The sequence below is a fragment of the Anolis carolinensis genome, chromosome 2, assembly GCF_035594765.1.
Source record: "Anolis carolinensis isolate JA03-04 chromosome 2, rAnoCar3.1.pri, whole genome shotgun sequence".
NCBI classification, from domain to species: Eukaryota; Metazoa; Chordata; class Lepidosauria; order Squamata; family Dactyloidae; genus Anolis; species Anolis carolinensis.
In genome coordinates this window covers 5,309,016-5,377,458 of record NC_085842.1, presented here as the reverse complement: position 1 = coordinate 5,377,458, position 68,443 = coordinate 5,309,016, and the positions used below count along the sequence as shown (strand labels likewise).

Below are 68,443 nucleotides of genomic sequence, written 5' to 3'. Positions count from 1 at the left end.
TGTTCAACTTGAAGTGCCTTTGGTTACTGGGATTTCCAGAGCTTCTAAGTAAGGCCCTTGCAGTTCACCTGGGCAAAGGAAAAAGCACATCTTAAAACTTTAAAAGGTGCCTGGGTGTGACGCCATACCCCAGGTTGAGAACCACTGCTCCAGAGGGTAGGACCAGGTCTAAAGGTTTCGAGTCAGCTGTTAGGATTTCTGGGAGTTGAAGGCCAAAAACATCTGGGGACCCTAGGTTGAGAACCACTGAGTTAGAGGAAGGTAGATTTTGATTGAATAGTAAAAGCAACTTCCTGGCACTGAAAGCAGTTTGGCAAAGGATCCACTTTTCCAGTTTGGTGGTAGATTCTCCTTCATTCTCTGGATGCCTGCAAAGGAGCCTGGACAGCTTTTTGCTGGGGATGCTGTAATGGGAGATTCTGCACTGAGCAGAAGACTGAACTCCACTGAGCCTCCTCCAACTCTGTGGCTCTATAACCTTGTTATTCCTGATTTGCCCACTAGGGGCAGCAGAGTTGCTTCTACTCAAGGATTGCTTTCGATTTCTCTTCCTGCCCAATCCTCCCAGTGGGGCATCTTGACACCGCTTTAATAGCTGTGGCTCAGTGCTATGTGGTCCTGGGAGTTGTGTGGAGAGGCACCAACATCAAAAGCTAAAGACCGTGTAAAATTACAACTCCCCTGGATCCATACATTGAGCCAGGATAGTTCAAATGGTATCGAGCAACATTAATGCCATAGAGTAGATGAGTCCAAGTGCCATCTCTGTCTGCGCCCAATTTAAAGTAAATCCACTAAGGAGCAAAATGCAAAGTTAATACTTTGGGGTGTTTAGTACTTGGTTTCCCTGTCCAGAATCACCGCTGTCCTCAGTGTGACTGGTGTATTTGAGTCAAATCCTCTGGCCATATGGGCCCAGCAAAACATTTGAAAACCTAGAAACCGGCCATGAGGGCTGAGCATCCCTAATCCAGAGTTTGAACACACTTCAGAATTGTCCACAAGCATGGCTGAGAGAGTGAGACCTTTACATCCTGATGGTTTCATGAAAACAAACTTTTCTTCATGCCTGTTATCAAAAATACTGGGTATAAAATTCCCAGTACTGTTCCATTATCTAGGTGGAGGTTGCAAGAGGTGCTAGAGAGAGAAGAATAGCCTATTTTAGGAGGGGGGGGGGTTGAATGAGAAAAACAATTTTCCTCATTTTCACTGGTTATTCCCCCTCCCTACTTCCTATGTCATCACCAAGGATTGTTTCCACGACAACAACATGGGTGGGGGGAATAACAGGAAAACAGGGGGGAATGGTTTAACTCTTTCAAGCCACCCTCCAGCCCTGTAAAATGGACTATTCTTCTCTCTCTAGCACCCCCTTGCGGCCTCTGCCCGGATAACGGAACAGTATCAAATTCTCTTCAGGCTCGTTCTCTCTGTGTGTGAAGTGATATTAAACATGAATCCCCTGTTTAGACCTTGATACTATTTGTAAGATACTTCCTGAGGTTTAAACAATGATTTCAAAATCTGATAGCAAAATAACTGAAGTAAACAACACTCTTGGAACTATAAAGAAGAGTATTATAGAATTACTGTGGGTGTTAGTGAGAAATGGGCACCCTCTCTTGGCGGAGCCTCAGAACTGCATCTGGGAAGAGATGTTTTATGACAACCCTACTTTTGGGTTGTTGTTTGTCTTTTGGGCTGTGTGGCCACAGATGTGGGCGAAACGTCAGGAGAGAATACTTCTGGAACATGGCCACACAGCCCGAAAGACATACAACAACCCTGTGATCCCGGCCATGAAAGCCTTCGACAACAACCCTACTTTTCTCTCTCCAAAATATCTTGCAGATGGGACACAAGTCTATATAAAACATTTTCTGGTGTTTCCTATATATTTTATACACATATTCTGAGGATCAGGTCATACAACATTTTTGTCCATGATACATTTTTATCCACCAAACCTTCAGAAAGCGAAGGTGCAGGTATCTTCACCACCCATTTTGGAATTCTTGATCAAGAATCCTCAACCTGTATTAATGTTGATGGAAATAATAATTTAAAGGAATAATCCCTCATTCAACTCTCCATTCCCTTGGAATGAGAGGGTCACACAGACAAACCCAGACTCTACCAGCATTGTAACACATAAAGGTAAGAAGGAAACTTCCTCTCTATTTTAGTTCCCCATCTGATCTACAAATGTTCATTAAAACTTTATTTACAGACGCTCTGAATGTAAACATCCCACATGATTCCAGTTGGTTGAACTTCACATACATTGATCGATTACGACGGAGCCTCGGGTGGCCTAGGGGATAAAAGCCTCGTGACTTGAAGGTTGGGTTGCTGACTTGAAGGCTGCCAGGTTCGAATCCCACCCGGGGAGAGCGCGAATGAGCTCCCTCTATCAGCTCCAGCTCCATGCGGGGACATGAGAGAAGCCTCCCACAAGGATGGTAAAACATCAAAAAACATCCGGGCGTCTGCTGGGCAACGTCCTTGCAGACGGCCAATTCTCTCACTCCAGAAGCAATTCCGGTTGCTCCTGACATGGAAAAAAAAAATCAATTACGACAAATGAATCAGAACAAAGAGAGCCATTTCCTGGAATATTCTGGGATTATAAACAACAGAAGGGGATGTTTATTGAATTTAGAGGATGTGCTTTGATCTGAATGTTAAAATCTTCTGCGTGCTTAAACGAGAGAGAAAAAATATGTCACTTTGTCTTTCTCAAGTTTGCAGGCACATTTCTCTTACAGAAACGAACATTGTTTTTCCTCCTTGCTTGTGTTACTTGGACCATCTGCAAGGCAATGGACCACGTGACACTAAATGCCTAATAAATATTTGTTTCTGAGCACAAGCAGGAGGAACAAGAACAGAAGACAATGGGAGGAATTTGTCAGAGTTTTATATTATTTAGGTCATTTCTTATGTGAAAATGTATAAGTGTTTGGAAGAATCATGTCCTATCAATGTATGACCAGCAGCAATCAAGCCACCTGCTAAAGAATGAGTGCTATTAATAGAGACTGAGTAAATCTTGAATTAGTGATGTTGATGATGTTGATGAAAATGAGGATGTTGGAGAGCTGTTGGATTGGAGCTGAAGAGAGTTTGAAGACGGAGAACCTGGAAACCAGAGGTTGGAGCTTGAAAGCTTGAAGATAAGAACATTTTGTTTTGCCATTTGAAAGCAGCTGATAAAAGCCAAGGACTGTTTTGTTTGTATATCTATATATATAAAAGAGTGATGGCATCACGGCAATTCACAAAACAACAAAACTACAGCCCCCCCAACCTCAAAATTTGACAACACAACCCATCATCCACGCCTCAAGGTTGATACAACAAAAAAAAAAGAAAAATAAAGTCCTAATTAGAGGGAGAGGAATAATTTTTTTATCCAATTGCTGCCAGTTTAGAGGGCTAATCCCTGCCCACTTGGTTGCCTAGCAACCAAGGGACAGCCAGGTTTCAGTTAGGGGACAGGCAGATTTAGGCCTCACTTAGGCTTCTTCCACAGATTATCTAATTTGCACTGGATTATATGGCAGTGTAGACTCAAGGCCCTTCCACACAGCTATATAACCCATTTATAATCTTATATTATCTGCTTTGCACTGGATTATCTTGACTCCGCACTACCATATAATCCACTTCAGTGTGCATTTTATACAGCTGTGAAGAAGGAGCCTCATATAATCCAGTTCTGAGCAGATAATATAAGATTAGAAATATACAGTAGAGTCTCACTTATCCAACGTAAACAGGCCGGCAGGATAAGTGAATATGTTGGATAATAAGAAGGGATTCAGGAAAAGCCAATTAAACATCAAATTAGGTAATCGTTATACAAATTAAGCACCAAAACATCATATTATACAAGAAATTTGACAGAAAAAGTAGTTCCATGCGCAGTAATGCTATGTAGTATTTACAGTAGAGTCTCACTTATCCAACACTCGCTTATCCAACGTTCTGGATTATCCAACGCATTTTTGTAGTCAATGCTTTCAATATATCATGATATTTTGGTGCTAAATTCATAAATACAGTCATTACTATATAGCATTACTGTGTACTGAACTACTTTTTCTGACAAATTTGATGTCTAACATGATGTTTTGGTGCTTAATTTGTAAAATCATATCTTAATTTGATGTTTAATAGGGTTATCCTTAATTCCTCATTATCCAACATATTCGCTTATCCAACGTTCTGCTGGCCCGTTTATGTTGGATAAGTGAGACTCTACTGTACTGTATTTACAAATTTACCACTAAAATATCACAATGAATTTACTACAAAAACATTGATTATGAAAAGGCAGACTGCGTTGGATAATCCAGAACATTGTATAAGCAAATGTTGGATAAGTGAGATTCTTCTTTAATATGAAATAATTACTGGGATAGAATAATGCAGAACAATATAATCTCTAAAACCAGGACAGTAAATAAACAGGGGAATTCCACACAGGAAACAATCAGGGCCAGCTAACACCTCCCAACAAAGTATTCCCATCATCAAAGTCTGGCAAATCCTGTTTTCTCAGGGCCACAGACAGTAGAAGCACATAAAATATCGCAAACAACATCACTCTGAAAACAAGGGTATTCCAGACAGGAAACAATCAGGGCCAGCTAACACCTCCCAACAAAGTATTCCCATCATCAAAGTCTGGCAAATCCTGTTTTCTCAGGGCCACAGACAGTAGAAGCACATAAAATATCGCAAACAACACCACTCTGAAAACAAGGGAATTCCAGACAGGAAACAATCAGGGCCAGCTAACACCTCCCAACAAAAAAATTCACTCAGGGAGGAAACAGCCAGGCTTTAAAGCTGCAAGGCTATTACATCCTAATCATTTTTCCTAATTGCAGCATTCATACTTGCCTCCAACAAACAAAAAAAAAACAATCAGAAATATTGTATATTCACAACCTTTAGGAAATAATATCCCCTGATGGCACAGCGTGTTAAAGCGCTGAGCTGCTGAACTTCTGGACTGAAAGGCCACAGGTTTGAATTGGGGGAGCAGAGAGAGCCCCCATTGTTAGCTCCAGCTTCTGCCAACCCAAAAATTCAAAATCATGCAAATGTGAGTGCATCAATAGGTACTGCTCCGGCGGGAAGGTAACGCCGCTCCATGTAGTCATCCCACATGACCTTGGAGGAGTCTACGGACAACGCCGGCTCTTCGGCTTAGAAATGGAGATGAGCACCAACCTCCAGAGTCAGACACGACTGGACTTAATGTCAGGGGAAAACCTTTACCCTTGACCTTAACTACCACCAATTCCTCAATACTTTATTTCCCATACCACCAGACTTCGCCACAGCAATGCGTGGCCGGGCACAGCTAGTACTTTCATATAAATCAATGTCAAGTCCTTTCCTTCCTGCCTCTAGGATTTCCAGAAAAATGAAACTTAAAATAAGTTTCTTATGCAAGTGGAACAGCTAGCTTTTCCTGTCCAAGCAAGTGAAGTGTGTGTGTATGTGTGTGTGTGTATGGAATAATGTCCAGGGTGGTAGAAAGAACCTTTGTCTGTTTAAAGCAAGTGTGGATGTTATAATTAGCAAGCTTGAATTAACATTTGAGTAGCCATGAAGTTTGTGAAGTCAATCAGTGAAGGTATCCGCATAGGGGTAGATTGGCCTTTGTTGCCTGGAGGCAGAGCCGGTCCAACAATGAGGAGAATTAAGCGGTCGCTTGGGGTCCAAAACATATGGGGGCGCAGTTGAGACTGCTTTTTCTGTTGATTTCTTGTAAAACATGATGTTTTGGTGCTTAATTTGTAAAATCTTAATGTAATTTGAAGTTTAATAGGCTTTTCCTTAATTCCTCCTTATTATCCAACATTTTCGCTCATCCAACGATTTTATTTTTCAGTTATTGTTTTTTTTTGGGGGGGGGGGGCGCGAAAATTCTGTTCACCTACACTTGAAAAATACCTAGGGCCGGCTCTGCCTGGAGGCATCTTCTGTTTGTGAGGTGTTAACTAGCCCTTGACTGCTTGTTGTCTGGAGTTCTCCGTACTTGCTTTACCCAAAGACAAGGGTTCTTCCACATTCCACAAATATATAAACACTACACTTGCCTCACTGCCAACAGAACCTCTGAAAATGTCAGCCACAGATGCAGGAGAAACGTTAAGGAGAGCCTGTGTAAAGAAGTGTGAATTTTTTAGTTTACAAATGTCATGTTTAATTGTGTTTTAAAAGTCATGTTTAACTGTCTTTAAAAAAAGGGGTTAATATTTCAGTTACTCAGCACTCAGAGGCTGGTTGCCATGGAGAAGGGGGCGGAGCCAACTGGTTTAGCTGAAGAGAGCAGAATTTGGAGGGAAAACGCAGTCAGTCAGTTGGTGGTCAGCGAACCACAGGGAAGTCTGGGCTTTGTTGAAGCTCAGGGAAGGCTGATCCTAAGTTAGGGGATCAGGGATAAAATAAGTTTGGTGACTTATTTTAAGGTAGTCTGTAATCGGAGGAATTGCAGTTGGAGAATCAGGGTGGCTCAAAGGTTGGATTTGAGTCAGTTTAAAATAAGTTTGGTGACTTATTTTAAGGTAACCTGTTTCCAGACAAGGAACAGATAGTCTGTGACTGAAATTCACAGGGTAACTGCAGGTTTAGGCAGTAGAGAAAGAAGTGACATTTTAGGAAGTTTGAAACACCTCAATATAACTTTGCAACTGTTCAGTAATGTGCCTCAAACAAAAAGAAAAGTTATTGTAACCATCAAGCTTGTGCCTAAATAAATGTGATTTTTATTCCTTCAAACATCTCAGTCTCTGTCATATATACGCACATCAAGAATAAACAAGAAGAAGAAACATAAACTACGTATTCCTATAGTGGTGGCAAGAGTTGATAATCAACATCTGGTGGCCGCATCATAAACATTTTTACCTCAGATGGCAGCGTTTAAACAAGACATCTTTAATAACTGGTGGCAGCAGATATAGTTATATATATGATATAAATAATTAAAAACAACCTCCATCTCCACATCTCCGCAATCGGTGTCAGAGGTGGGATTTTTAAAAAGATTTCTCCCCCTTTCTGACATCTTTACAAATTGGTGGCAGCGGTGGGATTTAAAAAGATTCCCCCCTGCCTGAGTTCTTTACAAATAAAACATATTTATATTGGTGGCAGCGTATATAAAATATATAATAACCTCTTTACAGCCTGCTACTGGAACATAGCCATACAGCCCAAAAAACTCAAAGCAATCCATTGATTCTAGCCATGGAAGCCTTTGGCAATAATTTGAGGATACACATACATAAACAAGTCCAGGAGGGCTCCAGACATATTGGAAATGTCTTCTGCACTCGAGTTAATTCTGAAACATTTTTTAAAAATTTATAGTGGACCACAAAATGGTCCTGGAGGGCCCCAGAATGGACAGGTGCTTCCAGAAAGTTTCCATTCTGAAATTCCTCATGGAGGTTTTACAATAGAGATGACTTCTCCCCAGTCTGGATTTCTTTTGTTCTGTCTTCACTATTCTGGGCAGTTCTCTCTTCTTGGCCCTTGGAGAGTCCCATGATCCCTGGTTCGACCACAGCAGCTCAACTCTGATGTTTTGAGAGCAATTCGTGAGGCAACTGACCATAATCTGCTGGTTCGCTGCTTCCTCCATCAAGAAAGGTGTGCAAAAATACATGACGAATACACTGTCCTCCATCCCATCCATAGCATGATATAGATATAATTCCAGTCTGCAGTACCAGATAAAGAAGCTGAATCCACCCCTCCCATTCTATGAAATGCAGCCGTGGGGCGGGCTTTGCAAGGAAGGGACAATGATGACGTAACTTGGCATCTGAGGTGGTATATATCCGCGTTTCCTGCCACAGTGATCTTTTCAGCAAACTCTTCCAGGGCTGGACTGCATGAATAAGGTAAGAAGAAAGCGGGGCTGAGAAAACAGCAAGGAGTGTAGAAAAAGCTGGAAAGGACAGTTAAGCCAAGTTTCCATCATTCGTCCCACTGACTGCTAGCTTTCCAGCAGCTTTGTGGGTCACTCAAACAATTCCTTAACTTTCAAAAAAAGGATAAAAAATATTTTACATTGCCTTTACTGTTATTGGTTGTGCAATTTTATTTTCATTGCACACTTTTGCACGGTTTGAGTGACGTTGTTTCTGTGAAAGACACTTCTGGGTCTTGATTCGAGGGAAAAGCGAGGGATCGAGAAATGTGTTACTTTTGTTGGCTTCAACAGTGGTTTGATGACTTGATCCTTAAATTTGTAAGATAGAACAGTGACTAAAGATTGTGGTAACGGCGGAAGAGATCGAGAAAGGTCTTATTTTTGTTGGCTTCAACAGTGGTTGATAACTTGAAGCCTTAAATTTGTAAGATAGAACAGTGACTAAAGATTGTGGTAACGGCGCAAGAGATCGAGAAAGGTCTTACTTTTGTTGGCTTCAACAGTGGTTTGATGACTTGAGACCATGGAAACAAAATTTATAAGAACAGTGACTAAATATTGCCATAAGGAGAGAAATTAGAAGGAAGAGGTTGACCACTTAATGAGTTTGCTTATTTGGGCACAGGCTTAGGGTTGCTCGAATGAAAACTGGAGATGGCTAATAGATCTTTCATGGTGGTGTAGAGCACGGGATTTCATCAGTTGTGTCCTCTGCTGAAATCCTATCTTCTATTTAATCATCAAAAGTACAGGAGCCTTTTCCTGTTTTCGCCCTGGCAGCCTTAGTCTGAAGGGAGGATCATCTCATGGTAATGGAGCTGCTCTACAACAGAGCCATGACAAGTCTTCTCAGATAGGAAAGATAATTTATTGTTCTCCTTGAAACTCATGGGAGTCAATCCTTTGGACCGTTCGAGTTTGCAAAAATGAAGTTGGGGTGAACCAAGTTCAGGATGAAGATGATGACGGATGTCTTCTGTAAATTGATTAGAGAATATCTCATTTTTCTTTCATCAAGGTGCATCAATACCGTAGAATTAATACAGTCAGATCTCACTTTAACTTCCTTGGCTCAATGCTATGGAATCTAGAGCTTTGTTATTTGGTGAAGCTCCAGCCCTCTCTGGAGGAGAAGGCTAAATACAATGTAAAATTGCAACCTCTTTGATTCCATAGCATTGAGCCCGGGCACTTAAAGTGAGGCCAAAGTGCATTTATTCTACAATGTAGATGTCCATTGACTTACCATGGAACCTGCCTGTCCAAAGACAAAATCCCTTCAATAGCCTAGACATTATTTGGGATTTCTGTATTGAATCCTAGAAGTACTGTATGAAAACTATGCCATAACATCGGATTTCTCAAGTAAGAAACATTGAGGCTGAAAAAGTAGAGTTAATAAATCAAGTGAATAGAGTTAGGGAGCATCCAGATCGATAGAAAAGTCCCACATTTTGTTCTTGTTTTTTATTTTGTTGTTGTTGCTGTTGTTGTGTTGTTGCTTCAGGTCTTTTCCAGCTTCTGGCAACTTTCAGGTGACTGTCTAATGGGGTTTTCTTTGACTTCCTTAAGCGTGAACTGAACTCTAGATTTATAGTTCTGTTTGTTGCAGAATATTTTCTATCCGTTTTTGTTCACTGTATTTTGGAAACCGACTTGGGAAAGTTGGTATGAAAAGTCTCGTATTAAACTGGGAGCAGAAAATATTCTGGAAATAAGACAAATGTGTGTGGAACGTCTTTATGAAATCAAACAAAATCTGTCTTTTAATACCTGTCAGCCCTTCAAAAAAAACAAAAACCAGTGATTTCTGCTCCTACTCTTGGTAATAACATTATTTAGGGGAAAATGCATTTTGGGGAGCTTATTCTTGCTTTTGGCTTCATTTGGATTCTCGTATCCTTCGCTAGAGGTCTGGTTTGAGCCGTGTTCCTTCTGCATCTAATATTTCAGCAAAAGTCTGGCCGCACCCAGTGACAAAATGGCTGATCTTATGAAGGAAAACAAAAGGAAATTGCAAAATGGCCGTGGAGGCACTCCTTGCATCTGAGGGAGTAGGTTCAAGTCTAGGAAAGTGTATACTCCCAATCTATTTTTCAAAGGCTGAACTTTTTATGGATTTAATTTCTGACAATGTTGCTTGTGTAAGTTCATTTTATGCAATTTGTAGTCTAGCATATGTTTTTTAGACAATTTTTTTCAATATATTGCAATGTTTTGGTGCTAAATTCATAAATACAATAATTACTACATAACATTACTACGTAACATGGACTGTTTTTTCTGTCGATTTGTTGTAAAACATGATGTTTTTGGTGCTTAATTTGTAAAATCATAACGTAATTTGACGTTCAATAGGCTTTTCTTTAATCCCTCTTTATTATCCAACATTTTTGCTTATCCAACTTTCTGCTGGCCCGTTTATGTTGGATAAGTGAGACTCTACTGTACTTTCAAAGTAAGGGCTGACGGGGAAAAACTGTGATCAACCAGCAACCCCCGAATGATTGATTAGGTAGTTCCCCTCCTCATCTGTGAGACCACTCAGTAACTACTAAGCGGCACCAACTAACACAATAGCATAGCCGATCTCATCAGCTGATCCCAGCAGTTATATAACTTTATTTACAAGGGTATTTACAAAGTAAACAGCCAGAGCTGTCTGGACACATCTTGCCTCGGCAAGAACAAAACATAGAGTCTCTTTGTGTCTCTTATCAGTGAACCGAAGCCACTGCCCACATTCCACAGTCTATGACATATCTTCCTGCTACGTAGCTCAAACGGAAGTCTTAATGCTTTGCCCTTCTAGCCATCAATCAGGGCTCTGTGCAATTAACCACTAGACTGCTGGAATGCTTACCGGAGCGAATACATACACTTGCATAGCAACGATGAATTAAACATTTCACTACATAACACAACAACCGTAACAAGTACTACACAGCTAAACAGGAAATAACACTTTGAAACTAGGAACAGATTTTCATTATTATTTAAAAAGTTGTTTATAAAAATGTTGAAATTTTGCCAAACATCCATGAATAAGTGAAACATTCTGAAATTTGGATGGCTAACAGTGATAAATGTCTTCTACTATTGTAACAAGTTTCACCCCAATAGCTTTAAAAGTGAGGGAGATAGGAGCCCCAATTATAGTAATTTAATTATGCACAATTACTGTAACAAAATAGTGACAAAATTTCGTTAGTCTCATTATAGTAACAAAATTTTCATTAAGTATACTTTAGAAACACTTTAGAAATGAAGCGCCAGCACCCACCAGTTTTGTAATGACTTTTGAACCATTTTTAATGATTCGCATATCCCTTGTAGACAGCAACTGTCTGTATCTCTATCTGTTTTTTTTAAGAAGTGGATACTGGAAATGAATATCGTGGAATGCTAAGCAGACAAATCAATGGGTCCTAGAACAAATCAAGCCCAAACAATTCCTAGGAGCCAAGACATCGCAACTGAGGTTGTCCTTGGCCATATCATAAGAAGACAGGGCTCACTAGAAAAGGCAATAATGCTTTGGGAACACAGAAGTTAGAAGGAAAAGAGGGAGACCACGTTACTGATGGACTGGATAGACTCAATCCAGGAAGCCAAGGCCCCAACTTCACAAAATATGAGCCAGGATGCTGAAGTTAGAGTAACTTGGCAATGGGGAAGCCATAAGTCAAACTCAACTTGAAGGCAATTAACAACAACAAAGCCTTTTCTCCATAATGAAGTCATGGTGTTTGCTGCCATCTCGTGGGAAAGCTTTACATGTGTCCAATAGCTGTTGGTTTCTTCTACCATGGCAAGGAAATGTGTGATTGTAAGCTTGATTGGAAGAGTCCATGGGTAAAACCAGCCAATTTTACTGCATTATAAAATTGCCTACTGACCTAACTTCTCTGGCTTTTAAATGCAGTCGTCCCTCTGTATCCATGAATTCTTCACCCATGGATCCCACCATCCACATCTTGAAAATGTTTTTGTAAAAAAAAAAAACCCAAAAAAACCCTGGTACAGTTCCATTGATCTTTCTATTTTATATAAGAGACACTATTTTATTATGCATTGCTTAAAATTGGTCATGAGCATCTAATGATTTTAGTATCCACAGCAGTGGTGATGGTCCCAGAATGAATTCCCAGTGGTTGGTTTTTTATTACATCAGCCACTACTTTTCTTAGGATTTCCACTCTTCTTTTTTCTCCATTTTGCTGTTTATACATGCACAGGAAGATATTGTAAGGGCAACTGCTATTTGCCATTCCTGTAGTAGGAAGACACATCAGGCACTATTTTAATAGATGCATTTTAGTATGTGCATTTTAATAGTGTTATGTTATATTTTATCTGTATGCTTTAACTATGTTGTACCCTGCCTCTAGCTCTGAGGAGAGGCAAGTAAAAAAAATTATTGTTATTGTTATCTGCATCCATGCTGCTGCAACTCAACTGCGAAAGTCTGTGTTACTTCAGCCCTCCCAAAGCTGACACTGCTAAAAAATCTTCCGGCCAAGCAGAGGGTTTTGTACAAGAAATTGTTTTATCAAAATGACATTCTTTGTAAGAGGTCTTGTTAACTGGGGCATACTTGTAGTTATGAGACCATATACCAGACTCAGGGGGCTTTTGCTGTCAAAGGTCAGACGCCAATTAGAGAGCAAAACAGTGTTTATTCAAGAAATAGCCCAAAAACTAGTCACAAACATAAAAGATGGCTTAAAACACTTAACTTTCAGTGTTTTAAAGCAGTCCAAACAAAAATATATCAAAAAATATGCTTTAACAAATAAACTGGATTATTCAAGCAAATAATCCAGATTAAACTAAAGGTGCTTCAATTCAGCTCAAAACGTTCTGAGTTGTCTTGGAATAAGCAGCCAAAACAAAGCAAAGACTTGGAAACTCCCAAAAAAAAACCTCCCCAAAGTCCCAAACTAGCAGTTCAAACTTAAAGCTTCAAACAGAAACCCAAACTGAACAAAGGAGCTCTCCAGTGAGAGCAGATTGTAAACAAACTTGGAAGCCGGTGCAAAAGGAGAGAGCGGCTCCAAGCATCTATGGAGGCAAGCACCAGGCTTTGGGATTTAAAGGGGCAGAGCAAGGAGATGTCATCAAACCGGTCCGGAGTCAAAACAGGAGAAGCAGCAATAATCCGCTTCAAGAGTGCAGGCAATGCCAGGAGCTCAAGGAACAAAGCGAAGAGACGTCGTCAGGTCGGTCCAGGGTCAGGAAAGGAGGCAGCAGCAGGGTCGGGAGGCAAGCCAGGAGTCGAGAGCCGTAGGTAGACACAAATCAGAGAGCGACGCCAAGAAGCTTTAGGGAGCGAAGGCAGAAGCAGAGTCAAATTCCAGTCCAAGGTCCAGGGGTTGAAGTCATCAATTCAAGGTCCACGAAATGGAATGGCACAAAGAGCCAAGGCAACGGAGGCAACAGCAGCTAATGCAAAATAGTAATAACAGTGCAGTCCAGGAAAACCCACACAGTTCCAGCCCTCCGTTGCAGAACAACCCAGATTAACTTACATCTGAAGCAAAGTCCCAGTCCAGTCTTCTTTAACACGTACAGGAGTCCCAGTGGCACCCAGCAACACCTTGCCACACACAAAGTGAAGTGACTAAACATTCCCAATTTATCCCAATTCTCCCTGGGTGTCCAAACACCAACGCCCAAAGAGCAGGTGTCCCAAATCCTTAATCTGAATCAGAACTCCACAAAGCTAACACTCGTGGGTCGGGTGTCCCTAATTCTTCATCAGAATCCCAATCAACCTGCCCACGCCCAACACCATGCACACCTGAGGATCCATCCTCCCTCCTCCAAGCAGACCAAGTGGGATCTGCTTCTGAAGATACCCAAGCTTCCCCAATGTCAGCAGTATCCATGGGCCCCAATTCCTCAGACATCTCCGGTGCCGTGCCCAGTCAGTGCCCACTTCTTCCGCCACCACCTGTTCCCCAGCATCCATTTCTTCCACAGACTCCCCATCTGAATCTTCCTCAGAAGACTTCCCATTAAGGTCCCTAATTCTCTTTCTGTGCAAATCCTCCAAGGAGCCCTCCTCGCGAGGGTTTTTCCTTCCTCTCCTGATCTCACCACTATCATCCACAGTCCCCGAAGGCACAGTCACAACATTTGCATTGTAAAATAAATTCAGTTTGACAACACCTTAGCTACGATTGTTTATAATGGTACTTTAATTATTATTTAATTAATAATTAATTAATTATTAAGGGGTGCTTTGTTTGTATTTTTGGTCCACAAAGGCAGAAGGGGATTGCAGTATCACAGCGATGATGATGGAGAATAAGGTTGAACAATGTAGATACACTTTGGTGTCTTGTAACTGGGTTTACACTTATTAATGGCCAAACACGAATGGAAAGATCAACTATCTTGACTCAAGCAGCACCCTGGTTGAAGAAGGGTTTCTAAGGTGCAGGGGATCAGGATGCTGGGAAATGATGTCTTCAGTGCTCTTCCGGTCCCAGGATGCATCGAGACATGATGCTGTTCCAGTTCTCTGACAGTTATCTCCAAGAGTTCATCTCAATGCACCCTATAACCTGGAAAGTGCTTAAACTTTGCTCCCCAACTCCCTTTCTCTGCAACACTTTAGAACAGGGGTCCCCAAACTAAGGCCCAGGGGTCTCTTTGCTTAGCTATGGCCTTATGAGACCATCTAGATGGCTTTTGGAGGTCACGTTCCTTACCTATGGTCCTATGGGACCGTGTAGATGGCCTTTGAGGGTCCTTTTCCTTACCTATGGTTTTATGAGATTGTCTAGATGGCCTTTCAGGGTCCCCTTTCCTTATCTATGGTCTTATGAGACCATCTAGATGGTCTTTGGAGGTCTCTTTGCTTACCTATGTTCTTATGAGATCGTCTAGATCAGGGGTCCCCAAACTAAGGCCCGTGGGCCGGATGTGGCCCTCCAAGGTCATTGACCTGGCCCCTGTCCTAAACTTTAGACTTAGGGTTGACCTAAGTCTACCTGCTCTTTGGAGGTCTCTTTGCTTACCTATGGCCTTATGAGACCATCTAGATGGCCTTTGGAGGTCACTTTCCTTACCTATGGTCCTATGGGACCGTCTAGATCAGGGGTCCCCAAACTTTTTAAGCAGAGGGCCGGTCCACAATCCTTCACACTGTTGAGGGGCCGAATTATCATTTGAAAAAAAATACAAACAAATTCCTATGCATACAGCACATGTCTTATTTGTAGTGCAACAACAACAACAACAACGAAAGAACAATACAATATTTAAAAATGAAAACAATTTTAACCAACATAAACCTATTAGGATTTCAATGGAAAGTGTGGGTCTGCTACTGGCCAATGAGATAGTCAAGTTAATTAGGATTGTTGTTGTTGTTGTGTGCCTTCAAGTCATGTCAGACTTTGGCCGAGCCTAAGTCTAAAATTAATTATTTATTTACTGCATTTATTTACTACATTTATATCCCACCCTTCTCACCCCGAAGGGGACTCAGAGCAGCTATATGTACATACAATATATTATATTATTAGCATAACACAATATCTATATATATAAAAGAGTAATGAAATTTCGGCCTAGGACAAAACAACAAAACTACACATCCCAGAAACACTAAACTTGGCAGCACAACCCCTCATCCATGCCTCTATGTTCATACAACAAAAAGAAAAGAAAAATAAAGTCCTAATTAAAGGGAGAGGAATAATTGTTTTTATCCAATTGCTGCCAGTTAGAAGGCTAAGCTCCACCCACTTGGTCTCCTAGCAATCCACTCAGCCCAGGGGACAGGCAGAGTTAGGCCTCACTTAGGTCTCTTCCACACTGCCTATAAAATACAGATTATCTGATTTAACTGGATTATATGGCAGTGTAGACTCAAGGCCCTTCCACACAGCTATATAACCCATTTATAATGGACTTAATGTAAGGTAAAACCTTTACCCTTTACCCTAACTACCACCAATTCCTCAATACTTTATTTCCCATACCACCAGACTTCGCCACAGCAACGCGTGGCCGGGCACAGCTAGTTAGCATTATATATTACTATATTGAAATATACCACTATACTATTATATAATATGTAATATATAACATATAATTAATATTATTATAAGCTATTACTATTAGTATTATATTGTATAATGTAAGATTATTATTAATATTATATGTATATACAATATATTATTAAAACTGATATAAAAATATTATATTATAAAACTGAGGGCGGGGGCTAGATGGTCTAGATGGCCTTTGAGGGTCCTTTTCCTTACCTATGGTTTTATGAGATTGTCTAGATAGCCTTTGGGGGCCCCTTTCCTTACCTATGGTTTTATGAAACCATCTAGATGGTCTTTGGGGGGCCCTTTCCTTATCTATGGTCTTATGAGACCATCTAGATGGTCTTGGGAGGTCTCTTTGCTTACCTATGGTCTTATGAGATTGTCTAGATCAGGGGTCCCCAAACTAAGGCCTGTGGGCCGGATGCAGCCCTCCAAGGTGATTTACCTGGCCTCTGTCCTAAACTTTAGACTTGGGGTTCATCTAAGTCTGTAACGACTTGAAGGCACACAACAACAGCAATCCCAATTTTGGACTATTTCATCATAGTCCGGCCCCCCAACAGTCTGAGGGACTGTGAATCGGCCCTCCACTTAAAAGTTTGAGGACCCCTGCTTTAGAAAGTGAGGCGGGGCACTGCTTTGTCCTTTGTGGAAAGAGGTTTTTTAATGGTGGTATCATCAGATGTAGCTACAACCATAGTACTCCGTCGTCATCAGTGCACCTGATGCAACAAATGCTTCTGAGCCTGGCTTTAAATGTGGGTCTGCTAAATGGTCTGTTATTTATCACTCACTAACCCACATCTCTCTCCCTCTAGGAAGTTGTGCCTCCTCAAAAGGCAGGAAGCTCCGCCAGCTTTTGTTGTGCCTCCTCAAAAGGCAGGAAGCTCCGCAAGCATGGAGCCTCTATCAATCAAGACAGTTACTTTCTCAGTTCTCTCAGGTGACTACTTCAGAGTGTTTTTTTTCTCTCTAAAAAATAAGAATGGAGAAGGCTGCAGTTGTTGCTTAGCTGTATTCTGTGCAGAGAAGGGAGCAGAACATTTTAAGGGCAGCTGAGAAGGTGGGATGGCGGTAGATGAATCAGGGCTTTCTCTGCCAAATCCGGAGAAGAGGAGGGTATGTCCAATCCTCACTTTGCTGCCATTGACTACTTTCTCTTTGGGTTTCTGTGAGGTTTTGTGGGCTGTATGGCTATGTTCTAGTAGCCCCCCCCCCCAATGTTCCACCTGCATCTGTAGCAAGAATTATTTAACAAGTGTACTTTCTCTTTGCAGGTCTCATTGAGGTTGGAGTGATAACGGTCAATGCACCTGCATTCACTGCATTATGTGCTGCTGTTACCGTTGTGGGTGCTGCATACATTGCCCACAAAATCTACAAAAAACCTTCAAAGAGTAAGTCAAGGGTGACTAGTGCCTAAATTGTTTTGAAGATCCATTGAGTAATATTATTGTTTGTTGTTGTTTTGTGCCTTCAGGTCAATGAGCTTGGCATGGCAACCCTATAGTGAACATATTGTAGGATTTTCTTGGCAAGAATCATTCAGAAAGGGCCTGCATTTGCCCTAACTTCAAGGTTAATAGAGAGTGAGTTGTCCAAGGCCATCTAGTGGGTTTCTATTGCTAAGTGGTGCTTGGACCTTAGTCTACAAAGTCCAATGCTCAGACCACTACTCAATGTTGCCTTTTAAAGTTTAAAGTTTTTTTGGGGGGGGGGCTCTGTAAAAGGACCAGGCTGTGATGCAGCTGGTTAGTAGCCAGCTGCAATAAATCACTATGACCAAGAGGTCATGAGTTCGAAGCCAGCCCATGTCAGAGTGAGCAACCAGCCATTAAAAAAATAGCCCCAGCTCGTTGTTGACCTAAGCAACTTGAAAGATAGTTGCATCTATCAAGTAGGAAATTTAGGTACCACTTATGCAAGGAGGCTAATTTAACTGATTGTGCTGGTACGGCTGTACCAGAAGCTCCAACTTTATTTTCTTTCTGCTAATGTTTGCAGTCATAGGGCAGGCCGCCTGTCCATCATCATTAAGTTTGGTTCCGCCCCTTGTTCAGGGCTCTGGGAGGAAAGGAGCCATTTTTAAGTCAGTCTCATTTAAGGAAGCTAAGCTATAGGACGTAGACCAGCTTGTCCCGTAGAAAAGCTTCATATCTCAAGAACATCCGGGGATATAGAACATCCGAGAAAACAGAAACAGAAATTCCAGGGGAAAAGTCCCAAAAGCTCTGGCTGAGAGCTCACAGCCTCACAGCTCCTGAGGGAAACAGCCCTAAAATTTCCAAAGAAACCTCGGAGAGAGAACAGCATCACAGATCCATGGAACCTCTCTTTGAGGCGCCCTGGCTTCCCGCTGGGCATAAAGTATACATCCTATACAAAAGACAATAGTTACAGGCCGAGCGTGTGACAGAACACTAATGTATGACACCATAAAAATCGTCCAGCAGCATTTGGAATGAGGAAGTATCCATCGAGGACTTGGTATCACAGTGGATGATGAAGCAGCTGCTCCCCCTGTGGCTGGAATCGAAGCTGGAGCTGGAGAATGTTAAATTGCCTCTGTGTCTGTCTCTGTCTCTATGTTCATATGGCATTGAATGTTGCCATGTATGTGTACTACATTGTGATCTGCCCTGAGTCATCTTCGGGTTGAGAAGGGCGGAATATAAATACTGTAAATAATAAATAAATAAATAAATAAATAAATAAATAAATAAATAAATAACAGTATCTCCCATGCAGCAGATGGCTCACTGGAGGCAACTACAGACCCTTATAGCCAACCCTGAAGTCATTACAATACTCCTTTCTGATCTGGCAGCCAGCAAAGATTGAACTTCCTATTGCCCCTGATGGGCGTTGTATCCCCAGTCAGGGACAGTAGTGTTCTGTAGCTTGAAGCAACTAGTTCAGTTGCAGATATGCTTCAGTCTAGCAGTGGGATGAGAAGGATTTATGAAGAATACTTGGTATCATTGTGTGAGTCCAAATCACTTCTGATTTATGGTGACCCTATCTCAGTTTTCTTGGTAAGACGTCTTCAGAGAGGGTTTGTCTTTGCCTTTTCCATGAAGCTGAGAGAGAGTAACTATCCCAAGGTCACCCCGTAGATTTCCATGACCTGATCTTCAGAGTTAAAGTCCAATGGACAAACCACTACACCATGCTGCCTCTTTATAAGGGGAGTGAGAGGGAAATCACTTGAACATGAACCACAGTCCTCTGTTCCTGTTTCTATACATCCTATAACAGGAAAATCTGTATTCACTACCTGTTGATACTAAGTATTGACTGGGCCACATTGTGTACTGGGTAGCAATTAGTGGTGTGCATTCAGATAAAAGCTTGTATCATTTCGTTCCCGGCTTTTGCTGCGGGGCCCAATCCATTTTCGGAAAGCCTCCCGAAATTCGGAGGGTTATTTTCGATTGTTTTGTTCCGGGGATCCCAAAATCGGCCCATTATGGGGGGGAAGCTTCTCATCCACTGGCTTCCCTTCCTGAGGAGTTTGGCTGCCTGGCAGGCACTGCGCTTCTTCTCTTCCTCCTCCTCCCTCCCTCCCTCCTTCAAACTACAGGAAAGAAGGTTCCACCTGAACATGAGGAAGAACTTCCTCACTGTGAGAGCCGTTCAGCAGTGGAACCCTCTGCCCCAGAGTGTGGTGGAGGCTCCTTCTTTGGCGGCTTTTAAGCAGAGGCTGGGTGGCCCTCTGTTGGGGGTGCTTTGAATGAGATTTCCCGGCTTCTTGCAGGGGGTTGGACTGGATGGCCTGTGAGGTCTCTTCCAACTGTATGATTCTATAATTTTATGCCCGTAATGCCCCGCATTAACTCGTGGGAGTCATGGCCAACCAGCCCCACATCCAGACCTCAGCATGCAAGCAGGAAGGAACCACTGCCCCTCCCTCCTTTCAACTCAGAGTGTGTGGTGGGCGGCGAGGCCTGTGTGACTGTGCAGGCGCTCGGCTGCAGGCAGGCACCGAGAGGCACACACAAGCTTTTCAGGCCTGCTTGCATGCCCTACGCCCCACACACACTCTCCCTGGAAAGAAAATGTGTGTGTGGTGGGGTGCAAGCTGGCCTGGAAAGCGCACACTTGCTTCTCAGTGCCCACCTGCAGCCAAGTGCTGGCACAGTTACACACCCACACACACATGCCTGGAAAAAAGGGAGGGGAAGTGGTTGCTTCCACCCTGATGCTGAGGTCCGGATGTGGGGTTCCCGTGAGTGACTGCAGGGCATTGTGGGTGCAAGTGAGGGAGGGAGGAGGAGAAAGAAAAGAAGCACGCATGCATGAAATTTCAGCTCCACACAAAAGCAGGCTTTCGTGTGGAGCTGAGTTTCGTGTGGGGAGGGGGGCTTTCTGTTTTGTGCTTCCGAATAAATGAAAGACACGAAAGACACGGAAGAAATGATAAAAAAGAAGTTCATGCACATATCTAGTATATGTATATTATATGTATATATATATACACACACACACACATATATGTGTGTGTGTGTGTGTTTATATATATTATATGTATATACAATATGTTATAATTATTATATTTTATTGTAAATTATATTGTATGTGTGTGTGTGTGTATACACACACACACACACAATATAATTTACAATAATACATAATAATTATAACATATTGTATATACATATAATATTCATAATATTATATTGTAATACGATATAATACTAATAATACAATATAATAATATTAATTATATATCATATTTTACATGTAATATTACTCATAATATTACAATATATTGATACAGTACAATATAGTAATTTATTACCAGTATTGTACTATGCTAATATAATATTGAATGTAAATTTAATTTGTAAGCCGCTCTGAGTCCCCTTCGGGGTGAGAAGGGCGGCATATAAATGTAGCAAATAAATAAATAAATAATAAATAGTAGCAGCCTATGCAAGGATCTCATCTGTTGACTGGTTTCCATGAACCATGGAGAAGGTTTAAATTGCCTCTGCGTCTGTCTCTGTCTCTGTTCTATGTTATATGGCATTTAATGTTTGCCTTATATGTGTACAATGTGATCCGCCCTGAGTCCCCTTCGGGGTGAGAAGGGCAGAATATAAATACTGTAAATAAAATAAATAAATAATAAACTATGACATCTGAATAACTATTTTTTTCTCTCCTTTCCTCCCTGTTTTGTTTATTTTAGAGCATTCCTGAGTGACCCAGGATGTGTGGCACAAACAAGATAACAATCACAAACACACACAATATAACAATCCCATATTTGCACTGTTTCAAGGAGTTGCTCCAGTAATCATTGATCGCTAGTTATTCTAACAACAGAAAATCTGTCCTGCCTGTTCTTCTTGTATGGATAACGAGCCTAGTGTTTTATTCCATTTTAGCATTTTCTTAATTAAATATCTATACCAATGAGTGAACTTTTGTTTGTGTTTTTTTGAGTCTGAGAATTCAATGTTTTCTGTTTTTTGCTTCAAAGCCAGCTCTGACTTATGGCAACCTTAATATCAGCTTTGATATGCAAAATTGTTCAGGGAAAATTTGTTATTCATTTCCTCTGAGAGAGTATTATTTGTCTAAGGCCAACCAGTGGGTTCCTATGGCTGAGTGGAGATTTGAATCCTGGTCCCGCAGAAGGTAGTCTAATGCTCAGACCATTACACCTTACTGCTTCTTCCTTTTAATATATGTGTGGGTCTGAATTGATTGCATCCTGATAAAGTAGATCCATTCATTCAGCTGAACTTACCTATTTATTTATTTATTTATTTATTTACAGTATTTATATTCCTATGAATATTTATATACCTACGAATTGACCGATCATTCAACAATTGATTTAGTGAAGCTACTTGACTAACCAATAGGGTTCAGGCTATTTAACATCCCCACAAACATACAAGAGTCATCTCCACCTCACTCCATGGATGGGATCTCTGTTCAAGCTCTCTTTTGAGCAGAGGATTTTATGTTTAAAGCAGAGCTAGGCTGGAATACAGCTCCATGTGCCTGCTATGTGTTAACAGAACTGGAGGGAAGCTTTTGTGCTCTTGTTTTATGCAGAGCTTGGAAAACAAAATTTCCATCCAAAATAAAGAGAATGGTTTCAGTTCACTTAGCCACATTTTTATCTCTAAACTGTATCACACAGAGATGACAAATCGGCACAGAACAGGACTGTAACCCCATTACATGACGCTGTGTGCTTCCCATTGCTAGTCTTCCACCTCCCTGTGATAAACCTGTCCCCAGCTATTGGAAGGCAATATTTTATATATTTATTTATTTCCAACATTTGTATCTCGCCCTTCTCACCTGAAGGGTGTCTATGCTATGACAACATAGAATCATAGAATTGGAAGAGTCAACAAGGGCCATCAGTCCAACCTGCATCTGCCATGGGAGGAACACATAATCAAAACACTCCCGATAGATCCCCATCCATCCTCTGCTTGGGAGCCCATGGTGGTGCAGCATATTAAAGCACCGAGTTGATGAACTTGAGGATCGAAAGGTTCGAATCCGGGAGTGGAGTTAGCCCCTGCTTCTGCCAACCTAGCAGTTCGAAAACATGCAAATGTGAGTAGATCAATAGGTACCACTCCGGCAGGAAGATAACGGCACCACATGCATTCATGTTGGCCACATGACCTTGGAGGTGTCTACAGACAACACCGGCTCTTCGGCTTAGAAATGGAGATGAGCACCAACCCCCAGAGTCGGTCACGACTGGACTTAACGTCAGGGGAAAACCTTTACCTACCTCTGCTTACAAATCTCTGGAGAAGTAGACTCTTTTCCTGATATTTTGGTGGAATCTCTTTTCCTGCAATTTCAATCCATTTTCCCATGACCAAGATAAGAGATCATATTAGCATTACAGAATGGAGGCTTTTGTCTACCAATCACCTGATTTGCTCCTGCAGAATTATGGGAAATGTAGTTTAGGAGCCCTATGCAAGTGTCAGCTATAGGTCTCTGTGCATGTGATGTCACCTCTGATGTCTGTGATATCATAATGGGGTGCCAGCACAGCCCCCCAAGGGTTACATGGGCACCCTTTTCTGACGTTGAAATTTTCTTTTAGAGGGGTCCTGGCTTCACTAAACTACATTTCTGAAAATTCTGCAGGAGCAAACCAGGCAATTGGGAGATGAAAGCCTCCATTCTAGAACACTAATGTGATCTTGCGCCTGTAGTCTCTAAAGCAGGCATGGACAAACTAAGGCCCAGGGGCTGAATGCTGCCCCCTGGGCGCTTACCTCAGGCCCTCCTAATTTTCCATGTCTTCTTGGCATAAGGGCATGGTAGCTTGCTGTGTTCTTATGCCAAAAATACTAGGAAGGCACACAGCAACTGAGAGACCTCTGATGTGCTCTCAGCCTTCATACGCATCACCCTCCTCCCAGCATAAGGACAGTGCAAGCAGCTCCATCCTTATGCTGGGAGGACAGCTCAAGGAAGGCACGTGGCAGCTGAGAGCCCTCTGGAGCACTCTCAGCTACCGCCTGTCTCGCCCTCCTCCTGGCATAATGCCAAGAGGACAGCCCGAGGATCGGGGGAGGAAGATCGGGGGGGGGGGGGGGAGAAAGAGAGGATCAGGGCAGTCACAGAGTGTCCCGCTATCCTGGCATAAAGATGGGGCAAGCAGCTGTAGGGACCATAAGCCAGAAAAATAGTAAACTATTGCCTATGTAGCTTTGCCTCTACATATGCCCCTCCCTTCTTGGGGGCTGGTGGTTTTTTCCAGAATGTTCCAAGACCAAAAGTTAGCTTGAAATCCACAAATGAGGTCACAGGTATCACTTATGCCAAAGTAGGTGTGGAAGGTGAGGAAGACCCTCAGCCATTGGTCAATTTTAGATAAGCCGAGATATAAATTCTTTGTTTGCTATGCACATGTTGCGATGGCCATTTGCATGGTACGGACCCACTAAAGTGGGTAGGTACCTACGGCTGTTTTGCTTTATCATCAGCTGTGATAACAATAAAAGGCTTTTTTTATTGCTCTCTTGGAATTCTCTCCTTTACTTCCCCTCCGGGCTAGTCTCCAACACAGCCCCATCCTTATGCTGGGAGGACAACCTTAGGGTGACCCTTGGTCCTTGCTGGAGGGACAATCTGGCTATATCCACTCTTTGTTCACAGATGGATCATTCACAGAAGAGGGTCTATCAGACATCCTCACCCAAAATGGTCACTGAATTGCTGCAAGAAGAGGAGTCAATGAGGAATTATGTCAATTAATATGTTTTCAATGCCCCTCAAATGCAACAAGGTCAGGATGTTGTTTGGCGATGAGGCTCAGACAATACAAAGAGCAAGGCATTGCTGTGATGACGTTAACAGCAAGCCCCAAGAAAGGGAAAGGTTTCCTGCCCTCACACAGGGACCACCCTTTACAAGGGGGATACATGCCAGTCCTATAAGGACCGGCTTTCCCATTCTTAAACAAAGGACATTTCTTACAACAAGGGAGAGTGGCTTCCCTATCTGCAAGAAGCAAAATAGCACAGATTGAGGAGAAGTTGTCCATCAGCTTGTCAAACTGTCCCTTGAGGGACCTTGCCCTCAAACAGGTGGACCTATTACTGGTGTTGCTGAACTCTCTCCTCTCTTTGCTCTTGTCATTTTTGGAGAAATGAAACTTAACAGAAGCATTATTTGCCTTTTGACAGGACAGGACTCTCTGCTTTTGTAAACCCTTCCTGAACTGAGTCAACCACAAAGCTTCTCAAAGATCTGTTTTTACTTCTAGCTTGAGATTTATCTATACCTGATAAATGGCACTGCCTGGTTTTTTTTTTGCTTGAATTGTTCCCACTCTGCACATGCTCAGGATAACTGTCTTGAATTATTTTTCTCATGCAAGAACTTCACTCTGATAACAAGAAATTCTTCAACGGAGTTCTTGAGGATCTTGGCACTCTGTCTTCACTGTGAGCAGCAGCACCATCAATAAAAAAGCAAGTAAAATGTTCTCTCCAGGCTTGTTTGTCTCTGAATAGACAAGGACTGATTAAAAAGACCAAAAAGTCCCAGATTTCCTGTCTGCTCTTTCCAGTTTTGTTGTGGAGATCCATACATATGTCGTTCACCCAAGAATACGTTCTCTCAGCTCCCGATTATTATACAGTAGAGTCTCACTAATCCAAGCCTCGCTTATCCAAGCCTCTGGATAATCCAAGCCATTTTTGTAGACAATGTTTTCAATATATCGTGATATTTTGGTGCTAAATTCGTAAATACAGTAATTACAACATAACATACTGCGTATAACATGATGTTTTGGTGCTTAACTTGTAAAATCATAAGCTAATTTGATGTGTAATAGACTTTTCCTGAATCCCTCCTTATTATCCAAGATATTCGCTTATCCAAGCTTCTGCCGGCCCGTTTAGCTTGGATAAGTGAGACTCTACTGTACTAGCTTCCCAGATATACTCAATGTGAAATCCAGAAAGAACAAGAATGAAATCTGGGGTGCTTCAAACAGTCTGGATGCCTTTTTGATTGGGAGATTTGTTTACTTTAATATTGCAATATACATTTTATTTTAATACTTTTACTAGCTTGGGGACCTGGAGGTGCCCAGGTTATTAGAAGAAGGCATTGTTTGTTTTGGGATGTTAGGTAATATCACTGAAGTTTGGTCCGGATCCGTTGTTGGCTGGGTTCAGGGCTCTCTGGATAAGGGTGAACTACAACTCTCAGATCCGAGGTCAATCACCCCCAAACCAGGCCCGTATGCGCAGTTGGCCATGTTGGGTCTGTGTGTCAAGTTTGGTGCAGATCTGACGTCAGCTGGGTTCAGTGCTTTCTGGATGTAGGTGAATTATAACTCCCAGAATCAATGAACATTCCCAGAAACCCTGCAGTATGTTCAGTTGGTCATGGGGTTTCTCTGTGCCAAGTTTGGCCCCAGTCTATTGTTGGTGGGGGTCACAGTATCAGTGAAGGTACTGCAAGTCCCATTATTTGTGGCAAGTTTGGTCCAGATCCATCGTTGGTTGGGTGAACGGTGCTCTCTGGATGTGGGTCAAGTACAACTCTTGTATGGCAACCCAGAGGCAACCCTGTTATGGGATTTCCTAGGGCTAAGAGAGTGTGACATGCCAAAGGTCACCCGGTGGGTTTCCATTGTCATTTCCTGCATTCAAATCATTACATTACACTGGGGCCCCTTCTACACTGTTCTTATATCCCAGGATCTGATCCCTGATTATCTGCTTTGAATTGGATTATGTGAGTCTCCACTGCCGTATAATCTGGGATAAGCAGGTAACCTGGGATCCAATCCTGGGATATAAGGAGGGGCCAGGCTGTGGCGCAGGCTGGAGAGCAGCCTGCTGCAATAAATCACTCTGACCATGAGGTCATGAGTTTGAGGCCAGCCTGTGGCGGGGTGAGCACCCGTCAATTAAAAATAAAAAATAGCTCCTTCTCCTTGCTGACCTAGCAACCCAAAAGATAGTTGCATCTATCAAGTAGGAAATAAGGTACCACTTATAAAAGTGGGGAGGCAAGTTTAACTAATTTACGACCTGGAATGAGGAAGTGCCGTCAGAGTGGATGATGAAGCAGCTGCTCCCCCCTGTGGCCAGAATTGAACATCCCTGAGAAGGTTAAATCGCCTCTGTGTCTGTCTGCCTCTGTCTCGGTTCGATGTGTTTATGGGCATTGATTGTTTGCCCTATGTGTGTATAATGTGATCCGCCCTGAGTCTCCTTCAGGTGAGAAAGGTGGAATATAAATACTGTAAATAAATAAATAAATAAATAAATAAAAAAGGACAGTGTAGAAGGGGCCTGGGTCTCACCTCAACTACTGGTCTTTCCAAAAGCAAATCCATTAAAAATATGCAACTCATTACTCATGACAACTAAGCTGATTTTAGTGAGACCACTCTAGACAGATTGGGCCTAACCCCATGTTCCCACTGACCTCATTGTGGACATCCTGCAAGAAGTCTTCTTTCATATTTTCCAGAATTTCACAGATGAAAACTGGCCAATCCACATCAGAGGGGAGCCAAGAAGGTGAAGGTTATTAATGAGGAGAGAGTGCAGCAGTTGGCTTTTGCTGAGTCTATTGTCAAGGGCAAAATTTCTTCCTCCTTCCACCACCCTCCTCCCCCAATTAATTGCCAATTACCCAGCTTACTTATTTAGGCCATTCCTCGTTGTCCGAGTATTATGGGCTTCCAAGTTCTTGGAAGATTTTGGAAGTTTTTTTTAAAATGTGTGGAGGTTGGTGTATAGCTGATCAACACACAGTTTTCACAGAATGAGGGTTCCAACGAGTGGCATGATTAACACAATGACGGTGGCTTCTCAGTCTGTTGCAGCCTTCTTCCGCCTTCACAGCCATTGCAACATGTACCATGTTATCTTCCCCCTGATCTGCCATTGAGGTCTTTGGATTGTGCTCTCACCCTTGGTTGGCCTCTCTTCCTTTTTCCTTCCATTTTCCCCAGCATCATGATCTTCTCCAAGCTTTCCTGTCTTCTCATGATGTGGCCAAAATACTTCAACTTTGCCTCTAATATTCTTCCCTCCAGTGAGCAGCTGGGCATTATTTCCTGGAGGATGGACCGGTTGGATCTTCTTGCAGTCCAAGGCACTTTCAGGATTATCCTTCAGCACTGTTGTAGATGATAGGAGAGATGACACCAAGAGCAATCCTTTGAGAGGCCAAAAAGTCCAGTTTATTATATTCAGCGGAAGACTCTGGAGGTGGAATCTCTTCCGAAAGCAGACCAGAGCCCCGATCAAGGCGTTGACATTACCTTTTATACATTTTCAGACAAAGAACATGCTTCTACTTACATCTTGTCATCAGTACGTCACTTCACATGCTTACATACATGGGCATAAATATGCACGTATCAGCATTTTTCTATCTAAGCACTCTAAAAACCTGTAGCAAGTTACAGATAATTACGGCTTAGCTATAGTACATTAATCAGGGGCTTACTTTCGCCTTGTCAAAAGCAAGGGGGAGAAGTCCGCTCTCCTTCCATTAGCTGTACTAGGAACCAATTCACACTGGAATGTATAGATAACAGGCCCCCCCTTCTCTCTGTCCTGCCAGCTCGTACATTTACACAGAATCTAACACAGAGAGAGTCTGATTTTTCTACATTTCACTGCTTCTAATGTGCATACAATATATGTCTAAAAATCTATATTTTCCAGTTCCTCATCAGCACCAGAGTTCAAAAGCGTCTCTCTTCCTTCGCTCAGCCTTCCTTATGGTCCAGCTCTTGCATCTATAAGTTACTCTGGGGAATAACATTGCTTTGACTAGGCGGACCTTCGTTGCCAGAGTGATGTCTCTGCTTTTCACTATTTTGTCAAGGTTGGCCATTGCTCTCCTCCCAAGAAGTAGACGTCTTCTGATTTCCTGGCTGCAGTGATCTTCGCGCCTAGAAATACAAAGTCTGCCACTGCCTCCACATTTTCTCCCTCTATTTGCCAGTTGTCAATCGGTCTGGTTGCCATGATCTTGGTTTTCTTGACGTTTAACTGCAACCCGGCTTTTGCGCTTTCTTCTTTCACCTTGGTGATAAGGCTCCTCAGCTCTTCCTCGCTTTCGGCCATCAGAGTGGTATCATCTGCATATCTAAGGTTGTTAATGTTTCTTCCATCAATTTTAACTCTGGCCTTGGCAACTTCCTATAATCTACCTATTCTATTCTTCTCTGCCTTCCACCACAATATTTAGGTGTAAGCTATTTTCACCCATTCTGATGCCATCTATCATAATAGAATCATAGAATCATAGAATAGTAGAGTTGGAAGAGACCTCATGGGCCATCTAGTCCAACCCCCCGCTAAGAAGCAGGAAAGCTAAGAACCTCGTCATCTCTGGACGAGGGTCCAGAACAGCCTCCCTCCCCTCCCCTTTTCCAAACTCAGCAACCTGGAGGGGAGGGAATGGCCTGCCTTGCTCAAGATGAAGGCAGGGCTTCCCCAGAATATAAATGTCCTCTTCCCTTACCAAGCTGCTATTCTAGACAACCTCAGATTGGAAGACAAGGACACACTCATAAGGTAAGAGGAGATGACCTGTGGGCAATGTAGCTTTGGACAACTTAGGGGACAAGTGAAGATGATATGGACAACAGCTGAGTCCATGGGTTTCAAGTTCCTCAATATGAAATAGGGATTCTAGGGACTGAAGCATAAACCATCTACATACAAAGCAAGCATTCTGCCATTGAGTTATAAGCCTTCCTTGTTGTAGATGAAGGTCTATGAAAAGATCCATCAAGGTGAAGTCAATGCTCACAAATGTCTCTCTTAGAGACACAAAGAAATTTTATATCAAAGAGTTGGTCAGAATGGGATTGTTATGAACAACTTTTCAATAACTTTAAAGCATAGGTTCTTTTTATTGCAATTTCAGTGTGAGAGGAATAGCAGAACTTTTACAGAACAACAAAGAATGACATTAGACACACAGACATACAGATTCTATGCAACTACATTGCATATACAACTTATTACATTGGCTAACAAACAGACAAAGGGGGTTATATTTTCACTCAGCATTCACATACACCTACATGCATTCATTTCATATATACAAATATTACCATATTTTTCTCCCTCCTTGGAGAAGCATCATGCTTCCTTTGCAGCCTGCCAACACAAAACTCATAAAATGCCAGAACTTCAAAACTCCAAAATGCATCCTTTTTTCCTAAGAACAATGCCAAGGATCAGACCCCTGTTTTCCATACAGCAGAACTGACTCCCTGCAACATGTATCATGACTTCAAAACACAGTCCTTCCTCTTCCCATAGAATCATAGAATAGTAGAATTGGAAGAGACCTCATGGGCCATCCAGTCCAACCCCCTGCCAAGAAGCAGGAAATCGCATTCAAAGCACCCCTGACAGATGGCCATCCAGCCTCTGCTTAAAAGCCTCCAAAGAAGGAGCCTCCACCACAGCCCGGGGGAGAGAGTTCCACTGTCGAACAGCCCTTCTCACAGTGAGGAAGTTCTTCCTGATGTTCAGGTGGAATCTCCTTCCCTGTAGTTTGAAGCCATTGTTCCGTGTCCTAGTCTGCAGGGCAGCAGAAAGGAAGCTTGCTCCCTCCTCCCTATGACTTCCCTTCACGTATTTGTACATGGCTATCATGTCTCCTCTCAGCCTTCTCTTCTGCAGGCTAAACATGCCCAGCTCTTTAAGCCGCTCCTCATAGGGCTTGTTCTCCAGACCCTTAATCATTTTAGTCGCCCTCCTCTGGACGCTTTCCAGCTTGTCAACATCTCCCTTCAACTGTGGTGCCCAAAATTGGACACAGTATTCCAGGTGTGGTCTGACCAAGGCAGAATAGAATAAGGGGGAGCAGGACTTCCCTGGATCTAGACGCTATTCCCCTATTGATGCAGGCCAGAATCCCGTTGGCTTTTTTAGCTGCTGCATCACATTGTTGGCTCATGTTTAACTTGTTGTCCACGAGGACTCCAAGGTCTTTTTCGCACACACTGCTGTCAAGCCAGGCGTCCCCCATTCTGTATCTTTGATTTCCATTTTTTCTGCTGAAGTGAAGTATCTTGCATTTGTCCCTGTTGAACTTCATTTTGTTAGTTTCGGCCCATCTCTCTAGTCTGTCAAGTTCATTTTGAATTCTGCTCCTGTCTTCTGGAGTGTTAGCTATCCCTCCCAATTTGGTGTCGTCTGCAAACTTGATGATCGTGCCTTCTAACCCTTCGTCTAAGTCGTTAATAAAGATGTTGAACAGAACCGGGCCCAGGACGGAGCCCTGCGGCACTCCACTTCCCATGAGAAAAGAAGGCCCAGTGACCAGACTGCTTCCCTGCAAATCTGCCACTTTCCCATATACCATCTCCACTGAGCATGGCGGGTGAACAGCGTCACTGTCTGTCACACTTTCTGGATTGTCATAAGATCATTTATATAGCAAAATTTTGCTGATGTTGTCCCAAAGTTGTAAATGAATGCTAGACGTCTTCCATCCTGGCTCCATCTCAGTTTCCTGGACCAGATGTTGATTCTTCTTGATCAGTGTTGGCCTTGTGTTGACTTCCTTCTTAACAGTTGCAAACATTTCCTTAACTTGATGTAAACATTTCTCTTATCAGTGTCACAGTTCTTATCACAGTTTACCAGGCAGGTCAACTATTTAAAGTCTCATTAGCCAGTTTTAATTACAGTTAAGCAAACAGGTAGTTTGAATGGTGTCTTCAAAATTTAGCTCTCATTCATACATCTCCCATTCAATTTGTTCATACCACACATATTAAATCCACATTTATCAAATCTGCACATTATATTTTTGTAACAGGATAGTTGGTCATTAATTTGGAGAGCAAAAAATTCCCTCCCGCCAGGTGGTCACTGCTGCCAACTTGTCTATCAGGGCTAAAACCATCAGGAAAAAAGGATGTAGCCCTTGATGGGATGCTTAGGGAAAGGCAACACTCCACACAGGGCATGTGTACAAAACTGAAAAACCGGGACTCTCCTCTGTCTTCATGGATGTTGGGGACTTTCAATGAATATTCTGGGTTTTCTGGCTTTAATCTGACTTTGGCAAAGTTGGGCCATACTTTGTAGGAACTTCTGGAGTGTCTTCAGGTTTTACAGCAGTCTGCATAGCTGGGCCAGTTCGATTTCAGCCCACTCTCATATCCAGATGGACAAACTGGCTTCATCCATGATCAGACCAGGAAAGGAGATAACTTGTGTCCCCATGTTGCCACCACCATTTCCTGCCAGTGGCACAGTGTGTTAAAGCACTGAGCTACTGAACTTGCGGACCAAAAGGTCCCAGGTTCAAATCCCAGGAGCGGAATGAGCACCCGCTGTTAGCCCCAGCTCCTTCCAACCTAGCAGTTCAAAAACATGCAAATGTGAGTAGATCAATAGTAAAGTAACGACGCTCCATGCAGTCATACCAGCAACATGACCTTGGAGATGTCTATGGACAACGCCAGCTCTCAGGACCTCAAGATTGAACTTCAAAGACTCTGGCAGAAACCAGTGCAGGTGGTCCTGGTGGTGATCGGCACACTGGGTGCTGTGCCAAAAGATCTCAGCTGGCATTTGGAAACAATAGACATTGACAAAATTACTATCTGCCAACTGCAAAAGGCCACCCTACTGGGATCTGCGCACATCATCCGAAAATACATCACACAGTCCTTGACACTTGGGAAGTGTTTGACTTGTGATTTTGTGATATGAAATCCAGCATATCTATCTTGTTTGCTGTGTCATAATAAAATAATAATAATAATAATAATAATAATAATAATAATAATACGAGCTGAAGCATGCATCTGGTATGCTTCAGATAAAAAGTCCTTTTCCTACTCATCAGAGGCACACCGCTGGGATTGTTTCTAGCTTTGGCTCCAGTTTGCACCAAAATGGCTACTCTAACAGTTGACCAAATGGCTTCTCTTTGGAGGTGAAGAAGCCAAGAGCCAAATGGAAGTGGGATTTCTTGGAATATTTGGGGCTGTGTGTGCACCAGCTGGGGCAACAGAGGCCAGGTCCAAGGGACATGTTTATGCCACGTTGCTACTTATGCCATGCCAGAAACAAACGTTGAGCAATGTACTATGACCCAGCCTCAGGGCCAATGAGAAAAATCAAATGATATTGTGGCACTTAATCACAAAATGGCTCCCCTTCAGAGGGAAAGAAGCAAATGGCGGAGTGGGTGGTTTACGGAATGGGATTCATTGGTGGATGAGGTGGGTGGGACTGGGTCATGATCCGAGAGCGACATTGATGCCACGTAGGATGGCAAAGTTTGTTTATGACATCTGAGCCCAGAGTTCTGTTTGGTTTGGCAACGTATGGTTTCGAACGCAGCCTTGGATTTCTGGCAATCAGTTGAACTACAGATCCTTACTGTTCCTGCCAATCTGGCTATCCCAGATATTCAGGCTGTTTATTGTGTTTGCATTTGTTTTAAATATAAATGCAAGTGTATAATGCAAAATGGTTGAAATGATTATTTCTATTATTTCTCCCACCCTGGACCTTACACAGATATATAAACCTCACTAGCCTAGTTTCCAATATACCTCACAATTTCTGAGGATGCCTGCCACAGAAGTGGGCAAAACGTTAGGAGGGAATGCTTTTGGAACATGGCCATACAGCCCGAAAGACACACAGCAACCCAATCATTTCTAGTTGTTTGTGGCTCGTATTAGAATAGTTCTAACCGAAAACTAATCAAGATTGATAGGAACATTATATGTTATGGACTGGAGTAGAGTGCAATGTATGTCTCAATATGATGCCATACGTACTTGAGTGTATACTGTCGTAATTTTCTTTAATCTGTGTATTCTATTATGCTTATATTTTTATTGTGATGGACTCTGATGATTGTGTATGTGATTTTAATATGTTGGAAGCCGCTTTGGGGCCCATGAGGGAGAAAAGTGGGATATAAATAAATATTTATTATTGTTATTGTCATTTTATTATGACACAGTAAACAAGATAGATATGCTGGATTTCGTATCACAAAATCACTTCCCAAGTGTCTAGGACTGTGTGATGTATTTTCGGATGATGTGCGCAGATCCCATCAGGGTGGCCTTTTGCAGTTGGCAGATTGTAATTTTGTCAATGCCTATTGTTTCCAAATGCCGGCTGAGATCTTTTGGCACAGCACCCAGTGTGCCCATCACCACTGGGACCACTTGTACTGGTTTCTGCCAGAGTCTCTGAAGTTCAATCTTGAGGTCCTGATAGCGGCTGAGTTTTTCCTGTTGTTTTTCGTCAATGCGACTGTCACCTGGAATGGCAACATCAATGATCCAAACCTTTTTCTTTTCCACAACTGTGATGTCTGGTGTGTTGTGTTCCAGAACTTTGTCAGTCTGGATTCGGAAGTCCCACAGTCTCTTTGCGTGCTCATTTTCCAATACTTTTGCAGGTTTGTGATCCCACCAGCTCTTTGCTGCTGGGAGGTGGTACTTGAGGCATACTTTCCAATGAATCATTTGGGCCACATAGTTGTGCCTCTACTTGTAGTCTGTCTGTGCAATTTTCTTACAGCAGCTGAGGATGTGATCAATGCTTTCGTCGGTTTCCTTGCACAGTCTGCATTTTGGGTCATCAGCTGATTTTTCAATCTTGGCCTTAATTGCATTTGTTCTGATGGCTTGCTCCTGGGCTGCAAGGATCAGGCCTTCTGTCTCCTTCTTCAGGGTCCCATTCGTGAGCCAGAGCCAGGTTTTCTCCTTATCAGCTTTTCCTTTTATTAATATTATTATTGTTGTTATTATTATTCTAAATCCACTAAACACACCAGGTCCTGACTGATCCTGGAAGCTAAGCATGGTCAGCTTTGGGTAGGATTTGGATGGGGGACTAGGAATGAATCCCAGGTGTTGTAGGCAATATTTCAGAGGAAGGAATTGGCCAAACAATCTCTGAGTATTCCTTTTCTAAGAAAACCCAACAAAATGCATGGGGTTCACCATAAGTCAACAGGTGACTTGAAAGTGCGTGCACACAGATAGCATCAGAATATAAGAATCATATCATCATCATTGATACGCAAGGCAGCTAACAGCCACACAATCTGATCATAGCTGAAAGCAAAGCAAATGCAAATATTGAAAAACAATTAAATTGCCATGTGGATTCATAGAACTACAATGAAACTAACGCTAGGGTCATGGAGTCTAATCGCTCTGACCGTACAGGAACATAAAGTGATGGTCATTTTATTGCATCATGTCTCACTTCCTGCAGTATACACACAAATATGTTTTTTTTAAAATTATATGAACTGTTGCAATGAGAGACAAAGACCCTTGATTTCTGTAGAAATCACTCGTTGAGGAGTCATGAGTTATAAATACTTCCTTGAACCTGTTATCCCACCTTTAGGGTCCTTGACTTCACTACCAATTTGGGGAAATAATAATAATAATAATAATAATAATAATAATAATAATAATAATAATAATAATACATCACACAGTCCTAGACACTTGGGAAGTGTTCGACTTGTTATTTTGTGATATGAAATCCAGCATATCTATCTTGTTTGCTGTGTCATAATAAAATAATAATAATAATAATAATAATAATAATAATAATAATAATAACAACATTTTACATTTCAAAAGCAGAGTAATAAGTAGAAAGGATGCTATCCTATTAAGCTAAGAAACAATGTTGTTCTAGTGATGTTTGGAAGTAACTTTTAGGGGCATTTTAATTTTAAAAAATTCCAAGTGTTTTGCTTGTGTGTGTTTTAAGGTAACAAAAAATATTTAAGGAAAATGCAAGTGAGATTGGGAGATTCTGGGAACTGGAATCCACAGTTGTAACTTTTCCAAACTTTGAGCAAGAGGTGGGCATAGACCCAGGGCGAGTCTACACTGGTGGTCAAATCCAAGGTCAGTCCGGAGCAGAAAGGACATGTGGGAAAGGTATTGATATCTATTAAGAAATAGCTAAGGAAGTGGTGCTCAACCTTTCTAATGCCACAAGCCCTTAATACAGTTGTGGTGACCAGAAATAAAATTACTTTCATTGCTACTTCATATTTGCTATTGTTATGAATCACAATGTAAATCTTTGATATGCAGAATGTATTTTCATTCACTGGACCCAATTTGGCACAAATACCTGATGCCTGGTGGGGTTGAGGAGGATTGATTTTGTCATTTGGGAGCTGTAGTTGCTGGGATTTATAGTTCACCTACAATCAAAGAGCATTCTGAACACCACCAACGATGGAATTGAACCAAACTTGACACACAGAACCATGATCAACCATGATCAACAGAAAATACAGGAAGGGTTTGGTGGCATTGACCTTGAATTTTGGAGTTGTAGTTCACCTACATCCAGAGAGCACTGTGGACTCCAAACAATGATGGATCTGGACCAAACTTGGCATGAATACTCAATATGCCCAAATGTGAACACTAGTGGAGTTTGGGGAAAATAGATCTTGACATTTGGTAGTTGTAGTTTCTGGGATTTATAGTTCACCTAAATTACATTGTTTTCTTTCTTCCACATGGCAGGAAAACCTAACTACACTTTCCAGTGAAAATGCTTAACGCAGTGACAGTCAAAGCCTTGTCAGTTAAAATCCTGTATGGTAAGTATTCATACTGAAAAGTTGGTACCAACAAGACAGACCACTAGGAAAGGGATGTGCAAAAAAAAAAACCCTACCCACCCCAGTTTAACGACTTTGTATATTCCACAGAAGAGGACTTGAAGGCACATCACAACTAAAAAGCTAGAAAATGTTGACTACCTTGTTGACAGGCTATCAATCATCATCCATGTCATGTGCATGGAACAACGTTCAGTTTCTCGGGTTCAGAGTACTTCTCAGAAGGGCAGCATTCGGGAGTTGTATTGTTGTTGTGCGCCTTCAAGTTTTTCTTGCCTAATAGTGATCCTAAGTGGGTTTTCTCAGCAAGATTTATTCAGATAAGGCTCACCAGAGTGTTGAATTAAATTCAGTTTGACACCACGTTAACTGTCATTGCTCAATTTGTTTATTTATTTACTTACGGTATTTATATTCCGTCCTTCTCACCCCGAAGGGGACTCAGGGCAGATCTCTATGCACATATACATGGCAAACATTCAATGCCATTAGACATCTATATATATAAAAGGGTAATGGAATCACGGCACCGGACAAAACAACTAAACTAAACGCCCCACAAACTTGAAAATTCACAGCACAATTTCTCATCCACACCTCTACGTTCATACAACAAAAAGAAAAGTAAAATTAAGCCCTAGCCACAGTACTGGGCACAGCTAGTACTACATATATAGACAACCACATATAGACAGAGGCAATTTAACATTCCAGCTTATGGCTTCATGAGGGTATGCTCAATTCCGGCCACAGGGGGAGCTGCTGCTTCCTCGTCCACTGTGACACCAAGTGTTTGATTGAATGCTTCCTCATTATTCCACGCGCTGCTGGAGATTTTATGGCATCGTAGTTAAATTAGCCTCCCTGCATAAGCGGTACCTAAATTCCTACTTGACAGATGCAACTGTCTTTCGCTGCATATGTCCACAGCAAGCTAGACTATTAAATGGTCAGGAGCTTACTCTGACCCGGACTAGTTCGAACTCATGACCAGTCAGTAGTGATTTATTGCATCTGACTACTAACCAGCTGCACCACAGCCCGGTCAATGTTAGGGAACCTGGAATTTGTAGCTTTACAAGGTCTTTTCTACCAAAGAATGCCAGTGCCCCACCAAACTGCAAATCTCAGGCTCCCATAGCTTTCAACTGTGCCTATGACAGTGGTGTCAAACTGTATTAATTCCACTGTGTAGATGCACCTGTAACAACAAAAACAGCCACAATAACCAGCACCACCACAGATAACAACCAGCCACCAGAACCTACCGCTCACCTAAAAATGAGAAAAAAAAATCCTGATGGTAAAAGCTGTTTGACAGTAGAAGGCATTGCAGCCTGGGAATGTGGTGAAGCCTCCCTTGGAGGTTTTTAAACAGAGGCTGAATGGCCATCTTTTGGGAGTGGTTTGATTGGGTGTTCTTATGTGGCAGAAGGGGGTTGGACTGGATGGTCCTGGGAGATCTCTTCCAGCTGAGCAATATCAATGTATAGTCAAGATGACCAAAATTATTAATAAGGAGGAATATAGAAACGAGGAGATGCTGCTGCAGTTTGCTTTTGCTTGAGCCTCTTGGAAAGGTTAAGAAGCCACGCTTGTCTCTACTGCTCCCCCGTTCCAAATGGAGTAGTTTGTAGTAAATGAAAGTGGGAAAGTACAAGTAGTAGAGAGATAGTGGGACATTTTCGTAAAAGTTGAAATAAGGGGGTGATAGAGGATTAACAGGGACTCTCTCTGCTAAATCTGGACAGGTGCAGGGTTCATCATAATCCTTAAAAGTGATGCTGAATTCTTTTTCTTTTCAGGTCTCTTTGAAGTTGCAGGTGTAGGCGCCTCTGCGTCTGCGCTGGCTGTGCCATTTATATGCACTGCTGTTGCAGTAGCGGGTCTTTCGGCTGCATACATCACTCACAAAGTTCACCAAATGGAAAAAAGTAAGCAAGGGGTCACTGAAATTGAAACTGTTCTGTGGACAAAGCAGGTGATACCTGAACAGTTTAGACTGGCATCAGAGCTGAGACTTACAGAAGATGGGGTGGACTTTACTGTTTAGCCCAGAGGCAATCCTTTTTTGGCCATCCCTGTCCTTTAGTTCTGGGCATGCTGGTTGGTTTTTCTGGGAGTCCAAGGGCAGATCTATACTATTGAATAAACACAGATGTCTATTCTAAACAATGTAATGAACTATATAACACAATAGTGGTTCAACACATAAGTAGTACACAATATGTATATTAGAGCATCATATACATATAACATTCACAGAAACAATACTCAGTCCAAAGGTATATAACTCAAAAGTATCTAACTCAGTATTATAAATCAAACAAAATGATATAAGTCTCTGCAGTCCTTCTGGATTTACAAACTGAGGACCATTACCCCTCATGGTCTAAATGACAAATTGGACCCCACCTGCTTCCTGTAATCAGGTATTTAAATCACTAGGGGACCATGAATGGCTGCTCGCACCACAAAATCCACAGCAGCATATTGATACTGCAAACATGTGAGTAGATATGTTTACTACTATATCTGGGAAAAAGGTAATTCCTTGTTTGTAACTTAGAATACTGCATACCTTGGGGTGCTTTGACATGTCTATTTTCACAAGATCTATATAATTTATGATTTATATCTTATAAAGAGCACAACATTAGGCAAATTTCCTTTTATTTTTATTTCTGTTAAGAATTAAGAATACCTGATGCAGAGCCATCAATAAAGAAATAATAAAGCATTTGCCGCTTACCAGAAGAAGGGTTACTGAAACTGGGACAAAACCCGGGAACCAGTTGTAAACGGCATGTAAACGGCATGTACAGATATATTACCACCTACTCAGGAGCTACATCAGCATTGACTCTGTCTACTTGGCTTTACTATTGATCCAAAACCTGTGGAGTCCTGAGGAATCCCTCCAGAACTGCAGAGACTCTGAATCGGTTTGCCTTTAAGCCAACCTAATCCTTTTAGGACTGCAGAGACTTATATCATTTTGTTTGATTTATAATACTGAGTTAGATACTTTTGAGTTATATACCTTAGGACTGAGTATTGTTTCTGTGAATGTTATATGTATATGATGCTCTAAATACATATTGTGTACTAGTTATGTGTTGAACCACTATTGTGTTATATAGTTCATTACACAGATCTATACTAACCTGAAAAGCCATGGCCGATCCAGCATGGTGTTGTGGAGGTGGGAGGGAGTCCTGACTGTCCAGCAGCAGCAGATGCAGTCCAGTGTTGGTAGAGACAGGGCCAGGCCTAGGCTGCCCCCCCCCCCCCCCCCGCAAATGCAGTGAGAGTGGAAGAAGAGAGCCATGGAGATTTCCCCAAAGTGCTGGGCCTTTACTGGAGGGAAGAGTTTCCTCCCTCCGGCAAAGGCCCAGTTTAGGGAAACGCAGGGCGCGTTGCTGTTTCCTAGTACTTTTGTTTGCCCACCTCTATTTCTTTCTGGGCACTGAACTGGGCACCTCAATAGCACCCCCAGGGGATTGGCGCTTTCCATATTTGCGTACTTCGCTTACTGGTTACCTGGGTAGAGAACTAATCAAGCCATCCCCTCCCATGAGCAATGGTCTCTGGCTGCAACTGTCAATTTGAGATTTGTGTAATGAGAGTGTTTAAATGTAATTTGTGCCATGCTTGTATTGCAGTCAGATTGCTGTCAGAGTAATTGCAGCGGAAGCGTGCTGGGCCCATAACCAATTGTCAGAGTAATTTGCAGCGCAGCAGTAGATGGAGTCAGTGGAATGCAGAACGAAGTGACATCCAGAGACTTTGGTAAAACTATATACAAAGTTTTACTGTACAAGACAAACAGACTTGCAGACAATAGACATAACACCTAGGCAGACAGAACAGAACTGAACTGATGCAATCAGTAATGCATACACACTTGTGTCTGGACACTCCCCAGCTCCAGCCACACATCAAGGTCATCACAAATTCTTGGCAATTAACTCTTTCCAGACTATAGTACACTCTGGATAATGCAATCAGTATGCAATACTGGCAAGACACAAATTTCATTTAAACACTATCTATACACAAATCCCACATTAACAATTGCATCATCCAGAGTGTGTGATAGTGTGTAAAGAGATAATCACTAATGAGCTATGATGACCTTGGTGTGTGGCTGGAACTAGGGAGGATCCAGATGCAAGAGTATGTGCCTATCTATTGCATCAGTTCAGTCTGTCTTGAGTTCGAGTCGAGTTTGAGATCTGTTGGAGAACAGATCAGTCCTGTGTTTGTTTGTCGTCTGCTGTTTACTGCTCCATTCAGTAAAGCTTTGTATATTGCTTTTACTAATGTCTCGTAGTGTCGCTTCAATCTGCGCTCCATTGCTTTTCATACTACTACAGCTGCGCAGCTGCAATACTCTGACAGCAACATGGGTCCTACCTATCCACCATCACTGCAGTAACCTCAGCCAGGGTGGTGGGGAAAGGGGTGAAGGCAGTGAGGAGGAGTCTCTCCTCTTCCCCGTCCCATTCCAGAATGCCCCATCATCATGGTTGATATCATTGCAGGTGACAGAGGATAGATATGACCTGTATCATGGCTGGAGATCACTGCCACGTGGAGGACAGGAAGGGACAGTGTCCCTGTGCCTCCTGTGTCCAGGAATCACAAGATAGCAGTGGGAATAGGTGTGGCCAGTTCCATTTCAGGACTGGCCCAATTGTTCAGACAGGCCCAAAGTGAGGAGTCAGAATTTGGATTATGCCCAACTTTGGTTAATGTGAGGCAAGGGCATTAAGGTGGCCATTTTTTGCATTACCCCAGATTAGCTCTGTGCCGCAACTTTGCCAATAACAACCTAAGCGGTCAGTGTAGTTGTGTCCCAAGGCATCCCTGATTCGAAGGCCTGGGAATAGAATGTGTCAGAACCCTGGAGTGGCTTCAAACCTGAAAACATTTTATTTATTTATTTATTTGCAGTATTTATATTCCGCCCTTCTCACCCCGAAGGGGACTCAGGGCAGATCACATTATATACATATAGGGCAAACATTCAATGCCCATATATTATTATTATTATTATTTTATTATTTACAGCATTTATATTCCGCCCTTCTCACCCCGAAGGGGACTCGGGGCGGATCACATTACACATATAGGCAAACATCCAATGCCTTTTAACATAGAACAAAGACAAACAAACAAAGGCACTGAGCGGTCTCGAACTCATGACCTCCTGGTCAGAGTGATTCATTGCAGTTAATTGCAGCTGGCTTGCTCTCCCACCTGCGCCACAGCCCGAGCCCACATTGAACCGAGACAGAGACAGATGCAGAGGCAATTTAACCTTCTCTTGAGGGGATGTTCGATTCTTGGCCACAGGGGGGAGCAGCTGCTTCATCATCCACTGTGACAGCACTTCCTCATTCCAACGTCATAAATTAGTTAAATTTGCCTCCATACTTTATAAGTGGTACCTTATTTCCTACTTGATAGATGCAACTATCTTTCGGGTTGCTAAGTCAGTAACGAGCAGGGGCTATTTTTTTATTTTTTAATTGATGGGTGCTCACCCCGCCATGGGCTGGCCTTGAACTCATGACCTCATGGTCAGAGTGGTTTATTGCAGCAGGCTGCTCACCAGCCTGCGCCACAGCCCGGTCCAACATGTGGAAGCGTCACTGCTGAGAGCTACTGGCTTAAACTCAAGGGGATGATGGCCTAAATTCTCTGAATGACGAGTTTCCAAATCCCTGAGCTGTGTGGCAGGGGCTATAGAGAGGAGCAGGGCTGTAGCGGTTAGGGGTTCAACCCCCCCCCCCGAAAATTTTCAGGTTTTAAAATAAAATTGATTTATTCATGAATTTTAACTGGTTAACCAAATCCCTATGAGCATCCACTGAAGTTTATCTGTCTTGAGTGTCCACTGAAGTTTATCGATGGAGCCTGATTTCTAAATTATTTTGCATTATGGAACTATTTTTCATGATTCGCTTAAAAATGGTTCAACCCCCCCCCCTCCCAAAAATTTTTTCTGGCTATGGCCCTGGAGAGGGGTACTGGCCATGAGATCCTGGGGGCTTAGCACACAAGGCATGCAACTTGAGACGTATTGTTGGAGACTAGTTTGGAGGGGAAGTAAAGGAGAGAATTCCAGGAGAGCAATAACACAAGCCTTTTATTGTTATCACAGCTGATATTAAGGCAAAACAGCCGTAGGCACCCACTTTAATGGGTCTGTACCATGCAAATGGCTGTTGCAACATGTGTGTAGCAAACAAAGAATTTATATCTCAGCTTATCTACAAATGACCAAAGGCTGAGGATCTTCCTCGCCTTCCACACCTACTTGGCACAAGTGATACCAATGACCTAACTTGTTTACTCTAACTCAGGGGTTCTCAAACTTTTAAAGCAGAGGGCCGGTCCACAATCCTTCAGACTGTGGAGGGGCCGAATTATCATTTGAAAAAAAACAAACAAACAAATTCCTATGCACACTGCATATGTCTTATTTGTAGTGCAAAAACAACAACAACAACGAAAGAAAAATACAATATTTAAAAATAAAAACAATGTTAACCAACTCAAACCGATCAGGATTTCAATGGGAAGTGTGGACCTGCTTCTGGCCAACAAGATAGTCAAATTATTTAGGATTATTATTGTTGTGTGCCTTCAAGTCATTTCAGATTTTGGGCGAGCCTAAGTCAAAAATGTATTTATTATTATTATTTATTTATTTACTACATTTATATACTGTCCTTCTCAACCCCAAGAAGACTCAGAGCGGCTTATAATTTATATGTATATACAATATATTATAGTTTAGCATATAACAATATTAGCATTATATATTATTATATTGGATTATACCACTATACTGTAATATTAGTAATATTACATGTAATATATAATTAATATTATTTTATTATTATTAGTATCACATTGTATTACATTATAATATTACTATCAATATTATATGTATATATTATATTATATTATTAAAACTGATATAAAAATATTATATTATAAAACTGAGGGCAGGGGCCAGGTAAATGACCTTGGAGGGCCGCATTCGGCCCCCAGGCCTTAGTTTGGGGACCCCTGCTCTAACTTCTCCCTTTGGAACTTCCTGGAGAAAGGCACCAGCTCACAGGAAGGGAGGGGCATATGAACAGGTAAAGCTACATAGGCAATAGCTTACTATTTTTCTGTCTTATGGTCCCTACAATATCAGTCTGTGTCATCAATGAGATTGGAAATGGGAATACAGAGTGAGAGAGACAGAGTAACAGGCATTCAGGGAGGATAATGGGGAAGGTCTTCCCTAGCCTAATCTTGTTTGCAGCGTATCTGTTTCTTTGATGAAGACTGTAGACTTGAATAGGATGTGGTTGAACCCCAACAAGAATAGTTGAAGATTGACATCTTTCTAAGTAAATGTACATCTTCAGGAATTGAACTTGGACAGCTCAGTAATGGGACAATCTTCCATCCAGGAAAGGGCTACTGTTCCATTATTAAGTAGTAGAGCTGGCAAAATGACTGATGCACAACGGGACTGGTATACATCAAACAGACACTATTGCCAGTGTCCCAATAAATACCTTCATAAACAGAGTCTGTTAGTATCTTTATGTATCTTACATAAAGTTATATAACACTAGCTGTGCCCGGCCACGCGTTGCTGTGGCGAAGTATGGTGGTATGGGAAATAAAGTATTGAGGAACTGGTGGTAGTTAAGGTAAAGGGTAAACGTTTTCCCCTGACATTAAGTCCAGTTGTGTCCGACTGCACACTGAAGTGGATTATATGGCAGTGTGGAGTCAAGATAATCCAGTTCAAAGCAGATAATATAAGATTCTAAATAATAATAATAATAATAATAATAATAATAATAATAATAATAATAATCCTCAAAGCACAGCAGACAAAAAACCAGTACAAGAAAGCCACACTCCAAACTAGAGCTGACAGCTTGCACAACAAAACATTGCATGGAAAGTTCCTTGACAAAATTGAAGGAAAAGCTGATCAGGAGAAGACCTGGCTCTGGCTCACGAATGGGACCCTGAAGAAGGAGACAGAAGGCCTGATCCTTGCAGCCCAGGAGCAAGACATCAGAACAAAGGCAATTCAGGCCAAGAGCGAAAAATCAGCCGATGACCCAAAATGCAGACTGTGCAAGGAAATCGACGAAACCATTGATCATATCCTCAGCTGCTGTAAGAAAATTGCACAGACAGACTACAAACAGAGGCACAACTATGTGGCCCAAATGATTCATTGGAATTTATACCTCAAGGACCACCTTCCAGCAGCAAAGAACTGGTGGGATCACAAACCTGCAAAAGTATTGGAAAATGAGCACGCAAAGATACTGTGGGACTTCCGAATCCAGACTGACAAAGTTCTGGAACACAACACACCAGACATCACAGTTGTGGAAAAAAACAAGGTTTGGATCATTGATGTCGCTATCCCAGGTGACAGTCGCATTGACGAAAAACAACAGGAAAAACTCAGCCGCTATCAGGACCTCAAGATTGAACTTCAGAGACTCTGGCAGAAACCAGTGCAGGTGATGGGCACATTGGGTGCCGTGCCAAAAGATCTCAGCCGGCATTTGGAAACAATAGGCATTGACAAAATTACGATCTGCCAGCTGCAAAAGACCACCCTGCTGGGATCTGCGCGCATCATCCGAAAATACATCACACAGTCCTAGACACTTGGGAAGTGTTCGACTTGTAGTTTGTGAAACGAAATCCAGCATGTCTATCTTGTTTGCTGTGTCATATAAATAATAATAATAATAATAATAATAATAATAATAATAATAATAATAACAACAACAACTTTATTCTTATACCCCGCCCCATCTCCCCAAAGGGACTCGGGGCAGCTTACATGGGGCCTTGCCCAGACACAACAATATAAAAGCAAAAGCAAAACAATAAAACAAATTACTCAACAATAAAACATCAACATCAATAAAAACAGTCATAAAAGGTCAACATACAAAATAAAATGTTAAATGGGTTATATAGCTGTGTGGAAGGGCCTTGAGTCTACACTGCCATATAATCCAGTGCAAATCACATAATCTGTATTTTATAGGCAGTGTGGAAGAGGCCTGAGTGAGGCCTAACTCTGCCTGTCCCCTGGGCTGAGTGGGTTGCTAGGAGACCAAGTGGGCAGAGCTTAGCCTTCTAACTGGCAGCAATTGGATAAAAACAATTATACCTCTCCCTCTAATTAGGACTTTATTTTTCTTTTCTTTTTCTTGTATGAATGTAGAGGCATGGATGAGGGGTTGTGCTGCCAAGTTTAGTGTTTCTGGGATGTGTCGTTTTGTTGTTTTGTCCTAGGCCGAAATCTCATTACCCTTTTATATATATAGATAGACTATAAGAGAGAATTCTGTCCCAAATGCTTTAAATCTAAAATCCTGGGAGCTGTAGTTTCATAAGGTCTTTAGCCCTCTCTGACCAAAAATACTGATGCCTCACCAAACTATAACTCCGGATTCCAAAGCATTGAGCCATGGCAGTAAAAGTGGTGTCAAACTTGTTGAAGTGGGAATGATTGTATATAGAGTTGTTTAAATGTAATTGAGTTATAGTGTTGCAATGTGAGCTGGAGATTGCATCAGGCACTGTCTGCTGTCCACTATGCGAGTGTGTAAAGAGTTAACTGTGTATTGCATCAGACAGCAGAGGTGGTTATAAATAGCTCCTTGTGTTATCTCTCTGCTCTCTGCCTCTCTGCACTCTGTCTGAATATATCGTCTTGAGAGTTATCTGTTTGTTAGTAAATCTTTTGTAGATAGCCAAACAGGCTTCAGCTTCGTTATTGGTGCCAGTTGCTCTTCCGCTGCATGTGTGTTTATCCAAACCGCGCGCTCTGACAAAACTCCATTCATTCTACAGTGCAGATGCATCCCTTGTGATCTATTTAATAGGTAAATTATTGCTCGTGAAGGCTTTCAGGAAAGATAATTATCACTTCTCCTCCCCCTATTTACTTTCTTTCCAGTCTGAGGAATCCAGAAGGATGAAAGTCCTCAAAAGACATTTTCCTCACCCACAGAATTTGTAGAATATAAAGCTCAACCATGTCAGTTTGACCGACCCTTGGTTCTCTTTTTCTTACTTTTCAGAGCGTTATTGACGCATCCATGGAGGACGATGGGATGACCCTGGAGATTGAAAATCTCATGTTGCATTGCTTTTGATGAGCTGCCCTGTGTTAATTGTCGGTATTTATCCGGCTGCTGAAATTTCCCTGTAGTTGACTATTGCATGGCTGTGATTCTTATACATAGAAGGAAGATGGATTGCCAGGTTTTTAAAATAGCATTGTGAATTGCCCTCTGAAAACAGAATTGCAGTTCAGTGCTCAAACTACTATATCACTGATTGGGAAGCCACTTATTGGGAAATTGAAGGTTGTTTTCTTGATTTGCGGGGGAAGCTGCTTGCAATTATATTAATAATTTCAGCCTATGCCGTTGAGCCATATATGAAACCAATTACTTTTAAAATAAAGCTTTTGAACTCTGGAAAATGGCTTTGTTCTTGTTTGTAACCTTTTCTGGACATGATTTGTTCAGAAGAGAGCTTTCCCTTGCCTTCCTCGGTAGCACCTACAAAATGCTGTGGGAGAATATTTTTTTCAGAGTTGGATTAGCAAACTACAGGTATTAGCCCCATGGCTATAGGGGCCGGGCTGTGGCGTAGCTGGTTAGTAGCCAGCTGCAATAAATCACTATCAATCGAGAGGTCATGAGTTCAAAGCCTGGGTCAGATTAAGTGCCTGACCATTAAATAGCTCCAGTTTGTTGTTTACCTAAGCAACCTGAAAGACAGTGGCATCTGTCAAGTAGGAAATTTAGGGACCGCTTATGCGGGGAGGCTAATTTAACTAATATATGTCACCATAAAAATGTCCAGCAACGTTTGTGCTAGAAGATGAGGAAATATTCCATCAAGGACTTGGTGTCACAGTAGATGATGAAGCAGCAGCTTCCCTCGTGGCCAGAATTGAGCATGATTACCTCAGCAAGTCAGGAAGCTGGAAAATGTTAAATAGCCTCTGTGTCTCTGTCTGTGTGTGTCGTATGTCTAATGGCATTGAATGTTTTCCATGTATGTGTACATTGTGATCTGCCCTGAGTCCCCTTCAGGGTGAGAAAAAAGGGCGGAATATAAATACTGCAAATAAATAAATAAATTTAAAATTGGCTGTCCCCCTAAATAAGAAGCATGCTTCCTTTTGGAAACCCCTTCAGAATTAGGAGTAGTAGTTTCTGTTGTTACTATTATCCTGCCTTTTTACCAGTTTGGGATTCAAGTGGCTTACAACAGATACAAAATGCATCATCAACATTCATGAAATCAAAAAGTTAAAACATTATTAAACTTCCAAAAATTTTAAACCATCAAGAAACATCAACTGTTAAAAAGATACAAAGCAACAGAAACAACCGAAAGTCCAGCCTCACAACCTTTGAGGATGCCTGCCATAGATGTGGGCAAAACGTCAGGAGAGAATACTTCTGGAACATGGCCACACAGCCCGGAAAACAAACAACAACCCTGTGATTCTGGCTATGAAAGCCTTCGACAACACAGAAAGTCCAACACCTTGCTCCATAGACACCTCTCTGTTGTCTGGAGGCATCCTCTATTTGGGAGGTGTTAACTGACACTTGATTGTTTGCTGTCTGAAGTTCCCCTATTTCTGAGTGAGGCTTCTCATCTACTGTCTTGATTTTGGAATTTTTTTAAATACTGGTAACCAGATTCTATTCATTTCCATGGTTTCCTCCTTTCTGTTGAAATTGTCCACAGGCTTGTGGATTTCAATGGCTTCTCTGTGTCGCCTGATATAATGGTTGTCAGAGTGGTCCAGCATTTCTGTGTTCTCAAATAATATTCTGTGTCCAGGTTGGTTCATCAAGGGCTCTGCTATGGCTGACTTCTCTGGTTGATTTAGTCTGCAATGCCTTTCATGTTATTTGATTCATGTCTGAGCACTGCTGCGTTTCGTGGTCCCTATATAGACTTGGCCACAGCTGCATGGTATATGGTAAATTCCTACAGTGATCAGAGGATCCCTCTTGTCCTTTGCTGAGTGTAGCATTTGTTGAATTCTGTTAGTGGGTCTGTAGATTGCTTGCAGGTTGTGTTTCTTCATCAGCTTCCCTATGTGGTCAATCATTCCCTTGATGTCTAGTAAGAACACTTTTCCCCTGGTGGATTTTTGCCTTTACTCTCGTGGCTTGTTCTTGGTCTTGCAGCTCTTCTGTCTGTCATGGAATACATACCCATTGGCCTGTAGAGCCCAGTTTAGGTGGTTCAGTTCACTTTGTAGGAGGTGGAGTTTGCAGATTCTGTTTGCATGGGCTGCCAGGGCTTCTTTTTTGACCTGGATGATGGTTGGGGCTTTTATCAGTGTTCGTAAGTTTTCTGTGAACGGTGTGGCCAATTGTTGATTTGGCTTGTGGATGACTAGGACATCTAGAAATTGTAGTTTTCCTTGTATAGACATGACAAGTTTTCTATACTCAATCCTTGAAGACCTGTCAAAACAGATCTCTGTGGAAAGGTCGCTCCAGACCTTGGTCCTTCTTACTGGGTGATTATTCACAGAATCTCTGTGACTCTTGTATGATGTTGACCCCAATGAATGCAACTTAACCCAATCTATTTGTAACCCTTCATTTACATGGAGGGGAAATGGTACTATTCAGTTGTCTTGTCATTATCACACTTGGGGAGCAGTGTCCCAAATTTTGAAGACTCTCAGGAAAGCCCAGATCTGAATTAGTGTATGCAGTGGGTATCAACTTCATGATGGATTGAAAGGTGCATCATAGCACTGATGTGCATGGAGTGCAATGAGATATTCAATATGCATCACAAGGGTCTGATATGCAACAGAAGTGTCCAGTGCTTCTCAGGAGCATCCAAGGCCCATCAGAATGCTCTGCCTAATGCCCGAGTGTACATCTTTGCAATACTTTAGCACAAGCATGGACAAACCTTTTTGCCTTGGGGCCACATTGTGAGTCTAGCTGGGAGGGCTGGGACAGGAGGGAGGAGGGCCAGGCACATGCTGGGTGGGGAGGGGCCAGGAAAGGAGGGGGCAGGGCAGGACCTGGGTCATCCTCAGGTTGTCCTCCCAGCATAAGGCTGCTTGTCCCATTCTTATACTGGGATGAAGATGGGACACATAGCGATTGTCCCATCCTCTTTCCCATCCTCCTCCCCCAATCTTCGGGCTATCCTCTTGGCATTATGCTGGGTGGAGGGTGGGACGGATGGCGGTTGAGTGTGCTCCAGAAGGCTCTCAGCTGTTGTGTGCCTTCCTTGAGCTGAGTCGTCCTCCTGGCATAAGAAGGAGGTCACTCACACCATCCTTATGCCAGGAGGGGGGGTTGAGACACACGGTGGCTGAGAGCACTCCAGAGGGCTCTCAGCTACTATGAGAGCAGGGCTCTCAGCTACTATGTGCCTTCCTCCCCCATCTTTTTGGCATAAGGATGCGGTAGGCCACCATGCCCTAATGCCAAGAGGAGAGCCCAAGGTAAGTACCCAGGGGGCCACATCTGACCCCCAGGCCTTAGTTTGCCCATGCCTGCTTTAGCAGGATTTCATTGCATTTCTGCAACACAGGAATGTAGCCAAACTTGGTGCCACAATCAGAACATCTTGGAGATGGCAGTCTCCAATTGAGGTGCTGCTGGGAGCACACCTTGTCCAATGAAAGGTCCTGGTTCCATGTCAACTGCCACTGCCCTACTGTCTCTCTCTGCATCTGGGCCCAGACATAGGGAGTGGTACCTGCCTCTTTCTCCTCAGAGCGCCTTTCCTCCATCCCAACTGCCACTGCCCTGGTTTTGGTGAGAAGAAAATTGAGGTGTAGCTTCATAATACTTAGATCCAGAAGCAGATGGGAGGCTCTCTCTCGCCATCTCAATGGCCCATGCCTTGGCTATGGAGGGAGAGGGGCACCATGCCTACTCAGCCCAGAGGTAGATGGAAGGCCCTTTCTCTGTCTGAACTGCCACTGTCTTCTATCACAGTTACCATTGCCTTGAGAGAAGAGGCCATATCTGCTGGACACCATAGCCCTCCCCCTTTTCTTTTTGTGTCTTGTCTTAATTAGATAGTAAAGCTGAGGTAGTGTCCCTCAGCTGTCCCTTTAATTGTAAAGCCCCATTTGCAGTGATGGAACTATATAAATAAACGATGATGATGATGATGATGATGATGATGATGATGATGATGATGATTCTCCCATGTCAGCTTCTTCCTGCAAGGAAAGACATTTTTTTTTTGGAGACTTGTTTTGTGTTTTGGCTGGCATCTGTTCCTCCGAACCACATGATAAGCATTGAGACCTGAACAATATACTTTTTCAGATAACTGAGTCCTCAGAGAAAGAGACCAGGAAGTTTCTGAAGCTGTTCCCCATTCCTGTAAATACAAACAAGTTCTGAGAAAGAGAAACTGGAAGGAGGGAGAGAGCTCGTGACTTCTTAGCAAATGGAAATATTTGACTGTCAATGGTGTGGTTGTGTTACCATGGCTTTGACTCCTCCCTTGTTGTTTCTAAGATACCTTGGGTGGGGTAGTGGGGGAGGGACTAGTACCAGTATATTTTGCAAGGTACGTGAACGGGACTCCCACACCTCCTCTGCATCTGTGAAAAGTGCCTGCTTGCATTGAGTTGCGGTTGACAAAGCAGTTGGGAAACAAGGTAAGAATCCAACTAGGAGACTTAGATGGTGGGAGAAGGAAGTGAGGGCCATACAGAAAGCAAACCCGTCTTCATTTCAGAACTGGAAACAGGGGCATCCATAACAGAACAATTCTGGATCATTAAGAACAGTCTGTAAGCACTTAGGAAGGAATGCTATGATCACTAAAAACCAATAACTCTTAAAACCAAGTCATGCTAGACTTATTTAATTAAAGTTACAAGCTGGGTAGGTGTTGAGAATCTTGTTGTTGTAGCATAGCTTGGTTTCAGTAAGGCCTTCAACAAGGTCCTCAATGATAATTCTGCATAGAATGTTAATAAAATGTGGGCTAGACAATGCTAGTGTTAGGTGGAATGGGAACTGGCTGACTGGCCGAACCCAAAGGGTGTTTCCCAATGGCTTCTTTCTCTTTATCCTGGAGAGAAGTGACCAGTGAGGGCTACAAGGGTCTGTCCTGGGCCCAGTGCTATTCAACATCTTTATCAATGTTGGACTATTTGCAGACGACACCAAATTGTGAAAGATAGATAACACCCCAGAAGACAGGATCAGAATTCAAAATGACTTTAACACATTAAAGACCTGGGCCAAAACTAACAAAATGAATGTCAGCAGGGAGAAATGTATGGTACTACACTTCGGCAAATAAAGATGAAATGTAGAGATATAGGATGGATGAAACCTAGCTGGGAAACAGTCAATTTGAAAGAGATCTATGAGTCTTAGCTGAACATGGGTCAACAAGGTGATGTGGCAGCTAAAAAGGCTAGTGTGGTTCTAGGCTGCATTAGTATAGTGTTGATATGGAACGATGCTTTGGTCAGTCCTGAATTATATGTCCAGTTCTGGGAACCACAATTCAAGAAGAATGTTGAGAAGCTAGAACATGTCTAGCCTTAATGTTAAAAGAGCTGAAACCACCAATACTTATGAGGAGGAGCTTAGGGAGCTATGTATAGGTTGAGAAGTGATAAAATAGCCATGTTTAACTAACCTGTTTCCCTGAAAATAAGACCTAGTAGAGATTTTGCTGAATTGCTAAATATAAGACCTCCCCTAAATTAAGCAAAGTTTTTGTTTGGAAGCATGCCCATGGAACAGAACACCAGAGCATGCAGGATCGGTAAATGTACGTATCATAGATTGTTCTACATGGAAATAATGGTAGTAATAAGAAATTCTTGATAGGATTTGTCTGGTTATGCTGATTTGTCATGACAACTACTGTACAGTATATAATAAATGTTCAATTTTTGTTCAACAATAAATGTGAATTTATTATGTGAACGGGATAGCTAACACTCCAGAAGACAGGAGCAGAATTCAAAACGATCTTGACAGACTAGAGAGATGGGCCGAAACTAACAAAATGAAGTTCAACAGGGACAAATGCAAGATACTTCACTTCGGCAGAAAAAATGGAAATCAAAGATACAGAATGGGGGACGCCTGGCTTGACAGCAGTGTGTGCGAAAAAGACCTTGGAGTCCTCATGGACAACAAGTTAAACATGAGCCAACAATGTGATGCGGCTGCTAAAAAAGCCAATGGGATTCTGGCCTGCATCAATAGGGGAATAGCGTCTAGATCCAGGGAAGTCCTGCTCCCCCTCTATTCTGCCTTGGTCAGACCACACCTGGAATACTGTGTCCAATTCTGGGCACCACAATTGAAGGGAGATATTGACAAGCTGGAAAGCGTCCAGAGGAGGGCAACTAAAATGATCAAGGATCTGGAGAACAAGCCCTATGAGGAGAGTCTTAAAGAGCTGGGCATGTTTAGCCTGCAGAAGAGAAGGCTGAGAGGAGACATGATAGCTGTAAAGAACCTAATGTGGCAGGGAATGGAATCCCTTTTAGAATCCCTCAGCTATACCACCAATATGTACAGAGGTGAGGTGTCTGACAGGAATGTGTGCCAGAGATGGAACCCTTTCGATCCCACACACACACACACACAGATGCCACCACTTAATAAAGATGTTTTATGAGAGATGATGTTAATTGATAATTTAGTTGACTATCTTCTTCTTCGCTGCCACCATTTGAGGAGACGCCAGGCAGATGGTACTGGTTCTTATAAGCTTTCTCTAGTTGTTCCACTTTAGATGTTGATGTTACTTAACTTAATATAAGAGTATGACAGAGGCTTGGTTAGAATAAAAACAAAACAAGTTTATTGCAGGTACAGAGCTTGATGGTTTCATATAACCTGGTAAAGGCACTTCGCTTAATGGTTACAAACGGTTATGAGGTGGTCAAACTTTCAAAATACTTCTTTCTCTGGATTACACTAAACCCTGATCCTCCTGGATCCCCTGGGATTAATGTTCCCTAATCCACAGACTCTATAACTGACCCTAGACAAATCACCTAACTTGCCTAGTCTGGTCCAACCTAAATCTGACTCAAATCTTCCTATTTAAGCCAGCCTGATTCTCCACACAAGAATCAGATCCTTCTCTGTGACTAGAAAATCACCAACTGCTGCTGGGTTTTAAAACATTCCCCCTTTTCCTTTCCAGGCGGCGGTTGGCTCCGCCCCTGTTGCTGTGGTAACCTGTTCTAGCATTCTAAGATGGCTACCTTCCCCCATACATATTAATTCAAATACTCACCATTTTAAACTTAGCCAAACCTGACTGTTTAAACAAAATTAAATACACATTTCATCTATAAACAAAATATAATTATACACTTCTTCACAATAGCCATGTACAAATACGTGAGGGGAAGTCATAGGGAGGAGGGAGCAAGCTTGTTTTCTGCTGCCCTGGAGACTAGGACACGGAACAATGGCTTCAAACTACAGGGAAGGAGATTCCACCTGAACATTAGGAAGTACTTCCTCACTGTGAGGGCTGTTCGACAGTGGAACTCTCTCCCCCGGGCTGTGGTGGAGGCTCCTTCCTTGGAAGCTTTTAAGCAGAGACTGGATGGCCATCTGTCGGGGGTGCTTTGAATGCGATTTCCTGCTTCTTAGCGGGGGGTTAAAATGGCATTGGGTCCCACTAAAATGTGGGGACTCTCTCCCCTGATCAGCCCACAAATAAATGTTGGATCAGCCTGAAAATAAGTGTTGATGTTCCCCAGGAGTTCCCCTAACCCTGCGGCAAATGCAAATAATTTCTGAGAAAGAGAGATCTTGTGGTCTATCAGCCAATGCAAATACGGTGCTACGTTGTTATGTTGCCATGGACCAGTGGCCTCAAAGGTAAATTTTCTTTCACTTTTAGTTCTGACCTTAATGGAGGAATCCTAGATCCCCACCGCAGAGTTATAGCAGTTTTGTAACACTTAAAGTGGCTTAGCTCCATCTTAGCACCTGAACATCAGGAAGAACTTCCGAACTGTGAGAGCTGTTTGGCAGTGGAAGTCTCTCTCTCTCCCCCCGACTGTGGTGGAGGCTCCTTCTTTGGAGGCTTTGAAGCAGAGGCTGGATGGCCATCTGTCAGGGGTGCTTTGAATGCAATTTCCCGCTTCTTGGCAGAATGGGGTTGGACTGGATGGCCCATGAGGTCTCTTCCAACTCTATGATTCTATGATTCTATGATTATGGAAGCCTTGGATGTATTATTTTGCCTTTAGTCTTCTCTGCCAAAACATGCTGGTGCCACCTCAAACTACATTTCTGGAATTCTGTAGGATAGAACCATGGCAGTCGAACTGCAGTCAACATTCAGTGATTCTACAGGATAGATAAGCTGGAATTATTCATCTCAGGTGGGTTCCTTAAAGCTTCGGTTAAACAGAATAGGTTGATTGTACTCTTGACCCAGAAAGGGTCAAATTCTCCTCTGACAACCAAGTCCATGGACCACCAAGAATCTGTGGATGGATTTTAGGAGGCCTGTGAACCTGGGCAACAAAGCACATAGATGACAACATAAATTATGAAGCATATATATGACTATATCACAAATTTGATATCAGATTGCATAGAATTAATGCAGTTTGACACCACTTAAACTGTTCAATGCTATAGAATCTTGGGAGTTGTAATTTTTTCAGAATCTTTTGCCTTCTCTATAATATATATCTATCTATATATATAAGGGTAATGAAATATCAGCCTAGGACAAAACAACAAAACTACACATCTCAGAAACACTAAACTTGGCAGCACAACCCCTCATCCATGCCTCTACGTTCATACAACAAAAAGCTCCAGCTACTCCAGAAAACAGCCAGGCTTTGAGACTGCAAGGCTATTCACTGCTATTCCACCTGGTCAACAAAGGATTTCCATAAGCCACAGCAATGCGTGGCCGGGCAAAGCTAGTATATATATAAAAGGGTAATGAAATTTCGGCCTAGGACAAAACAACAAAACTACACATCCCAGAAACAGTAAACTTGGCAGCACAACCCCTCATCCATGCCTCTACGTTCATACAACAAAAAGAAAAGAAAAATAAAGTCCTAATTAGAGGGAGAGCAATAATTGTTTTTATCCAATTGCTGCCAGTTAGAAGGCTAAGCTCTGTCAGGGGAAAACCTTTACCCTTTACCTTAACTACCACCAATACCTCAATACTTTATTTCCCATACCACCATACTTCGCCACAGCAACGCGTGGCCAGGCACAGCTAGTATATATGTGTGTGTGTGTATGTATGTATGTATGTATGTATGTGTGTGTATATATATTTATAGATAGATAGATAGATAGATAGATAGATAGATAGATAGATAGATAGATACACACACACACACACACACACACACACACACACACTGGTGCCCTAAAATACAACTGCCACGATTCCATAACATTGAGCCATGGCAGTTCAAGAGGTATCAAATTGTATTAATTCTACTGTATAGGTGCAGCCTTCATCTACAAAAACCTATATTCTCTCAGGATGCATCTACACTTTAGAATTATGAAGTTTGACACATTATCTGACATTGCCCAAGCCTATGGAATCACAGGGTCTTTAGCCTGTTTTTTCCAAATTGTGGTGGTGCCTCATCAAATTACAACATCCACTATCCTATAGCAATAAGCTATGGCAGTAAGAGAGGTGTCAAGATGAATTAATTTGTTGACTGCCGGCCAACAGGAAGAGCATTGACTATTGAAGGCAGGTTTTGTTTTATTTCTTTGGTATGTGTTTATATTACAGACTTTGTTATCTGGTTGCTTGGCAAATATCTTGCCATCATTTCCCTTCCCTTCCCTTTTGGAGAGATTCATAAAGTCCTAGGACATGGAGTCATGGGTTCAAATGGCAAGAAAAGAGATTTCACCTGAACATTAGGAAGAACCTTCTGACAGTAAGAACAGTTTCACAGTGGAATATGCTGCCTGGGCGTCTCATTCTCTGGAGGCTGGATGGTCATCTGTCAGGGGTGTTTTAATTGTGTGTTTATATATTTTTTATTTATTGACAGTATTTATATTCTGCCCTTCTCACCCCGAAGGGGATTCAGGGTGGATCACATACATGGCAAACATTCAGTGCCATATGAACATAGAGACAGAGACACAGAGGCAATTTAACCTTCTCCAGCTTCCAGCTTCCTGAGGAGATGCTCAATTCCGGCCACAGGGGGAGCAGCTGCTTCATCATCCACTGTGATGCCGAGTCCTTGGATACTTCCTCAAATGCTGCTGGATGATTTTTCTGGTGTCATAAATTAGTTAAATTAGCCTCCCCACATAAGTGGTACCTAAATTTCCTACTTGATAGATGCAACTATCTTTCGGGTTGCTTAGGTCAACAACCAGCAGGGCTATTTTTTATTTTAATTGTCGGTTGCTCACTCCGACATGGGCTGGCCTCGAACTCATGACCTCTGGATCATAGTGATTTACTGCAGTTGGCTACTAACCAGCCTGCGCCACAGCCCGGCCCTTGTCCCAACCTTAAATGTGTGTTCCCACATAGCATGGGGTTGGACTTGATGCTCTTGGGGTTTTTTTTCCAATTCTATGATTTTTTAATGTGGTTCAAGGCTAGGTTACACCATGTCAGCTCTGTGCATCATGCAACCGCCACAGAGCTGATTTGATTCCTCCTTCGACATAAAGAGCCAGTGAAGATGCACCCTGAGCATGATGCTGCCTTTTGCTTTCTCTCTGCAGGTCCTGCAACCATGGCTGTCCAAGGTCTCATCGTCCTTGGCATTTTAGCCATCGCCGCCATCGTTATTGTTTACGTTGTCGGTCAGGAGAAGAAGAAAATACACCTGAAGCGGGAAAGGAAGGGTGAGTTATTATCCCAAATCATCCCTAAGATTCTGTAAGGAACACTTTAGAAGTAGAATTAGCCTGGGAAGGTGTTAATGTGGGATTTGTGTATTAGTAGTGTTTAAATGAAATTTGTGTCTAGCGTGTATTGCATCATCCAGGAAATGCTATAGTGTGTAAAGAGTTAATTTGGTAAGAAGCTGTATTGACCTTGGATGTGTGGCTGGAACACAGAGAGGAGTGTCCAGACTACAAGTGTGTTTGTATATAGCTGATTGCATCAGATGAGTTCTGTTTCTGCCTACTGAGAAGATCTGTGCTGTTTGTCTAGATTGAAAGTCTTATGTCCATTGTCTGCAAGTCTGTTTGTTTTGTTCAGTAAAACTTTGTAAATACTTTTTAACATCGTCTCTGACGTTCCTTTGTTCTGCGCTCCACTGACGTCATTCATCTGCTGCTACGCTGCGTGCATTACTCTGACAGAAGGAACCATCAAGGGGTGACTTGGGTTTTGCAAGTTCATTTGCTTAAATGAAAAAAACTTACAAAGTTTGTGAATGATTAAAAACCCCAGTAGGAAAGTCTGGGAGGGCCGCAGCCCTGAACACATGCCCCTGTGATGATGATGATGATGATGATGATGATGATGATGATGATGATGTGCTTCCATGTTGTAGCTGAGCCTGAGATGGGGCCCATTCAGCCTGTAATTGTCCCTGCACCTGCTTTGCCAGAAGACTTTGGGTTTGGGCCTGACATGCAGCCACACTTTGGGCCTGAGATGCAGCCAGCTTTGCCAGAGGACTCTGGGTTTGGGCCTGAGATGCAGCAAGCATCTGTTCCAGTGGATTCTGGGACCAGAGACAGAATGGTTGCAAGCAGGCATTCTGAACCACATTCTTCTCTGCTGCCAAGGCCAGTTCACTAGGTGTCAGATGGACATTCTCGTTTAGAGGAGGATAATGTATTTGACAGGAGGGAGGTGATAACTCACTAAAGGAAGGAAATAGAATGTTTATGGAAAAGTAAACAACTGCTTTTGAAGCAGCGCTAATGAATAGTTTTCTCATGACTGAAAGAAAGAGTTTTCTCATGAAAGGAAGACCTTGAATTTTCCTTAAATGCCTGGTCCCTCTCTGCTATGTCAGAGGTGTCAACATTGCAATTCAAGAGAGAAAGAGCTTTGCTCTGTGTTCCTATATTCTTGCAGCCACGGATTTTGCTCAAGTTCCATCCTTGTTTTGCCTTTGAATGCAGTTGAATGTTCTAGTAACTTTGCCGTTTGGATTTCTGTTACCTTGGATTACTTTGGAGTTTGATGCTGCATTCTAGTCTTGTTTCCTGTGGTTCCAGTTTGTTCCATGCCTTGAAATTGAATCTTGTTTGGACTATTCCTGATGTTTTTCGTGGAACTGTGTTTGATATCTGGTTTGGACTATGTTCTTTGAATGACTTTCCTAGACTCTTGCTTTAGGATTTTTAAGCACACTACCCTTGTGGATTTAAACCCATTTTATTGATTCTGAACTTTATTTGCTTGTGCTTACTTATAACCATCAATAAACAGCTTGTTTACTTATATTCTGGGGCTCCAGTGTGGTTTTAAGGTGCCTACACAGCCTAGGGGTGCAACACTCCAAATACTGCCTATTTGTAGAGAGGGCAGTTTGCCATATTTTAGGTCCTCCAAGTCTATTTTTTATACACAGACATGCATTTTAAAATAAGAGCAAGTGAACAAAAGTGAGCAAAAGTAACTCTCGATCCAGCTCAGAAACTAATTTCATCCCTAATGTCAATCTTTCTCTGTTTCTCTTGTTTGCTCAGATCCTTTCACAGGTACCCATTTTACAGAGGAGAGATATGTGAAGGAAATGAGATTGATGCAACGAAGATAATCAAGACTTTCATGATTTTGCAGAGAAAGAAAAAAAAGTACAAGTTATAAAGAATTTCAAAAGCTGCTTTAATGTGCTTCCCAACATGGAAGTGCAGTCAACTCATGCAATTGCCTTGATTGGCTACCTGTCTTTGATATATAGATATGACATTTTTGTGTGTCTGCATCTGTCCTGCCAGTAAAATCACAGAAGCCTGGCTACGTACTGTGCATAGTAAAGGAACCATTTCAAATATGCTTTCAAAATGTGTTGTCGTGTGTGTAAATGCGCCTATATGTTGCAGTATTACATGAGGTCACTAGATGGCAGTCACCTCACAACCTCTGAGGATGCCTGCCATAGATGTGGGTTTATTTATTTCGTGTCAAAAGCATTGCATAATAAACAAGTTTAAAAGTGATAAAATAAAGGAATCACAAACAGCTAAATTGTTTTGGACCAAAAGCGGGCAACAGCAACCGCATTGTCCATAGCTTTAAACAACTCCTCCTCTGTACAAGAGGCAGGACATTGTGGGCAAGCATACATATGCGGAGTTGTTTGTTCAGCTCCACAGTCACACAAGGTGGAAGATTCCTCCAGGTAGTGCCATCTTGCCAGGTTGTCTTTTGATCTGCCCACTCCGCTTCTCAGTCTATTTAGGGACTTCCAAGTTGCCCATTCTTGGTTTGCCCCTTGCTGCAAGGGATATTTTCACAAGTTGGAATACTTGTGTTTGCATGTACTACATGCATCATGAGGAATCTTGGAGATTTGATGCAAGACCAAACATAACACTCATTTGTTTTGTTTTGGAAGCCACGCCAAGTCCCAATCTTGGAGAAAGGCAGCATACAAATGCAATCGATAGATCGATCTTTGTTGTAAGTTATGTTTTGCTTTTTTATTTGCATTTTTTATTTCTTTACTGCATTTATATAACATTAAAAGTATAAACACAAAAGTTATTTCATTTATTTATCTCACTTATATCCCACTATTCTCTCCAAAATGGAATTCAAATGTCTTTAAATTAAAAGTAACCATATTCCACTGCATAATAGGTGCCACTGCGTAATAGTCGTACCCCTCTTTCTGGGTCCCCAAATCAGTATTTTTGCTTTTGTCTATGATGCATATGATGCATCTCACCACCAAAGTTTGTCCCTGCTTTGCTTGCTCACCCATCCACCCTCTTTCAGCAAGGGCATTTAATGCAACTGAGTCACGTCACCCACCCACACCTGTCCACTCCCCTTTCAGTTACAGGACTTCACTCCACTGAGTCTGAAAGTGAGGCATTGAAAAGAGTGACAATGCTGGCTCTCTTCAACCTAGTGCTTTTGGACTCAGCTGAGTGAAGTGCCATAGCAAGAAGGAGGCGAGCAGGTGGGCACACGGGCAAGGTAGACCATGTAGCTGAAAGGGGACATGGTTTTTTCACTGCACAATAAAAAAGAGATAGAAATTGCCTTGTGAAATACCATAATTGAGAAACAATTGGCACGTTTTTCTTTTCTATGTACAGTGATACCTTGACATACGAGTTTAATTTATTCTATAACCAAGCTCGTAACTCAGTTTGCTCGTATGCCAGAGCAAATAGCATTGAAATGCTATTAATCTCTTTCGGAGCTTGGTCACAGTGTTCTGTCATGCGCTGGGCCTGTAACTATTGTCTTTGTGTAGGACGTATACTTTATGCCCAGCGGGAAGCCAGGGTGCCTCGAAAGAGAGGTTGTTGAAGATTTTCCTGGAAAGGATGGTCCTTTGAGTCTTTAATGAGATAACAAAGTCTTTATTGATGAACAAATAATAAATCTTCAAGGAGTCAAATAACACTTCAAGGTTTCCTTAATAAACTGTTGGCCCTTTCAGTCTTGTCCCCAGGGGACAGGCGATTGGTTTGGATAACTGAAAACCCTCTTATAACCTCTCCCAGGCTGTCTATTAAATGGGCCTAGTTGATGTGGGACCCACTACCGATTCCAAATTCGTCTGGGTATTGAGTGGACCTACCAACCAAGGCTTGCAGATGTTTCAGCTGGGGTTCCGTGGATCTGTGATGCTGTTTTCTCTCTGAGGTTTCTTTGGAAGCTTAGGGCTGTTTCTCTCAGGAGCTGTGAGGCTGAGAGGCTGTAAGCTCTCAGCCAGAGCTTTTGGGACCTTTTCCCCTGGAATTCCTGTTTCTGATTTCTCTGATGTTCTGTGTCCCCAGATGTTATTGAGATATGAAGCTTTTCTATGGGACGAGCTGGTCTACGCCCTATAGCTTAGCTTCCTTAAGAGAGACAGACTTAAAAAATGGCTCCTTCCCTCCCAGAGACTTGCATTTTCCAACAAAATAAGAAGATAGAAATATGAAGTAGACCATTTAAAAAAGGAATTAACTTCTGCTATTCATTCAGAGTGCTAAAAATAGATGATACCCTATAAAGTTCTGTTCAAATTTTCTCTAAAAATATATACAAAAGTAGCATAAAGGTACAGTAGAGTCTCACTAATCCAAGCCTCGCTTATCCAAGCCTCTGGATAATCCAAGCCATTTTTGTAGTCAATGTTTCCAATATATCGTGATATTTTGGTGCTAAATTCGTAAATACAGTAATTACAACATAACATTACTGCATATTGAACTACTTTTTCTGTCAAATTTGTTGTATAACATGAAGTTTTTGTGCTTAATTTGTAATATCATAACCTAATTTGATGTTTAATAGGCTTTTCCTTGATCAGTCCTTATAATCCAAGATATTCGCTTATCCAAGCTTCTGCCGGCCCGTTTAGCTTGGATTAGTGAGACTCTACTGTAATTGCTTGAGTACCTTCTATAAAGATCTAGTAATTGAACTCCGATATGAGAATATTTTAAAATGAGCAATTTCAGGTTAATTTCAACAAACTGTTTCCTGGTGAGAGACAACCTGAATGAACAAAATACAGACTCAAAAACAATAACAAAGGAATAGGATTGTCTTTGTGAGTCTATGAGTGAAATGCCCTCACCCCCAAAAAGATGGGTGCATGCCATTACCTGGGGCTTTCCACTTGAGAAATAAACCCTGAATCCATTAATGACTTGGTCAGAGCAAGAAAAGCTTTCTTTTTTATGAAATATCATTGATATGATTCAATTAAGAAATAATGGATTGGAAGATACAAATATTTAAAAAGGAGTGATTATATTCAACTGGTGAAGAGACAGAAAACTGTTTTTGCAAATGAATAAGCAAAAGGCTAAGCCAGTGGTTCTAACCTGTGGGTCACCAGGTGTTTTGGCCTGCAACTCCCAGAAATCCCAGCCAGTTTACCAACTGTTAGTATTTTTGGAAGTTGAAGGCCAAAACATCTGGGGACCCACAGGTTGAGAACCACTGTGGGCCGGGCTGTGGCACAGCTGGCTAGTAACCAGCTGCAATAAATCACTACTGACAGAGAGGTCATAAGTTTAATGGTTTAAAGGTTAAGCCCTGACCATTGAATAGCTCTGCTTGCTGTTTACCTAAGCAGCCCGAAAGACAGTTGTATCCGTCAACTAGGAAATTTAGATACACTTTATGCGGGAGACTAATTTAACTAATTTACAACACAACAATTTATGTTGTTTGTCTGATGGCATTGAATGTTTGCCATATCTATGTGCATTGTAATCCGCCCTGAGTCCCCTTCAGGGTGAGAAAGAAGGGCGGAATATAAATACTGTAAATAAATAAATAAACCACAGGGCTAAGCTATGTAGCTGAATGGACTCTACAATGTTTGGTCCACGTAGCCCAGTGCTCTAATTTCTGACCAGCAACCATTCTCTCCTGAGCTCCAGGCAGGATTCTTTTGCTAAGAATGGCATCCCTGATATCATTTAATATAGTCAGAATTTATAAACAGAACTGTATATGCAAAAGGGTTTGTGGGCTTCTCTAGGGCCTCTTTGTGCAGTTCTATGGTATGTTCATGGCCAAAAGAAATAAGGTTTATTTTTTCTACACTGGCATTTTTGAACATATCACTAGTGCATACAAGGCTCATGCTGTGCAGTATCAGTAGAGACAAATTCCTTTCCTAATTTCGTGTCTCTAGATTTCTTTGTTAGGTACACAACCCTATCTCCAAACCCATTTATATTGATATATTGATTGCATTGATCTTTTGATTGATTCTATTTTAATAGAGGTTGTTTTATCCAATTTATATACCTGGTTTATGTAATGTTATTACTGTTTTCATGCTGATGTATTTTATTTTATGTACAGTAGAATCTCACTTATCCAACATAAACGGGCTGGCAGAATGTTGGATAAGCTAAAATGTTGGATAATAAGGAGGGATTAAGGAAAAGCCTATTAAACATCAAATTATATTATGATTTTACAAATTAAGCACCAAAACATCATGTTTTACAACAAATAGACCGAAAAGGCAGTTCAATACACAGTAATTACTATGTAGTAATTACTGTGTATTGAACTGCCTTTTCTGTCCATTTGTTGTAAAACATGATGTAGTAAGTACTGTATTTACAAATTTAGCACCAAAACTTCATAATGTATTGAAAAATTGACTGCAAAAACATTGACTACTAAAAGGCAAACTGCGTTGGATAATACAGAATGTTGGATAAGCGAATGTTGGATAAGCGAGACTTTACTGTATGATGTATTTTATGTATGGAACCTTTGTGTGCTATTTTGTAAGCTGCCTTATGGGAGGTCGTGGCGGGGTAGAAATAAAGTTGATTATTATTATTATTATTATTATTATTATTATTATTATTATTATTATTACGGTAGAGTCTCGCGTATCCAACATAAACGGGGTGGCAGAACGTTAGATAATAAGGAGGGATTAAGGACAAGCCTATTAAAGGTCAAATTATGTTATGTTTTTACAAATTAAGCACGAAAACATCACGTTTTACAACAAATCGACAGAAAAAGCAGTTCAATATTTGGTAACGTTATGTAGTAATTACTGTATTGATGAAATTAGCACCAAAACATCGCAATGTATTGAAAACATTGACTACAAAAACATTGACTACTAAAAGGCAGACTGTGTTGGATAATAGAGAATGTTGGATAAGTGAAGGTTGGATAAGTGAGACTCTACTGTATTACTATTATTATTATTCACCCCAGATTCATATCAGGCATTCTCAAGGAGGAACCTCAAAAGTGCCAGAGCTTTTTCCAAAGCAGCAGTCAGGGCTTTTGCTTCTTCTGTATCCTTTAAGGCAGTGCCATGCAATCCGCTCACCATGTTGCTCAGTTTCTCCATACTTTGGTTTATAGTAAGGAAAACGTGCTTTTGGAGAACAGCAAACAGTTCCTGGGTTAAAGATGGCTATTGGGTCCCACCGGTGGGATTCATTCTCTGTTTTTTATGGGGAGGTTCTGAACCCGCTCCTTCCGTCAGAGCCGGTTCACAGCCAGCAAGACTCTCCCCAGAACCTTCCACACACGTTGTCTCTTGAAAAGCTTTGCTTGGATCATCTGCCGCCTGAAGTTCACAAGGAGGTCTCTTCTGAGATGCAGAATGGGGAGCACAGCCTGATTTGGAGGAAAACACAACACATGAGACTTCCACAAAAGAGCCCACAAGCCCTTTTAAATTCTTAGAGGTATTAGGCAGCAGAACAACTAGCAAACACAGTGGTTTGATAACTAAATATCATCTGGCCAAAAGACTTCCCCAGATCCATTGCTCTCACTGAGTAGAGTTCCTCACAAGTACACAAGGTGTCAAAGGAGGCAAAAGATATCCCATAGCACTATCTTAGGCATTCAGTCTTGAGGGATAAAGGAAAAACTGGCTTGTTAACAGTACAGGATAAACCCTATACCCATGTGGCTGGTATTTGGGCTTCATCTACCAACATCCAACACAATATCTCCACTCTAGGCATGTCCTTGGTCTTCCAGGTGATTCTATGAGTTGCTTCTTCAGGAGTTTTCACAGAGATGTTATGGAGGACCTAGCACAGTGGTTCTCAACCTTCCTAATGCCGCGAATCCTTAATACAGTTCCTCATGTTGAGTTGACCCCCCCCCCCACCATAAAATTATTTTTGTTGCTACTTCATAACTGTAATTTTGCTACTGTTATGAATCATAATGTAAATATCTGATATGCAGGATGTATTTTCATTCTCTGGACCTGTAATGAAGTGTGATTTTTTTTTAGTTTACAGATGTCATGTTTAATCGTGTTTTAAAAGGGTCAATATTTCAGTTATTACATCTCTGCACTCATGAGTTGGTTACCATGGAGAAGTGGGCAGAGCCAACTGCCATTTTGGTGGAGAAGTGCAGGTTTGAAAAAGTAGCAGTTAGTCTGTGTCCTGATGAGGTACAGGGAAGACTGATCCTCAGTTGAAGGAATCGGGGAGGCTCAATTGCTTATTTTTGAGTCAGTTTAAAATAGGTTTGGTGACTTATTTTAAAGTAGTCTGTCTCCTGTTAAGGAACAGATAATCTGTGATTGTAATTCACAGGGTGACTGCAGTTTAGAGCAGTAGAGAAAGAAGTGACATTTTAAGGAATTTGAAACACCTCATTCTAGCTTTCCAACTGTTAACTAAAGTGCCTCTAACGAGAAAGTTACTGTAACCATTAAGCTTTGTGCCTGAATAAACGTGTTATTGTTCTTTTAAATATCTCAGCTTCTGTCACATATATTACCATCAAAAGCAAACAAGAAGAAAGAAGAAAAACAAAATTTAAAAGGTCTCCTCTCTGAGTAGCTAGTGTCTACATCTTCCCATAGTGGTGGCAAGCGTTGATAATCCCCTTTACATCTGGTGGCCACATTATAAACATCTTTAATAACTGGTGGCAGAGTTTAAATAAAAACATCTTTATAATTTGGTGGCAGCGATTATAACATAATAATGTTTATTTAATAAAAACATCTCAACATCTCCGCAGGACCAAATTTGGAACAAATACCAAATATGCCCAAATCTGAATACTAGTGGGGTTGGGGGCAGGGTTGATTTTGTCATTTGGGAGTTGTAGTTGCTGGGATTTATAGTTAGCCTACAATCAAAGAGCATTCTGAACTCCACCAACGATGGATCTGAACCAGTCTTGGCACACAAACTCCCATGACCAACAGAAAATACTGGAAGCGTTTGGTGGGCATTGACCTTCCATTTTAGAGTTGTAGTTCACCTACATCCAGAGAGCTCTGTGGACTCAAACAATGATGGATCTGGACCAAACTTGGCGTAAATACTCAATATGCCCAAATGTGAACACTGGTGGAGTTTGGGGAAAATAGACCTAGACATTTGGAAGTTGTAGTAGCTGGGATTTATAGTTCACCTACAATCAAAGAGCACTCTGAACCTAGCCTGCAATGGATCTGCACCAAACTTGGCACACTACCTGCAAACTTGGTGACCCCTCTGGCACCCCCCTCATGACTCCCCCAGGGGTCCCAACCCCCAGGTTGAGAAACGCTGACCTACCACATTCCTAGAGAGAAAACCTCAAAGGTCTAGGTCTTCCATGGTAATTTATTTCAGTAGGTTTCACTATTTTCTATGGTCTTCTGTTTCCATGGTAAATTCAAGAACATATACTACGGAGGTTGTACTGTACTTTCAAGTGATTAATTCATATTTATTTTCCCTACAGCTAATCTTTAATAAATGATTGCAGAATTTAGGTGTTTTCAAAGCTAAGTAACTCTCATTTAACTGGTGGGCATTTCAGGAGTATTGGGGTGAAAACTATTCAGAAGTTTAGGGACTTACAGAGGAGTGACTTGCTTTAAAGGCAGTGGTCCTCAACCTGTGGGTCCCCAGATGTTTTGGCCTTCAACTCCTAGAAATCCTAACAGCTGGTAAACTGGCTGGGATTTCTGGGAGTTGTAGGCCAAAACACCTGGGGATGCTTTACTCCCTCCCTCTGTCCTCCCCTCCTGCAGCTCTGTTGATTTTAATCTATCAGTAAGATCTAGAACCGGGATTAGAAAACAACGGGTAATGAACAAAGGAGGAAAGCAGTCTGGAAAATCAACCAACCACTTCATCACATTAGGCAGGGAAGTGTGCGGCAGAAAAGAGCTCAGTCTTACTCCTTTTTTAATGAAATGGATGTTTTCCATGGAGATATGGCAGAAGAAGAAGGAGGAGGAGGAGGAGGAGGAGGAGGAGGAGGAGGAGGAGGAGATGATGATGATGATGATGATGGCATTTAAAATGGTTTCCAACTGCATTTATTTTCCCGTTCAGATGCATCCAGATAAGGGTATGAACCTTGGGAAACTATAGCTCTCAGAACACCTTAGTATAGAGACATGTAATAATAATAATAATAATAATAATAATAATAATAATAATAATAATAATAAGAAGAAGAAGAAGAAGAAGAAGAAGAAGAAGATGATGATGATGATGATGGCATTTAAAATGGTTTCCAACTGCATTTATTTTCCAGTGCAGATGCATCCAGATAAGGGTATGGACCTTGGGAAACTATAGCTCTCAGGACACCTTAGTATAGAGACATGTAATAATAATAATAATAATAATAATAATAAGATGATGATGATGGCATTTAAAATGGTTTCCAACTGCATTTATTTTCCTGTTCAGATGCATCCAGATAAGGGTATGAACCTTGGGAAACTATAGCTCTCAGGACACCTTAGTATAGAGACATGTAATAATAATAATAATAATAATAATAATAATAATAATAAGAAGAAGAAGAAGAAGAAGAAGAAGAAGAAGAAGAAGAAGAAGAAGAAGGCATTTAAAATGGTTTCCAACTGCATTTATTTTCCAGTGCAGATGCATCCAGATAAGGGTATGGACCTTGGGAAACTATAGCTCTCAGGACACCTTAGTATAGAGACATGTAATAATAAGAATAAGAATAAGAAGATGATGATGATGGCATTTAAAATGGTTTCTAACTGCATTTATTTTCCAGTGCAGATGCATCCAGATAAGGGTATGGACCTTGGGAAACTATAGCTCTCAGGACCCCATAGTATAGAGACATGTCATAATAATAATAATAATAATAATAATAATAATAATAATAATAATAATAATAATAATGGGAAGTGTTCGACTTGTGGTTTTGCGAAACGAAATCCAGCATATCTATCTTGTTTGCTGTGCCATACAACGTCGTTGTGTTGATAATAATAATAATAATAATAATAATAATAATAATAATAATAATAATAATAATAATATGGGTCCTGGCTGCATTTATTCTCCAGTGCAGATGCATCCAGAGAAGGGTATGGACCTTGGGAAACTATAACTCCCAGGACTGCACAGCATTGAGATATGGCATAATGATAATGTTAATAATAATAATAATCCTTCTCTTCTGGCTTTCCCATGCAACACAAGGCACAGACATATCATAGAAGGAAGGGAAGGACCCGGAAAGG

At 41.8% G+C, this 68,443-nt stretch overlaps 2 long non-coding RNA genes across 2 annotated transcripts; both read left to right on the top strand.

Moving 5' to 3' along the window:
• The first annotated feature begins 29,060 nt into the window (after nt 1–29,060).
• On the top strand, nt 29,061–46,750 carry LOC134295926 (uncharacterized). Its single transcript, XR_010002462.1, has 4 exons — nt 29,061–29,102; nt 36,101–36,177; nt 38,004–38,132; nt 46,344–46,750. It is a non-coding gene; the product is annotated as an uncharacterized LOC134295926 (long non-coding RNA).
• A 4,057-nt stretch (nt 46,751–50,807) lies between these two features.
• LOC134295925 (uncharacterized) lies at nt 50,808–59,408 on the top strand. The gene is made up of 3 exons (XR_010002461.1): nt 50,808–50,950; nt 57,045–57,167; nt 58,977–59,408. It is a non-coding gene; the product is annotated as an uncharacterized LOC134295925 (long non-coding RNA).
• The last annotated feature ends 9,035 nt before the right edge of the window (nt 59,409–68,443 follow it).